The 72,089-nt window shown below is 42.4% G+C and overlaps 2 protein-coding genes across 5 annotated transcripts; one reads left to right on the top strand and one right to left on the bottom strand.

The window, feature by feature from the left end:
* Positions 1-25,192: 25,192 nt before the first annotated feature.
* LOC140069510 (protein-L-isoaspartate(D-aspartate) O-methyltransferase-like) lies at positions 25,193-46,239 on the bottom strand. 3 transcript variants are annotated; one of them, XM_072115315.1, is made up of 9 exons: positions 46,126-46,239; positions 40,537-40,688; positions 39,451-39,555; positions 38,837-38,868; positions 36,506-36,610; positions 31,285-31,405; positions 31,001-31,086; positions 28,936-29,105; positions 25,193-27,840 (listed from the first exon to the last, which is right to left on the bottom strand). In XM_072115315.1, the coding sequence occupies exons 1-9, from the start codon at positions 46,137-46,139 to the stop codon at positions 27,828-27,830; spliced, it is 798 nt and encodes a 265-aa protein (XP_071971416.1). In that variant the 5' UTR covers positions 46,140-46,239; the 3' UTR covers positions 25,193-27,827. The 3 variants fall into 3 exon arrangements, with proteins under 3 accessions (XP_071971416.1, XP_071971417.1, XP_071971415.1); XM_072115316.1 differs by having other exon boundaries at positions 40,537-40,683; positions 46,126-46,231; XM_072115314.1 differs by having other exon boundaries at positions 40,537-40,760; positions 46,126-46,218.
* CCDC32 (coiled-coil domain containing 32) lies at positions 46,211-65,380 on the top strand. 2 transcript variants are annotated; one of them, XM_072115318.1, is made up of 4 exons: positions 46,211-46,365; positions 55,931-56,167; positions 62,366-62,522; positions 63,629-65,380. In XM_072115318.1, the coding sequence occupies exons 2-4, from the start codon at positions 55,945-55,947 to the stop codon at positions 63,765-63,767; spliced, it is 519 nt and encodes a 172-aa protein (XP_071971419.1). In that variant the 5' UTR covers positions 46,211-46,365; positions 55,931-55,944; the 3' UTR covers positions 63,768-65,380. The 2 variants fall into 2 exon arrangements, with proteins under 2 accessions (XP_071971419.1, XP_071971418.1); XM_072115317.1 differs by lacking the exon at positions 46,211-46,365 and adding an exon at positions 46,717-46,860.
* Positions 65,381-72,089: the final 6,709 nt, after the last annotated feature.

Below are 72,089 nucleotides of genomic sequence, written 5' to 3'. Positions count from 1 at the left end.
ACACCCAAATTAGAATATTGTTCATCAATAATATTTAACACTGTATAACTTTCTTGGTGCAGTGACTGATATCTTGTATCATGGCCTCTGAACTAAGATAAAAGTCACATATGTATATGGCCCAACTTTCTAGTACAAATTTGAAGCCTTTTTCTTGGGTGTGGTTTATTTTCTTCCCAAAAGTTCCTAAATATTTGCCATAGCTTCCTTCATTTGGCAAAAATCTGCATTTTGCTTATCAATCTTTGCAGTAAAATCATCATACAATTTTTTGCATAAACTGAACAGAGGTTGTGCTTGCTTGTCCATCCAAGGATGCGTTGTTGATGGAGATGGCCGCTAAGTGTAAGGTCACAGTCTCCTGTGTGTTTTTCAAGATTGTGGTTATTTTTTATTTTATGAAACATCTTAAACCTTGTCAGCAACTTTTACTTACTCTTTGTCTGTTTATTCTGAAGCGAGTCTGACCTGCTGGCGGCTCTTCCTGCAATCCTGTGGTTAATATTTTTTTCAGGCAGGCCAAATTTTTAAGAGAGCGTCTGATCTGAAAAGTCAAAATTGGGGATAATACTTGGTTGGGTTTTGTATTTTTGTGGTGTACACACGTTTCAAAACCATAACTGCAAGTGGGAGCATCTTGGTCCAAACGCTTGTACGGTACGTGTTGTATTTAGTCCTACAAAGTACACATTTTGCATTCCTTCGACTAAGTTAACACAACTGTCCAAACCTCCGTTCATTATCTTCATGGGTCAAAAATCAACAATGTAATCCTCCCCCCCCATTCCCTTCCCCTTTGCCTATCTTCCCTTGCTTATAATAACAATGAAAACACTAAGCATACCTTTACGGTGAAAAAATTGGTATCTTTATTATTGTAAAATTCCTTGTATACACTGTTTTTTTAAAAACTGAATATAATTTAATGTTCAATAATCAACAAAAGTATATATAGTTTAACGGTTCAATAACAAATGGCAATGACATCAATGTAAATTTGATATCATCCGTTCTATTCCATTTAGGCAGGTATATATTATCCATGCATTTATTAGCCATAAAAAGACCTGGCTATTAGATACCTGCCTAACTGATCCTAACAGATGACCTTAAATTTTAATTGATGTCAATGGTGATACGTTAATCTTTACTTCTTTACCCTTTTTGAAATGAGGTAAGGAACGGAAGGTTTGAACGGTAGTGTTAACTTATCCTTACATGGCAAACGGGTGTAGATAATTCTCTAACACATGAATTTCGTCATAGTTGCGGTCACGGTTTTTGCTTGATCATCACAATTGTGTACACGTTGTCTCTCCTAACACATCCAGATCGCAACACGTGAGCTGGCACTTTCTGTGTTATAGTCATTGGGCAACCGCTTGTTTGGACTTTTACCGTATAACCGTTTTTTTTTAAGGTTGCATCACCTGTAAATATCACATTATTGTCTTCTTGAAATCTCTTAGAGATGCTGTTTGCTCCCTTGAACCCTGACTTACCATGCTCATATCAAGAGCACAGGGATGTTCTGTTTGGTTGATTTGCACATGATGTCCACAACCACTTCTCAAATGCGTTCTGATTCGTCCGAAAAAATTGAGGTTCTGTGTTAGAAATAGATTTAGATTGTGGGCCAGTGAAATGATCACAGATTTGTCTAGCCATAGTCTGTAAACAAGTAAATCCTTTGGGTGCTGTCATAGTGCGTTCTTTTTAAGACTGAAAACGCATGCGTTTTTGGATGTTTACCATAATTCAAACCAGCCAAAGGCAAGGTAAAAATACAAAAATATACACGTTTTTAGTCGGTTTAAAAAACAGTCCAAGAACGCACTGTGGGACAGGGCCCTTTGTCAAGCACCTCAGTAATTTTTGAGAAACTGCCCAGTTTATTTTGCAGTGAAGCAAGCCCTCATAAAATTAGCTGCTTGTGTCAATGTAGTTTTGTAAAAACTCCCTGTGAGGGACAGGCAAAATATTAGTTGGGCCAGGTTGCTCACTTTCAAATTTCTGGTGCTGGATTCTGTGTTAATTCATCCTCCACCCCAAACTCATTAGGCTCTTGGTTGATGATTCCAGGTTCATTGGTATCTGCAGCAGCAGCACCTACACAGACAGAACAGAAACAAAAATGAGGGAGATGATAAAAACAGGACACAGTGCATGGCTACACAATGTAAAATTAAGAGACTAAACATTTTGCTGAACTCAAAAATAAAAAGGTTATACTGCTAAAATATATCAGACTTAACCCCTTAAGGACGCAGCCATTTTGTAACATAAGGCTCAGCCCGATTTTTTGGATTCTGACCTGCGTCGCTTTATATGAAACTTATAAAGCGACGTTTGATGTTACTTATCAAAACGATTCTGAGATTGTTTTTTCCCCACATGTTGTACTTCATTTTAGTGGTAAATTTTGGCTGATAAGTTTTGCGTTTACTTACAAAAAAAAAGCAAATTTTTGAAATTTTTTGAAAAATTTGCCATTTTCGAAATTCAAAATCATTACGTTTTCAGGCAGATAGATTTACCACCTAAATAAGTTGCTGAATAACATTTCCCATTTGTCTACTTTACATTTTCATAATTTCTGAAATGTTTGGATAATTTATTTTGATGTCACGCGGCTTACAAATAGAATATCGCTTTTCCGGATTTTCAGAATTGACTATTTTGGGGATAAATACAGTTTTGAATGAAATTTTACATATTTAGCATCAAAACCCCCTATATAACCAACCCATTTTCAAATCTGCACCCCTCAAGCTATCAGAAACAGCTTTTACGAAGATTGTTAACCCCTTGAGATCTTCATAGTAATTGAATCAAAATGGAGGTGAAATTTAGAATGGTCAAATTGTTCCCTTATACGTTCATTTAGCCCTAAAATGTACACATTTCCAAAAGATAAAAAGAGAAAACCCACCATACAATTTGTTCTACAATTTCTCCTGATTACAAAGACCCCCCACATGTGGCCATTACTTGTGTTATGGGGGCACAGCGAGGCGCAGAAGGGAAGGAGGGCGCTGCAGCTGCCAGGATTTTAGTTTCCTCATTGGCCCCTTTTGAAGGCTATAAAATTTTCGCTTTTTCGTTATTTGGGCCATGTGATGCCATTTTTTTTGCGCGATGAGATGCTTTTCCCATTGTTACCATTTTGGGGTTAGTATCACCTATTGTTGAAAATTTTGGAACTTTTTTTGAGGGCAGGAGTAGAAAAGCATCAATTCTGTACTGGATTTTTTACTCTTTTTTTTTTTGGTGTTCACCGTATACACTAATAATCCTGTTATCTTTATTCTATGGGTCGATACGATTACTGGGATACCAGACATGAATATATTTTCTTACGTTTTACTAAATTTGTCAAACAAAACCCTAATGTGGGGAAAAATCTATCATTTATGTATTGCCGTCTTCCAAGTGGCATAACATTGTTACTTTTTTGGCTACGGAGCTGGTTGATGGCTTATTTTTTGCGGGACATGTTGTACTTTGCACCAGTATCATGTCGGAGTACACATGGTTTTTTTATCACATTTTATAGCATTTTTTGTGGGATTGAATAGCTAAAAATCATAATTTTTGGAAGGTTTATAGCAGTTTTTTTTTACGGCGTTTATCGTGGGGGTTCAATAATGATTTACTTGTATTCTACGGGTTGTTACGGACGCGATGATACTATATAAGTGGGGTTTTTGTTATGATTTAGACTTTTTTGGGGTTATATGTCTCTTTATATGTTATGGGGCTTATGGGCATTTTTATTGATTTATTACTTTATTTTTTATTGAATAACATTTTTTTTTTTACTTTTTCACTTTTTCCACCATGGGAAATGACCAAGCAATCCTCTGATTGCTTGTTCATGATAATACTCTGCAATACTCATGTATTGCAGAGTATTATCAGTGTTAGCCTATGCACTTGCATAGGCTGGCACTATGCCAGTAAGATGACGTCACAGACGCCATCTTACTGGCAGTGCCTGCAGGCTGTGCTGGGGACCAGATCGGACCCCAGCACATCCATAGCAGCGATCGGTGCCCCCCGAAAACGGTTCGGGGGGGGGGGCGATCGTGGGGGAAAGACACCCCAGAGACATGTTAGATGCCGCGGTTGTGCTGACCGCGGCATTTAACGGGTTACACACCCGCGATCGGAGCCGACTCCGATCGCGGGTGTTACACTGGGGTGCCGGCTATTAGTTACAGCCGGCACCCCGTGTTTCCCGATGCCGGTTCGGTTCTGATCCAGAGCCGAGCCGGCATAAGCGCCGTGGCGGATATATCCGCCACTGAGCGCTAAGTCACTGCGCTCCGTGGCGGATATATCCGCCACGGAGCGTGAAGGGGTTAATGAAAACAAAATATATTTTGTTTTCATATGATTTTTCAATAGTTATGAGGAACATGTAAGTTCCTCTTCCTCTTGTTCCAGCAAGTCCTGATCACCCATGCCAAAAATATGTTCACTTGTCAAAGTTGTAGCAATCATCGCTTCAAAGTCATTGAGAAGGGTAGTGGTATACAAAGTAGAGTGGTTTGGTCCACGTTCAGAGGCTTTGGTCTTGGCCCACTTCATCTTGAAACACCTTTGGGCATCTTGCCATTTTCTTTTAACTTCAATTATGCTTCCTTTCTCAACCCCATGACATTTCTGACTTCTGTAATCTTCTTCCAGTGGAGGCTTTTCACTGAAGCAGATTTAGGACCAAAAAGTATATCATATTTATCTACAGCTTAGAAATAAAATTAAAAAAACCTATTAAAAACACTGTAACAGCAAAACAAAAGTAAAAGTTTCAAATTTGACATGAACTACAAGGACAGTTTGGCTGCGATATTAACATTACGCAGTGAAATTAAACACTTGCTGAAAGCATAAGAAAATGGGTCCACAAATAAGGCTTATTTCACACTTACATTAGTCGGACACATTCCTCTTTAAAATGAAACAAAAGCCAGCCACAAGGGGAAATAAAGCATGATTTATAAAACAAAATTAGTGCAAGACACCAGAAGACTCTTCTCAATAACTGTAAAGCTTTTGCTCCACCGCTTAGGAGAGACTGCATTGCTGAGGGATGAATCCGAGCTAAGGTCGTCCGGACAACTTGGGTGGCCTGATCAGAACTCCTTCTCCTCCAGATGGTAATTGAGATCCATATGGAATTCCTACAGTTGTCAAAGTAGAGCTGGAGTCATTTGCCGCCTGGCTTGGCCCACTCATACTGGCCACATGTGGATTATGCCTCTCGAGAGTGGGATTTATCAAAAGAAGTGCAGTATTTTTGCACTTAATATGCACCTACTAGTTGCCTCCGTATAAGAAACAAAATCACAGCATAGCGCAACAGAACTTCCAACACCATAAGGCTGGAGATGTTTTATTCTCCTCACAAGAATTGCTAATAAAAAGGCCTTAAAAGTTAAAATCACAATCACGCATGCGGCTACTGCCGACTCTGAGTTTCTCTCTGACCACTTCTTCTCGGGGCTTGCATTTTAAAGTATTAGCTTATCTGCTGCTCAATAATATGTCATGTTCCAGGAAAAGGTAGGTGATGCACCTGTCATTTTGGCACTGACTACATCTGAATTTGCATCTTTTCCCGTTTCCACCATCATGAACAGAATTTCGCTAGGTGAACGTTGATCTGTAATGCTAATGAGCTGAGTTATGCACGTGTCGAAATGAGGATTGTGGGTGTCCTCCTCATAGCAACATTCGTCTCTAGTTGGCATAGGAACACAATTTGAACACAAACACCAATTGGTGTTACCAATTTGGTCACTGGTTAAGTTTGGTTTAAGCGGAATTTCTTTGATGCTTTCCCATTCTGGGTTATTCTGGAAAGATTGTTGTGGAGTTTTTCCAGAAGTTTCAGCATGACGGGAAAGTCTATCAAGTAATTCTTGCAACTCCTGAAAAAAATCAAAAACACATTTAATACAGACATCTCAAAATCAAAACATAGGGGGCATCACAATGCGCGATAGCAGTAAATTGTGTAAAGGATATATTCCTGGGTGTTAGGCCAGAGTACAAGTGCCAGCTCAGCATATGAGCTGGTACTTGTAGTACTCCAGCCTCATGACTATAGTATTTCTCATTTTACATTTCTCATTGTTATATACAGTATACTGCTGGAGTACTAAAAGTACCAGCTCATATGCTGAGTATTCTGCCAACAGTTCATCTACTCAGGCAAAAGCTCATATAGTCAGCATTATTGGTGGGCATTACCTTGGCGCTGGGAAAATGCGAGAGTCTCTCCACTCTCAGGATGATGCACCGGCCTCGGTGATGTCATTTTGTCGCGCGAGGTTCAAAGCTTGGGCATGTGTTATTGTACACATCTCCTACATTGTAAGAAGCCATTGCCAGGAAACAAAACACAGGGGGCACCATAGTTTGGGGAACTTTCCCCGCGGCTATAGAGTCATACACTCCCTGTACGTTGGTTGCTCAAGGTCTAGGAGCCGACTACCGTGAGGGGCCACAGCCAAGAATTAAAGAAGGGGGCTATATGGGTGATCTCTGGAGAAGCATTATTATAACGCGGGAGCAACATTCACTTTATTGAAGAAAAACTGTGGTGGTGGGGGGGGGTGTACCCAAGGGTTTCCACCACCCATTACGACTATTTTCCCCCATATGTCAACTATGTGCCAAGTAGGTGTGGAGGGACGTGTAGTGAGCCATGCCTGAGGGTGGAATGAGCCACCATGTTTTTATTGGGGACAATGGGGCAGATTTACTTACCCGGTCCATTCGCGATCCAGCGACGCGTTCTGTGCGGTGGATTCGGGTCCGGACGGGATTTATTAAGGCAGTTCCTCCGCCGTCCACCAGGTGGTGCTGAAGTGCTGGAATGCCCTGAAATTCACCGGCCTATTCCTAGTGAAGGTAAGTGCAATTTTCGCAGCACATTTTTTTTAAAAAAAATGCGGCGGTTTTTCCAAATCCGTCGGGTTTTCGTTTGGCCACGCCCCCCCGTTTTCCGTCGCGTGCACGCCGGCACCGATGCGCCACAATCCGATCGCGTGCGGCAAAATCCTGGGGAAATTCAGGGAAAATCGGCGCAAATCGGAAATATTCGGGTAACATGTCGGGAAAACGCGAATCGAGCCGAGACTTATTAAAAAAACAAAAACGGTGGCCGGGAGGGGCCCGTTTATAAAAATAAAGATGCACTTACCTCCTGGCGCCCTCGGGGGTGTCCCCTGCTGCCGCGGGAGCAGCACTGGAATCAGCTTCCAGCCGGCCATGGCAAGCCACGTCCACACGTCCCTATTCAAAGCATTATATATGCAGGACAGATGGATTTCGGGTCTGTCCGGAAGCTGAATCCAGCGCTACTTCTGCGGCTATGTTGGTTTACATGGCTCATGGACCGAAGCGCAGGACACCCAGAGGGCGCCAGGAGCTAAGTACATCTTTATTTTTTGAAGCAGCCCCCTCTCGGCCACCTTTCATTTTTTCCCCTTGAGTGATGATTTTCTGTGTGGTTATTTACATTTGGACTATGTGGTATTAAATGGGCCAATGAGCGTTTATTATTTGAGCAGTCATACAGAGACCTGTGCTCTACAACGCTGCCCCGTCTGCTCTATAACACTGTTCCATAGCCTTGACTGAAGTGACAGGACAGTGGATTTTGTTGTTTATTGACAGTGATTTTCCGAATTGCATCTATTAGAATTTCTTTTGTAGTTCTCTGCCATCATGGCAGGAGAGCAGTGGTGGCACTAATATGGTACAACATCCAGACCATCTTCCTCCAGACTGGGAAGCAGCTGGTCCAGTCTGGAAGATTATATGGATAGAGAGGGGATAGTGGATCTACAATCTTTTAGTCCCTCAAATGGCCTCCAGTTCTGCTGGGAGACCATAATGGCAAAAGTATTTGCAGATATACAAAGCCTAAAGCAGTTACAATAGGAAAACAAGGCTGAAATCATGACCCACCGGATAATTTAAGAAGGAACCCGCATTCTATTATGTTATATAACAAGAATTTACATAACATGCACCAGTTTTCTAACAAAAATCTAGCAATACCTAGCAAAAAATGACAGGGGGTGAACTCTACCGACAGTGATAGTAGAATCTCTATACTACACTATGACCATTATTTGCCCTTCTGTTTCAGGTGTCTGTGCATCCGCAAGATATTTCCCCAATTTCTGGACGGCAGGAGACACTTGTGGACGTGACATCTGCAGTGCCATGTAAGTAGTCAGTATTGGTCACCCATGTATAACATTTCAGGTCCAGTAATGGAGACCTCTACAATATCCTGAAAACTCTCTATATTCTGATAGATGGAGCATGTTCTGCTTTCATGGCCGAGCCTCCACCTACACAGAGACGGAAGAAATCTCGCATTCCCATCCCCAAGACGACCAACAAGTTACGTGTGATACTAAACCACCAACAATCCTGATAATATCTGTCCCCAACAGTTATATATAAATGTATTGTGAACCTATAGAATAGCTGATATTATATTCTATATGATATATTCTTATTATATATTATTTCCTTTTTGAATAATGGCAGATCTGGAGCAGAGATGACCAAGCTGCCGGCAGTACAGACGGAGCAAGATGTGGTGACCCAGAATAATGGATCCATCCGTCATCACAAGCCCTAATGCGAGTAGAGAAGCGACGGGGGACTGCAGAGGAGTTCAAGTGGCCATTAGGAGGCTGCTGGTGATTGGCCCCTCTCCCCCCAAGTAAGGTCACCAAGGGGTGGGCTTGGGAGGGACTGAGGGCCCGCCATAATGCTTTAAAAGTGGGGGCCTCTTTCCTTCTGCCCTCAGGATTGTAGATGCGAGGTAGATTACAGGTGTCACATCTTGCAGATGTCACAATATAGGCGGAGTTTATTAGTGCCCAAATGCAATCTGAAGTTGCGCACAAGCCAATTGCCATTCAGCTGCAAAGGTTTTCCCAAGATTAGAAGAACTTGAAGGGGCATGTCGGGTTTACAATTTTTTTGCACTTTCTATACTGTTATTTATTAATTTATATTTCATAATAAATAAAACGCTGTGGCCTAACCTAAATCACCCAAAACAATCCATGCAACTCTGTCCTTTAATGGGAGGTTTTTGTACAAGGTACATGGTTGAGAGCCAGGTTCTTGGATGGGTTGCAAATCCCTGCAGTCCCCAGGTACTCCGTTATATTAAGAGTCGGCCCCTGGAGCTATAGGTATCAGATGTCCTGTATACAGAGGGTCCGATGGCTGCTCCTGATAAACTGCTGCCATGGAGGAATCCTGAGACCAATCACAGACAGACAATTCCCTGTTCCATTGACTTGTACAAAGCAAAAATGTTCAGACGTTGTCCACCAGGACAATAATGACATACTTATAGGGATGACATCATGAGAGATAATAATATCAATCTCTCTTCTTTCATTACTATGTAGTTATAGAAGCTCAGCCAACATAAAGACCAGACACCAAACGCCTCCACAAGCCCAGGATATCCAACTGTGAGCGCCTGAACAGGAACGACTTGTGAGGACAATAACATAGAGGTAAGGTAGTAACAGATATAATGTAGAGAATATTATCACTAATCCTATGTATCATATTCAGGGAAAAGAAGATCACCGGCCTCCAGATGATCCGTTTCCTCTCCGTTTTCCTCTCTTTCCTGATCCGTGTCCTCTTAGACATGGCTGCTGCCAGGATCCAGGAGCTGCACGCCGCCATCATCAATGAGGTAATTATACTCTTATATAATCCTTTACATCATACTATAAGGCCACTTTCACAATGACGTTGACAGATGCCTATAGCGCCCAATTCATTACAAATCACGTCAGCATCTGAGATAAGACTCTGAAGTCTTGGTAATCTCGGATCTTGCTATCAAGGAGAAATACAGAACCAAGCTAACAACGCCGGTCTGCTCTCCCTCCCTACAATGTCTCAGATAATGTATTGTACCTCCATCGTACAATGCAGGTACTATTAATTAGTAAACAGACGCAGCGCAGCAACGCTGCTTCTGCGTCTGTCTACACATGCAGCTACACAGGTCACGCAATTGATGTCATTGCGCGACCTGTGTAGTGTGGAGGAGCGCTGACACGTACCGCGTCAGCTGCTAGTTCTCCGGCCTTCCATGTAGCTCTACTATCCTGCGCCTCTACACCAAGCTACTGAAGACCGAGGACAGGAGGAAACCTGCTCCGAAGAACAAGAGGTGAGTATTATGTTGTTGTTTTTTTTAATTATAGAGTAGAAGCATTAATTGTATGAATGGGGCAGTTATTGTATAAATAAGACAGGCTGGGGACATTAATTCTATTTCTGGGCAGCCTAGGGGCATTCATTTTATTGATTAGGCGGGCTGGGGCTATGAATTCTATGTCTGGGCCAGCCTGGGGCTATTAATTCTATGTCTGGGGCGGGCTGGGGACATTAATTCTATGTCTGGGGCAGACTGGGGGCATAAACTTTATGACTAGGGAAGGCTGGGGTCATTATTATTAAGCCTGGGTCATAGTAGGAGCTCTAGTAATTATATTCTTGTACATAGGGTCAGTATTATAGTAGTTATATCCTTGTACATAGGGGGCAGTATTATAGTAGTTATATTCCTGTACATAGGGGGCAGTATTATAGTAGTTATATTCTTGTACATAGGGAGCAGTATTATAGTAGTTATATTCTTGTACATAGGGGGCAGTATTATAGTAGTTATATTCTTGTACATAGGGGGCAGTATTATAGTAGTTATATTCTTGTACCTAGGAGCAGTATTATAGTAGTTATATTCTTGTACATAGGGGGCAGTATTATAGTAGTTATATTCATGTACATAGGGGGCAGTATTATAGTAGTTATATTCTTGTACATAGGGGGCAGTATTATAGTAGTTATATTCTTGTACATAGGGGGCAGTATTATAGTAGTTATATTCCTGTACATAGGGGGCAGTATTATAGTAGTTATATTCCTGTACATAGGGGGCAGTATTATAGTAGTTATATTCCTGTACATAGGGGGCAGTATTATAGTAGTTATATTCTTGTACATAGGGGGCAGTATTATAGTAGTTATATTCTTGTACATAGGGGGCAGTATTATAGTAGTTATATTCCTTTACATAGGGGGCAGTATTATAGTAGTTATATTCTTGTACATAGGGGGCAGTATTATAGTAGTTATATTCTTGTACATAGAGGACAGTATTATAGTAGTTATATTCTTGTACATAGGGGGCAGTATTATAGTAGTTATATTCTTGTACATAGGAGCAGTATTATAGTAGTTATATTCTTGTACATAGGGGGCAGTATTATAGTAGTTATATTCTTGTACATAGGGGGCAGTATTATAGTAGTTATATTCTTGTACATAGGGAGCAGTATTATAGTAGGTATATTCTTGTACATAGGGGGCAGTATTATAGTAGTTATGAAAGGAAAAAAGAAAAGAAAAGTAATGGTATCGGCTCACCCCAACACGTCTCATCTAGTTAGCACAAAAAACGCTTCCTTTTATCCAGTATCAAGTAGAACAATGGAAATGGATCTCTTCCAGGAGATCATTGAAGAAGAACTTAAGGAACTGTCTGTCAACTCCATGACCATACAGCCAAGATCTAACCTTACACAACAAGAACACAGAGCCATAAACCAACTTAAAAGAAATCCATACATTTACATACGTCCCTCCGACAAAGGGGGCTCTGTAGTAGTTCTTGACAAAGCTCTGTATCTCCAGGAAGTCGAAAAAATGTTAAATGATACCAGCACTTACCAAAAATTGTCATCAGATCCTACAACCACTATCATGAAGAATCTTCAATCCTTGCTAGACGAAGGACGACTTCTGGGCATTCTGGACGATAAAATTGTTCAATTCTTGCTACCTAAAGATCCAGTTACCCCCTCACTCTACGCCTTACCTAAGACACATAAGTCTAATTTTCCACCTCCGTTTAGACCCATTGTCTCCAGTGTAGGCTCATTAAACGAAAGGCTGGGCATCTGGCTCGACAAACTTCTACAGCCCCTAGTCTTGCGTCTCCCTGGTTTTTTACAAGACTCAAAAGCGGTACTTTCAGTCATGGACAATTTCACCTGGTCTTCTTCTTCCAATTGGCTTACATGTGATGTAGTCGCATTGTACACGTCTATCCCGCATAACCTGGCTAACCAAGCTCTGGAATACCATCTCAGAAAGTTCAGCAATTATGATCTTGTGTTACAGGACTATATGATTTCTGTCTTGACTTTTTTGTTATCCAACAACTTTTTCATTTTCAACACTAAGTATTACATCCAAAAACTGGGTTGCCCTATGGGGGCTAGTTTCTCGCCCTCGTTAGCGAATCTTTATATGGCTCTATGGGAAGAACATTACTTATTTTCACCTCTTAACCCCTTCTCTTGCCATATAACATGGTACGGCAGATACATTGATGACTGTCTCCTGGTCTGGAATTCCGACCAGGAGACAGTCATCCCCTTTATGGAGTACATCAATAAGAATCCCTATAATCTAAAATTCACTTGTGCATTCGAGAAACATACTATTCCATTCCTTGACATTACTTTAGTTGGAGACAACATAACAGGCCAGGTTCAAACATCATTGTTTCGCAAAAAAAACATCTGGAAATACCCTGCTACACTTCACTAGCTGCCATGCCCCCCATACTGTTAAGAATCTCCCCATCGGGGAATATGTCAGGGCCAGGAGAGCATGTACCACAGAATCAAAATACAAGGAAGAATGTTACACTATCACCCAGCGCCTCAAAGCCAGGGGCTACTCCAAAAATTCCTGTAAAAGGGCCATGCACATTGTCAACAAAAAAACTCGATCTGAATATCTACAAACTCTACCCAAAAATAAACAAGATAGTTCCAAACTTACATTTAGCTCAGAATTCAGTTCACAATTCTATGACATCACTAACATCATTAAAAGACATTTACCTCTCCTTAACCGTGACCCTACACTCAGAAAGATCTTAGACAATGGAGTTTCATTTGTGTCCACAAGAGCTAAAACTTTAGGTGACATCCTATCTCCCAATACTTTCACTAATACTGTACATAATAAAACATGGTTGCAAACCACAGGTAGCTATTGTTGTGGAGGTTTGCGCTGCAACGTATGCAAGTACATTAACAAAACTACACAATTCTCCTCTATTCATAACAATATCATTTACAACATAAGAACTTACATGAATTGTGAATCCACACATCTAGTCTATCTCATCCAGTGCTCCAGATGTTCGCTACAATACATAGGATGTACCATGAGAAAGCTCAAAGACCGAATCAGCGAACATGTCACAGGGGCCAATCCTAAAACTATTTCCAGCACCCGTAACCTGTCGGGTATTTCAAAACACTTCAAAGAAGTGCATTCAGGCAACATGAAGGGCATGCTAGTGACTGCTATTGAGCAAGTATCTCGCCCCATGAGAGGAGGCGATTGGAAGAAAAAGCTTCTATCTAAAGAAGCTTATTGGATTTTGAATTTAGACACTCGTTACCCCAAAGGGTTAAACCACAGACAGGATCTTTTGTATTTCTACTAAAACTCACATCGTGTCAGTCAGTTCGCTACACTTCACTCCCCCCCACCTTTGTGGGGGTGTGGTTCTTTCCCCACACCGGAAAATACGTACACACACCCATTAGCTATTCTACTTAACTCCGGCAGGGATTAGAAGTTTGACAGGTATGATTAAGGACTAAGACGCTTACAAAGTCCGAAACGCGTTACCTCCACCACACTGTGCTGTGTTTCTTTTGTCTGCCTGCCTCTGTGTCCATATCCTAGCATGTGGGCTAGTGATGTTTTTAACTTTGTTGAAATAAACCTTTTTGGAATACTTTTTTAAGAAGTCGTTTTACCCTTGGACATTCTTGTATGGCTGCCGGATTCCCGACCCTTTTTTCCTTCGTTTTCCTTTCATTATAGTAGTTATATTCTTGTACATAGGGGGCAGTATTATAGTAGTTATATTCTTGTACATAGGGGACAGTATTAAAGTAGTTATATTCCTGTACATAGGGGGCAGTATTATAGTACTATTCTTGTACATAGGGTGCAGTATTATAGTAGTTGGCTTGTATATGGGAGAAAGTATTTTAGTAGTTTTATTTTGTATATAGAAGGCAGGATTAAATGTGTTATTCTATATGTACCAACAATTTGACGGTTATAACCCCACCCACATTGTCTGACCACACCCACTTGTCTTGACTCCGGCCATAAAATGGGACGGCTTTTACAGTTTTTTCCAGGGCCATATTAAATTCCCAGTCCGCCCTGACGCCAACTCTTGTTCCTATATGAGTTTGTGTACATCCTTGAATAAAACAGAATTGCCTTTGCCTCTGACCGAGTTATACCTGATTTTTTTTTTATCTGTTGTGACCCTTACACGTGCACTTACCGTAGTTACCTCATTTTGGACTGGAGCAACAACTCATATAAAAAGGGAGTCTTCTCATAAGGAGATTGTCCATCTTAGCACCTATATAAACTCCAACTAAAATTTCCCCCCCTCTTTTCATCTCTTCCTATCACTTCACACTGTCTACTATACCCTGCAATCAATCTACCCCCCATTTTCCAGTCATACTGCACACCTCCTTGTCTGTGCCCATAATTCACTTCTTTGCAGGAGCAGGAAATTGAGCCATGGACCGACATCCTTGAAACCAAATTTCAAGCCTATATAAATGGAAAGCTTCTCCCTGAACATATTATCAGAATTGAGGTTATGGGAATACATTTAGGGCTCTAGCAAAAGATCTGGAGGTGATACCCCAAATCTTTTACCCTTCCTGCTCCATCCCCTTCTTCACCTTCATCCTTGTCACTGTTTTCAGCTTTCTCAGTCCCTTCATCTTTCTATAAGTCTTAATTTTTGGCTACATTTATCAAAAACAGTGCAGTTTTCCTGTGGAGTTTGCAGGGGGCACCAGATTCATCAAAACTGGTGCACGGCCTTCATGAATCTGGCGCCCCCTGCACTGCTTGGGAAGTGTGCACCATTTTTTTTTGGTGCACTTTGTTCATGCTGCAGAATTGTGGCGCACGTGACACAAAACTGGCGCAGACACTTTATAAATACATGTGCAATCAGTTTGCACGTTCTTTCTAGTGCAAAGTCAGACACAAAACTGACACAAACACTTTAATAAATTGTCCTCACTCTCTTTTGTGACCCTATACTACTAATAGACTATAAACCAGTAATTAACCAGTAATATGGTGGATACCTAACCTTACCCAAGGCCCATCCTCTGTGCCCTCCCCTACCTCACTATTCACTCTCCACAGGGAGACACAACTTTTAAAATATGTAAGTTTCATCTCCCTGTTACTGGCCCTTTACTACCAGAAAAAAAGGTATAAGAAGAAAAGTACCATATATACTAGAGTATAAGCTGACTTGAGTATTAGCTGAGGTACCTAATTTTACCACAAAATACTGGGGAAAAATTATTGACTCCAGTATAAGCCTCCCCCAGTAATGTAATTCCCCATGTATCCTCCCCCAGTAATGCAATGCCACATGCAGTCTCCCCCAGTAATGTATTGCCCCATAGAGCCTCCCCCAGTAATGTAATGCCCCATGGAGCCTCCCCCAGAAATGTAATGCCCCATGCATCCTCCCCCAGTAATATAATGTCCCATGCAGTCTCCCCTGTAATGTAGTGCCCCATTCACCCTTCTCAAGGAAAATCCTACCCCTGCAGCCCGTCCCCCTCCCCCAGTCATAAAATGCCCCCAGCCTCCCCCAGTATGACATGCCCAATGCACTGGAGAGTGGTGGGGCGATGCAGTTGCCAATATGTCTCTGCTGGGTATGTACACTATGACAGTCAGTGGTGCTGTATAATGCAATGTGTTTGCTTCAGCAGAGGCATCACTGACTTATTATTCCTGTTGGATCTTCATATGGGGCTTTTGGTGGCTGTGAGCCCTGGGCAGTTGCCTATATAAAGATAACTTGTGTAGAAGATTGGAGTGGAGATTTTTCAGCTAACTCATATCTCCACTCACCACTACAGCACCACTCACATGTGCTCACTGTACTTATCCTAACAAAAATGAAAAGAAACACAGGGAAATCCCTACCTGTGACCGCAGGTGACGTGTCCTCAGATTGGAATTGTATATATTAGGCCCGGCATCACGGCATTAAGAATGTGCTGCATAACATCATATAACCTACTAGCATCAATGACAAAAAAAAACTTTACCTTTACCCCTCCTTCCGTTTTTGGGAATTAAAAACTTTCTTGGTGAAAATACTGGATTCTCTGTGTCCTCTGATCCTTCTTTGCTGTAAGAGGACTTTGAAGAGAAACTAAAGGGTTAAAGAGTGGGGGAGTTTTTTTTCCTAAATGATGCTGGTAGGTCTTATATGATGCCAGGAAGATTCTGGGGCGTCACGTATTTCCTGAGCATCGGCAATTTGGGATGATCGGCAAGTAGATGTAACGTGTCTCTGCCATGCAGCCTGTAAAATATAAAAGTTCATGGTTAAACAGACACCAATTGTTATATCATTTCTAGAGATCTAACATGTATAATGATATACACTATATACTTCTACAGTCATTGAGACATCTCCGATTTATCTAGTGACAGCCACAGCCAATATGGCCGGCATTGCGTATTGCCCTATTAACAGCTCATAGGCTCTGTGTGTATTATCTGTATGAAGATATCTCACCTGGCTTCAGGGCAGCCATCTTGGACACATCTGGAATAGCCTTATCACTGACGCTCTTGAATCTTCTCCGCTCTTCAGGACGATGGTATGGAGCAATTTGGCTGCACATTTTAATATGGTCAATGTATATGGACACTTATAGCATATTGTATATTAGTACCTTATTCTGCCATCCATGAGGGCTGCCAGGACTCCGCTTGGGTGGAAGTTGAGGGCCATGGACAAGGACAAGGCCTCTTCTGCAGCGTCACTTGTTACAATCTCCTCTCTCCTGCAGAAGGATACAGATGGAGGTGGTCAGTCCATATAGCATCTTGTCCTGTAGTCCCTCAAACATGTCACCCAGACAGACCATGGCAGCTCTGGAGGTCTCTGATCGTAGATTCTTCACCTGCATAAAAAACTTGGGACGGGTCAAATTATCAGTAATTATTACAGTTCCTTCCACAATCCTGTCCAGAGCATCAGTAGTTTTTTTACATTTCTATAAACATCTTATTTTGTAAAGTGACTCATATAATAAACCTATTTATCAGTAAAATTGCAGTACCTCTCCTCACCACATGGTGCACTATTGACAGGAATCGTTTGATGAGGGTCATAGAGATGACATAGTGGGCCACATTTACTAAAAATAGTGAAAACTGCACTATGCGCAATTGGCCTGAGCAGTGTTCAGGGTTTACCACATTCATGGCGCCCCCTAAACGGCCTGACAATGTGCACCAGGTTAACATAGAGCGTCCAACGCATTTCTGTTGGACTCTGCATGATAAACGTGTTGTATGGTGTGACTGAGCACTGAAACGCAGCTTTTTAGTGGAGTCGGCTATAGTTCAGCCATGACCAGGGGGGTAACTTGAGGGGGTGCAGAGGTTGCAGTCGCACCAGGGCCCAAGAGGTTTAGGGGGCCTTATGGTGTCACTTTCCCATAGGAGAAGACTATTACTATAAACCATACATTATAGTCGGGGGCCTGGCACAGTCTATGCACTGGGGCCCATCAGCTTCAGGTTACGCCACTGGCCATGACACATATGTGGAGCTGACACTTAAATACCTGTGCCAGCAGTTTGCACATAAAAGAACGTGCAAAGTCAGACAGAAAACCGGCGCACAGCCCTTCGTAATTGTGGCCCTGTGTGTCATGGCAGATTCAATGCCAAACAATGTGAGTTTTCTCATGAAGTCAGGATGATGAGCGATCATATAACAATGTAGATATTCTATTAGTTATGATCAATGTGGAAAAATAAGAGCCAGGTCTAGATATGAAGGGACATTTTTACTACCACGTGGTTTATAAAAATAAAAAGCCATCTATAATACTTGTGCTGTCCAAACTCCACTATAGGGAGATATAAGCCTCTGCACCGATCCTCTGTATTACAGTTACCGTTTATACTCGAGTATAAGCCAAGATTTTCAGCACAATTTTTGTGCTGAAAAAGCCCAACTTGGCTTATACTCAGGTATATGAAAAACAAAACTAGTACTCCGGATTGTCTTCTAACCCGGCGCCTCTTCTCCACACAGCTGCGACTTGCCGGCAGTGCAGGCAGAGGCACGTCCATGCTCTCTGCACGCATGAACACACGCCGTGGGTGGGCTCTGCTGGATATCTATTTAAAGGGGGGCTCTGCAGGACATTTATTTGTAAAGAGGGTCTCTTCTGGACATCTATGTAAAAGGGGGGCTCTGCTGGACATTTGTTTTTAAAGAGGGTCTCTTCTGGACAGCTATTTAAAAGGGGGCTCCACTGGACATTAATATGTAAAGGGGGTCACTTCTGGACATCTATTTAAAGGGGGGCTCTGCTAAACATTTAATTAAAGAGTAGTTGCTGCATTTTTCAACCTAGGCTTATACTCGAGTCAATAAGTTTTCCCAGTTTTTTGTGGCAAAAATAGGTACATCGGCTTATACACGGGTCGGCTTATACTCAAGTATATACGGTATACTCTATGTAACAACTTGTATTACAGATCAGATAAAGGAAGCTACAGAAGCCGACTTGTGAACTACATTATAAACAAGAACAACTACCGTATTTTTCGGACTATTAGGCGCACAAAAAATCCTTTTATTTTCTTAGAAATCAAAAGGTGTGCCTTATAGTCCAGTGCGCCTTATATATGAACCATACTGACAGACAACAGCTGCCTTGAACTGTGCACAGCTCTGCCACCTGCTGGTCATTCATCCTTATACATGAACCTAGACGTTTTAGGAGACATTTATTGATGGTGCGCCTTATAGTCTGAAAAATACTGTACATAAGAGTACAACCCACAAAAACACGCAAGCATCGTCACTATTCAACTCTTAACCCCTTTAGCACGCAGCCAGTTTATACTTTAAGGCTCAGCCCTATTTTTTGTAATCTGACCTGGGTCGCTTTATAAATGGTTATAACTTTTGAACACTTTAACTTAGCAAAGTGATTCGGAGATTGCTTTCTCGTCACATGTTGTACTTCACATAAGTAGTAAACGTTGGCTGACAATTTGTTTTTAGAAACTTGGAAAAAAAAAGGCAAATTTTTTGAAAGATTCGCCGTTATTAACATTCAAAATGATCTCGTTACTAATTAACAATTCCCATATGTTTTCTTTAATGTTTTCATAATCTTTAAAACTCTGGATAATTTATATATTTTATAATTTACAAATCGATCATCGGTTTTCTGTACTTTCAAGGAGATTTCTGAATTGACTTTTTTAGGGATCATTATTGTTTGTAATTAGACTCCATTTTCCAATCTGCACCCCTCAAACTATCTGAAAAAGCTTTGAGAGTGCGGTCACATGGTGCGTTCTTGGGCAACTTTTAAACGCAATTGTTTTTGCATGTTTACCACGCAGTTGGCCGGTTGAAGTATCTGTGAAAAAGTGAATACAGCTGCTTACACTTCTAGACATGAAGAAAAACATATTTAAACCATCCAAACAAATGGTAAACATGCAAAAACACGTGCGTTTTTAGAGAACGCACCCTGTGACCACCCCCTAAGTGTGATGCCACACATGACATTTTTAGTCCGTTTTTAAGCATGTGTTTTCAGTCCGTTTAAAAACGCATCCGTTTTTGACTGTTTTTGTCAGTTTTTCCCAATTATCTTAATAGATAAACAGGTTGTAAGCAGCCAAACGCATGGTCAACAGTCAAAAACGGATGCATTTTTATGCGGACTGAAAACTTATGCTTAAAAACGGATCAGAAACGCCATGTGTGGCATCACCCTTAGGGTGCAGTTTTTCAGATGCAGTTTTCGGTGTCCCAACCAGGAGTGGAGTGAATAAAGGAGAAGGGGTAGCAGCTCTTAGTGGTTGGTGCTCATCCACATCTGCTTTTGGCTTTAAAAACTGCATCTGAAAAACAGAACGTGTGAACGCACCCTTAGGAAGATTGATAACCCTTCAAAGCAATTAAAGCAAAATGGATGTGAAATTTAGAATGGTCAGATTTTGTGAGTAAAGCCCTAAAGGTAAAAAGAGAAAACTTAAAATTTGTTATTCAATTTCTTTTTTACGGGTGGCACGGTGGCTTAGTGAGTAGCACTTCTGCCTTGCAGCACTGGAGTCCTGGGTTCGAATCCACCCAGGTCAACATCTGCAAAGAGTTTGTATGTTCTCTCTGTGTTTGCGTGGGTTTCCTCCGGGTACTCCGGTTTCCTCCCACACTCCAAAACATACTGTTAGGTTGATTAGATTGTGAGCCCCATGGGGACAGGGACCGATTTGACATGCTTTGTGCAGCGCTGCGTAATCTGTGTGCGCTATATAAATAAAAGAATTATTATTAATATTCTCCTGAGTAGGGAGACACTCCACATGTGGAGGTTACTTGTAGAGGTGCACAGTGGGGCGCAGAAGGGAAGGTGCGCCCTGCAGCTGCCAGTTTTGCCTTATAGAATTTAGTGTTTTTTTGTTGGTTCATTGTGCCCGTTTTGAGCGATAAAATAATTGTTTTTCTGTTTATGTTGCCATGTGAGGGCTTATTTTATGCGGGATGAGATGAATTTTTCAGTGATACCATTATGGGGTGACTATGCCCTATTACTGAAAACTATTTTAGTTGTAGAAAAAACATCAATTCTGCCTTCTGCCTTTTTTCTGGTGTTCACCGTATGCCCCAAGTAACATTTTATATTTATTCAAAGGGTCAGTATGATTATAGCAATACCAAATTTCTATATTTTTGCTTACGTTTTTCTAAGCCTCACCTATATAACACAAAATTTAAAACATGTATCATAAATATATCATAAATATAGCATATATCCTAAAAAAGATATGTCATCTTACTCATACCTGAAAAAAAAAATGGCGAATGAATTCCACCCCCCTCCCTCCCAAAAAAAGAAAGAATATGAATACGCGAATATAAGAGACACCAAAGAGTAACTAAGAAAATTTAGAGTGTTAAGAGACCCAAACATATCAGTGTTACAGATCCAAGGCTTCTCCAGGGGCCAATGAACAAGTCTCATGAATAGAATAATTTAACGGGATCTCAGACTGTAAGCTCTTGTGAGCAGGTTCTAACTCCTGACCATGACCAACATCTGACCCTGTTATAATGTCTTATTTTGTCTCTATATGTCCCCGAGATCTGTAAACCATTGCAAAATATGATGGAGCTCGAAATAGTAAAATGTATTAATATTTTCCCAATTTACTTATGTTTATTTGGTGGAGGTGTCCGCACCAATCATGAGAATGGGATTCCTATTATCACTAAAGAATGGAGCAGATGGATGAGCATTTGTTTTTTAGGTAGCCACTTTTTTTTGTTGCTGCGCCACGTGCACCATTTTTATTATGTTGATGCCAGAATTTAGCTTCTTTTCCAACATTTACAACCATTTTTGTCAATCAATTTGGGCCGCAGTTCAATCCTGACACTTATCCTGCACTTTGAGTTTCCCAACACTTTTTCTGGAGCAATTTTTAGCACATACCATATTCTTTGGCCTATAAGGCGCACTGGAGTATAAGGCGCACCTCTAATAAATGCCTGCTAAGACATCTAGGTTCATATATAAGGCGCACTCGAGTATAAGGCGCAGGATCAAATGCAGTACCTAAAAATGACCAGCAGGTGGCAGACCTGTGCACAGTTCTAGCAAGCTACACTTCCCGGGAAACTTGTCTTCAGCATGTCAGAGAGCTCTGATCTCAGAGGTATGGCTGCTGGGCTGCTGGGGGTTAATCCAGGGTGATGCAGCAGGGGTTAAGCGGTCTCCCTCTGCTCCTTCTCCTTCCCTCCTCAGCCAGGGTGTTATTCCTGTGGGGATCCCTGTGGCTCCTTCTCTTTCCCCTGTTACAGGGCTGTCAGGTATGGGGGATTAGTTACTGATGATGATGATTGCCTCGCGGTCGGCACTATGGCAGCTCCGGTCTCTCCGTGCTAGGGGAGGGCAGGATGGGCACAATGTTAGTTGTGGTGCCAGGGCACTTCAGGAGCCAGGGACCCTGTGTACTGTGTGGGGAGGTGCAGGAAATTTCTGGGGATGGAGCTATTAAACACTGGTAAATGTACCAGTGTATATAATATATATATTTATAGGCCGAAAAATACGGTAATCAAACCCATAAAAAGCAACTTCTAAACCCTCCATGAATGTGTTTTGTCATTTCTCACACTCATTCAGTTCATCTTTACAGTACAGTACATAGTATTAAAGCAGTGCGTCACAATATAAAATCACAGTGCAAGGCACTGCTAAAATCAGGCGCCAAAAAAAAAAAAAAAAAGGCTAAAAAAAACTGTCTATAGGAATAACTGAAGTTCATTGCTCTGTGTGTTCTCTGGGTTTTTCACAGATGAGACATGAGAGCCGGAGATGGACATGCTTAGCTTTTCCAGCTCTCCTTCTGACATTGAATGGAGCAGCAAGGTGCATTCCGGACCTGCCGCCCCTTCATATAATAATATTTGCAATTAATGGGGGGGAAATTAGATTATCAATTATTTTCTCTTTACTGATCCTCTCACATCAATTTGAATGCTACTCCAAGTCCCAACTCTTGACACACGGAAATGATGGCTCAGTCACAGACAGAAGCGGTAACCTACCTAGGCCTGTGAATAGCTGTAGCTGCAATCACTAGCTAGTTGAATGTAACTACGCTTCGCCAGCTTCCTCTAGTACTTATAAGTACTGGCGTGCGGAGCCTACATGCCCCCCGGTCTTCACCAGAGCCCGCTGCAAGGCAGGATGGATTTGGCTGCTGGAGACTTGCAGGACGCTTAGCCTGTTGGGAAGCGGCAGGTGGTGAAAGCGCGACACGTAGTGACTGGTACGAAACCCGAGGACAGGACTGAAAACCAGCCGTAAGAGGGAGTTCAGCAAGTAATACGCATACTTGCCAGTAGCGGGAGCCAGAATTGTGACAGTAGCTGACGGACATAACCTGTACAAAAACAATAAAGGTATGTTGGAAATCTGCATGCAGCCTGCAGAATATAACGCTTGGATGAAGACGGGAAGGAGTTAAGTGATTGCTCCATACAGTGCATGTGTTCTACAGGATCCTATAGTAAAAGGGATCAGTAGCTAAACCTTACTGCTTGTACATAGTACTTACTCCATATGGAACTGACAATAGAGCCAAATGTAAAAAAAAACACTAACACATATTGGTTTAAAATGAATGAAAATAAATGATAAAGGAGTTTTGAGCGCTAAACACTCTGAACTCCTTTATCATTTATTTTCATTCATTTTAAAGCAATATCTGTTAGTGTTTTTTTTTTTCAATGTCCGTTTTGACATCTGACCAGGACCACTCCTTACAGTTTCAGGCTCTAAGGTCATTCCAACATCACATACACAATGCTGTGAGCAGGACCGGTGCCAGCACTGGGTATACCTGGGCAAGTGCCAGGGCCCAGAGCTGCTGGGGGTGGGGGGAGGCACATAAGACTGTACATAAGGTAACCATGGCGGTGGGGGGGCTGTATCTAATGATTCCATAGAGGGTGAGGGGGGCTGTATATAATGATTCCATAGAGGGTGAGGGGGGCTGAATCTAATGAATCCATAGAGGGTGAGGGGGCTGTATCTAATGAATCCATAGAGGGTGAGGGGGGCTGTATCTAATGAATCCATAGAGGGTGAGGGGGGCTGTATCTAATGAATCCATAGAGGGTGAGGGGGGCTGTATCTAATGAATCCATAGAGGGTGAGGGGGGCTGTATCTAATGAATCCATAGAGGGTGAGGGGGGCTGTATCTAATGAATCCATAGAGGGTGAGGGGGGCTGTATCTAATGAATCCATAGAGGGTGAGGGGGGCTGTATCTAATGAATCCATAGAGGGTGAGGGGAGCTGTATATAATGATTCCATAGAGGGTGAGGGGAGCTGTATCTAATGAATCCATAGAGGGTTAGGGGGGCTGTATATAATGATTCCATAGAGGGTGAGGGGGGCTGTATCTAATGAATCCATAGAGGGTTAGGGGGGCTGTATATAATGATTCCATAGAGGGTGAGGGGGGCTGTATCTAATGAATCCATAGAGGGTGAGGGGGGCTGTATATAATGAATCCATAGAGGGTGAGGGGGGCTGTATCTAATGAATCCATAGGGGGCGAGGGGGGCTTTATATAATGATTCCATAGAGGGTGAGAGGGGCTGTATCTAATGAATTCATAGGGGGTGTGGGGGGCTTTATATAAAATAACTATAATGGAGGTGTTTGGGATGATAAACTAGGGATTATTTTAGGGAACAGTTTTAGTCTCTGAATTTTTAATGCCGCCATGTGAGTTTAACACAAAGGGGCCCACTGCGGCTCTGGAGCCGACCCTGCTTGTGAGTATGACATGTATTCAGCCAACAGTTTTGTTCAGTAGCTTTAAGTTCAAAATACAATATTTCCCAATAATTTGGAAATCTAGATCTTAATATTAAACTACTGCTTATGTTCACAGACAGCAGCACGGTTATTCCATTATGCAAAGCCTGAAATAGCAGATCTCTGTGCGGCCCTTCTCCATAGCTTTTAGCATCAGAACAAGCACCGTGAACAAGACCCTCAGATCCTACGGACATGTCCATGTGTGCAAAACGCCTGCAATGCTTTACTATACATTACATGCTTTACTATACATTACACACAGACATGAGCAGGGGGAGGAGAGGGGAGGGGTAACGGGTGACATCACTGCCTCTGACCATGTGACCAGCCTCATTTACATGATAAAAAATATGTGATTTTACAATGAATAATGTATGAAATAACTAGATAAAGGCTGGGATGGGATCCTTGTGAGCTGCTCCAACAGGTAGTGGTGACAGGACTAGTGACACAGACCTGATGACAGGTGTCCTTTAAAGACGGACCCCTGTCCACTGCCCACTGTGACCTCTGGTGAAGCTCTCTGGATGTTACTATAGTCCCAGGCTGCAATGATCAGCTGTAAGGTGTCTGTAATGAAGCTTTATTGACAATCCTTGTTCCAAAAACACCACAAAATGTTGAAAATCCAATTATCACAGGGTCAAAAATAATTTCTTTTCTGGACTTAGAGTTCTGTTCCGACTTACATACAAATTCAACTTAAGAACAAACCTAAAGAACCTATCCTGTACATAACCTGGGGAAGATGAGTCCTGTATCTACAGGAACGTAAGCAGCTCCTAGTGCTACAGCATATGCGGCAGTGTTACACTGCTAGCGTTATCAGAAACCTCCAATAACGCTCGAAAACGCTGCAGCGATGTACAATAGAAACGTTGTACAATAGGACCGTGCTATAAGCAGTCGGGCATATTCATGAGGGGGTGGTGGTCTGAGGCGCTGCTTCACCCCCTGAACCTCCCTCCTACTCCATAGGCCGGCGGTGACTACCGGGCTTCGCTACTGCCCCCTCATGAATACGCCCGACCAGTTACAGCGCGGTCCGGCGTTTTCCATTGTACAGCACTGCAGTGTTTGCTAGCGTTATTGGAGGTTTCCTATAACGCTTGCAGTGTAACACTTTAGTAATCAGCTCCTAGTGCAGTTTTTAGAGGTGACAGATCGTCTTTAACACAACAAACATCCTATCAAATAACGTATGTATAGTAAAAATGTGATCATACTTCAAGTCATCCAGTTTTTCAGCTTTCTTAACTGGTTGAGGACAAGAATACTTGTCATGATTAGCCAGCCTTTGTGGCATAATACTGAAATAATAGTCTAGGAGACAACCCCACATGGCTAAGGTGATGTTCACACGATATGCGTTTTCAAGCGTTTAGTTTATAAAGCTGTGTGTCTACATTTTTACCGTGACAAATCCCCAATATCACAGCCACATGTGATGTGATGACATCAGACTGAAGTTTCCATCGAGCCAAGTAATCAGGGAGAATAGAAACATTTCTGTGTTCAAGGATTTCTCCAGGACATCAAGAAAGGACTAACTAGAGGAACAAGAATTTTTTTTTTTTGCCCGTGGGCAGTGACACAAACCTATATCATATGTAGGTGTTTGAAAGGGATCTACACATGGGCACCTTTATTAGCCGTAGCCACACTCATATATTACAAGGAGTAATGCATAGCCTAGTAATCTCACTAACACTTCTCTGGGGGTTTCAGCTGGAAAACGGAGGAGGAAATCCCCTTCAAGGACTGACGGCTTTCACAAACTACAAGCAGAATTGTGAATGCAGCTCTGGATGACAAATACAGGCGGCAGCTGAGAATGTAGAGAAGATACAAAATATAAATACTTACACCATATACATTACATGGGACAGAGACACTATTATATGGTCCACTGACTGAGTGTAGGCGGTGATTTATATAGAGGGTGAAACATAACCAGTCTTAGTCAGGACAGAATTCAATGGATCCCTTATAAATGTCCCTTGATTTTATTAGACCTTTAAAGGCTTCCATATTACGGTCTGTTTACGCCACCAGTCTTGTGTTATTGGACAGAAGCGGAGACACTTTTTTCACAACTGGAATAACGGAAGCCTGAGGACGCGGACACACACACGCGGACACACACTTCAATAGGTGATCGCAGGAGGAGTCTATTTGCATTGCAGTTACTTCAATATGTGAGGAGGGGGACATCAGACCTAGGGAGGGTGGGGGACATCAGACATGCAGCGGTTCTGTGTTCATGGGAAAATCATACCTGGTGAGGATTGAGGAGCAGAACATCAAACATGGAGGAGGTGGAGGGGGGTTTGTGTGAGGGAGGGGTGTGAGGAGGGGAACATCAGGCCTGGGGAGGGGGGGGGGGGTTAGACCTGGAGAGGGCTCTATGTGAGCAGGGAAGCATCAGACCTAGGGGGGTGGCAGAGGAGGGGTTGTGTGAGGAGGGGCCATCAAACCTTGGGGAGGAGGGTAGACCTGGTGAGGGCTCTGTGTAAGCAGGGTAGCATCACACCTGGGGGGGGTGGGGGGGGGGAGGGGGGTAGACCCTCTGACGGCTCTGTGTGAGCAGGGAAGCATGACACCTGGGGGGGGGGGGGGTTGTGTGAGAAGGGGGCATCAGACATGGGGGATTCTGTGTTAGGAAGTGGGGTTGGCTTCTGAGTGAGGAGGGATACAAGACCTGGGGGCTAGCGTTATAGTAGTTATATTCTTCCACATGTGACATAAGGTGACCCAGCTCTAGGGCAGGGGGATGGGAGGGGGTAGATAGGATAGCACGCAGTAGGCGTGCATAGTTAGGAACTGAAAGAGTGCCGGGCCGCCTGTGTGACGTCCACAGTAGCCCCTTGAGTCCAGGACAACAGGCCGCCCAGTAAGTGTTTTTAGTTTAAATCTTGTCTACCCGAGTGCTAGAAGTGCAGAGCACAGATGTTATCTACAGGAGTTGTTACTACCTTGTATTTGGGCAGCTATTGTTTGGTATGGTCCCATATTATTCCTATCCTCATGGCACCCATACACAAGCATGTATAAGCATCTGTAAAGACAATAAGGTTCAACCCAACACCGTCACGGATCCTGCACAACGCCTCTGCAATAAAGCTTCCTCTTCACAAACATCTCAGCCCCATCTTCGATATCCGGCTGTTCTGCACCATGTTATGTTGTCTTGTCTTTCATAAATCGTCCCTATGGGAGAGAGAGAGAGAGAATGTGAATTAAAGGGAATCCTTCACCACCGCCATCAACTCTTTACGCCCCTTAATAAATGCTGCTCCCCTGTTTTTGGCATCTATTGGTATTTTCTCTCTAGTCCCCACCATTTTTGGATAAACAGTGTTGATATTTTCGGATCCCTACTGTCGGATAGGCAGAGTTTGACAGTCTGTAACACCCATCTGACAGTATAAGCCTAATTAAAATAGTTGCAGTAGCTAATATGCTAATGAGGCAGATGGGTGGTTCTAGGCTGGATCAGACAGTGTGGCTCCACCCATCTGACAATAGGGATCCAAAATATAAACACTGATTATACAAGATTGGTGGGAACTAGAGTTTCTGGGTGTTATGTGACTTGTAATCATCACTTTCTTACAAATCCCATCTATTTTGGTGGGATCGGCAGATCCAATATGTAATTGGGGAGATTTTCCTTGAAAACATAAATGTAAGTGGAACAAAAGATTGAGCGTTTTAAATTCAATTGTTCCCATGGTCAATAAGCTACCAAAGTGGTATAGCAGCTGCCCCATTCCTCTCTTACTACTGCAAACACATGCAAGCTCAGCCAAACTGAGCATACAAGTACTGAGAAATCAGGTGGAATAGCTGTCAATAGAACAAGCATTTTATCGAAAAAGTGTCTAGCCATCTTAAATCATACAAGTCTTTGAAGGGATTTTCCAGGGTAAAAATGTTTATAGAATATGTCCTAAATCAACACCAGGCACCCCACCGATCAGTTCTTCATAGCAGCCAATGCACACAAAATGTACAAGAAACAAACAGCTCCGTTCTCCCTGTAATGGTCAGACCACGTCACTGCGAATCAGCTCCCATTCATTTAATTGGAAGCTATGCTGTAGTGACAATTCTCAGCCACTACAAAGAGTATGGCGCTGTGTGCATCCGGTTACGTTCTGTGTGTATCAGCTGCTCAGAATATCTGATCTGTTGTGGCGCTGGGTGTTAGTCCCTGACCAGTCCTATATTAATGACCATTGGGTAGGTCATTGATATTTGACCTGGAAAATCCCTTCAAGCTTGTGATGAAATTGTTCTTACTTTGGCCATTGCTTCTTTTTGTCGGTCAGCGGCACATACATGACACCCATGAGCCGAGCTTTTGTGATAATCCCGCCACTATCTTTATCATACTGCTCAAGAACTTGACTTCCACCTTCCGGCCCCACAGGTAGGATCAGTCTTCCCCCGGGCTTCAACTGGTTCAGTAGCTGCTCAAGATAAAAGTATGATACATGAAGTGGTTAAATGACATCACAAGTAACATCTATGCAAAAGACTATTGCTTTACCCCAAACATATTTATCATAATATTTGAGGAGTCCGAAACCTTGAGGTCACGTTCCCGCAGTTCATTATATTCCTGGTCACCCCTGGACATGTGATGTCACACAGGCACACTGCTCATTATATCACTGATCATGTGATGTCACACCGGCGCACGGCTTCTTATATTCCTGGTCATGTGACACACAGGTGCACCGCTCGTTATGACCTTGTTCATATGATATCAAACAGGTGCGCAGCTCATTATATCACTGGTTATGTGATGTCACACAGCTCGTTATACTCCTGGTTATGTGACACACAGGTGCACCACTCGTTATACCCTTGTTCATGTGATGTAACACAGGTGCACGGCTCATCATCGTCATCACAGAGAGTAATTATAGCTTTGTAATATAACGAGGCGCGCACCTGAGTAACATCTCATAACCAGGGATATATGAGCCGTGCACCTGTGTGACATCACATGACCGGGGATATAACGAGCTTCGCACTTGTGTGATATCACATCACATCACCAGAGACCAGGAAGTAACCAAGGAAGCTTTCTGTTGATTCAGAGATCAAGAAAAAACGCAAATAATTGACACAGAAAGAATACTGGAAAATTGTATCATTTTCCATTCATTACACAAACAACAACTCGGGTGGGATCTCCCCTGTAATGTGGCGCTGAAGAGCAGGGGCAGAGCCACTTAAAGGACCAATATCTATTAGAATATCAGGTGGATCCTGAAAGAAGCGGCCGACACTCTATTCAATGTGGTGTCCTCACAATCCTCCCTCCCTTTCACTTCGATGTGAGTATGCTTAATAAATCTCTGCTTTGAGGACGGCCGAGTCACACAGCTCCCTCATTCCCCCTTCCCTCAGGATTTCTCTTCAGCGAGTCAAACACAGCCTACTCCATCAATGAGGTAGCTGATCCCAGACACACAGTGATTAGGCTGAAGAGAAAATGAGCCGCTTGAGTCTCCTGGCAAAGTGCCAGCAACTTTTTTTTTTTTTATTTTTTTTTTTTTAAGTGATTTTAGCTAGATCTGAGCCATGGATTGTAATAGAAAAAGGAGCAGTCTGAACACTTCTGTGGGAACCTGTATTTAACTTTTACAGGGAAAACCTGATGACAGATTCCCTTTAATTAGAGACAATCCGATTGAGATCACAAATGTAGGCAATGCAGCTTCCACTGCCAGGGGCAGAGCCAACAAAATCTTATGGTAGTTATACACAGAAAAGAGGCTGATGTGGATGGTGGGTTAATAGAGAAGCTCATGGGAGGAAAAGACCTGGTGCTATAGTAAAGATCAGGGGCGTAATTACAGTGGTAGCAGCCATAGCAACCGCTATGGAGCCCACAGTGTCAGGGGGCCCCATCATCCGACCTGACACACTGAAGAGTGGAGGATGTGCATCATTATATCCATATTATGCTGCACTTTGTACATCATAATATGTATATAACAAATATGTGATGTATATATGCTGCATCTGTGATGTGTATATGCTGTATGTGTATACGGTGTAGGCTGCTGCATATACTGTATGTGTGTATATATTCTGTGTGTTTGTATAAGTCACTGTATGTGTGTGTATATTCTCTATATGAGTGTTCATAAGTGTATAAAATATGTGATTTGTAACTTGCATGTGTGAGTATACAAATATATATAATTTTGAAGTTGGAAGGTGGGCCCCAAGCCGAAGCCTGCTAAGGGCCCCTGCCACTACTAGTTACGCCACTGGTAAAGATGTGAGCTCATTCAGTATAGTTAAGCAGGAAACCCAGTGACTGGGGATGCCCCTATTATACACTTACCTCCTGTGGTACTGTAGCAGCTGCTGCCCCGACATGAATAGCATCATAAGGACCTTCTTCAGGATGACCAAGCCTCCCATCTCCTACTGCACACATCAGGGATATAGAAAGAAGTATTTTACAAGGAACACACTCCACCAGCTGTACTGCCTCAGCGTAAAGATGAGGTATCAGAGACTTATATGTAAAAGTGTAAATCCTATAGGTACCCCCCCGCAATATAGCTCCAATGTATAAAAGTATAAAAATTCTCAATACATCACCCATATTACATGTGCACTTACCTATGAATTTTACACGTCCAGTGCTAAGTAGTTCAGGATCATCTTGCTGGACATTTTGAATAGAAGAAAGGACAAGCTGCTCAATGTGTTCTATGCCTACAACCTTCCCGGTAGGACCTACCTGAGGAGAGGGGAGTAAAATACAGTACATACAGTATAAACCAAAATTGAACATACACAAATAGGGAAAGGAAAGGAGTTATAATGGTGTATTATTTCTATCACAGTATACTGATCGTGCTTCCCTATAATAATTATACTCCATGAAGCTTGTTGGAGAGCATAAATAAAACCTATCTTTCAACCCTCAGAACAGGGGGGTGAGAAAACCAACATAAACAGCAAATGACGTCATAAACGGTAGAAAATTGTAAATTTTATTAAATTCAAATATAGCGTACTGGTTAAAAATGAGCCCCACTACAAAAGGGGGGACACAAGCAAGAGTTGCATCGCAGGCAACAGATCAATACATCCATATGTAAAAAACATGTATGGGCATCCGTGGCCTTATACAAATATGCAATAGTGACGTTGGGGAGCATGAAAGGTGATAGGTCACATAACCTGTAATCAAGGCATACATACTGCTGTATCAAGCTTACCCATATTGAAATCGTTGCCCGAGATAGCAGCAACCCCGACGCGCGTTTCGGCTGAGAGACAGCCTTCGTCTGGGGGTGTGAATAGTGAGGAAGCTGTAATGTATTTAAAGGGGTTGTCCACTTACACAAACCATATCAATCATTTGCTGAAAGTAAATGTTATACAACTTTCCAATATACTTTCTGTATCAATTCCCCTAGATCTCTGCTTGCTGTCCTTCTATGGGAAGCTTCTATGTTTACTTCCAGTGGATAGATAGGAATCTTGCCATTACACAAACAATATCAATTATTCGTGGAAAGTGGACAACCCCTTTAACCCCTTAATGACCGCCCTATCGGGAATCTACGTCGGTCATTAAGGGTACTTCTTCTGACGCGACGCCTTTCTACGGCGCCGTGTCAGAAGAAGATTTCGGGACATCGGGTCCTGCAAGTGCCGGTATCACAGCCCAGACCCGGCACTAACACCCGGGATCGGAAAAACTCAAATATAATGTAAATACAGTATATAAAACACAAAAACACACGGAAAATTTACATATTTGGTATCACCGCGTCCGTATTAATCTGTACAATAAATCTAAATCAATATTGAACCCGCTCGGTGAACGACGAAAAAAAAAAACTACGAAAAACTTCCTGTAACATACAATTTTTCATCAAACACCATCACAAAAAATGTTTTAAAAAGTGATCAAAAAAAAGCTACGATCCCTAATATGATACGACTGAAAAGAACAACTCTTTTCGCAAAAAATAAGCCCTCAACGAGGTCTGACAACAGAAAAATACAGAAGTTATAACCCTAAAAAGTTGTCAATAGTAAAAACAATGCGATATTCTCCAATATTGGTTTTGCTCAGGAAAATTGAGCAAAGATAAGAAAACCTATATAAATGAGGTAACACCGCAATCGTAGTGAACCAGAGAATAAAGATAAAATATTATTTTTATGTTACGGTGAGCGGGGGAAAAAAATGCTAAAAATCCAAAATAAAAATTGATGATTTTGTTTGTGTCCCCCTTGAAATAGTTAATAAAATCTCATGAATAAGGTATAGACTCCCAAAATGAATTATCTATACATTGTATCTCATCCCGTAAATAATAAGCCTCATATGTTTGCATTACCAAAAAAAATTAAAATGTATAGGTAGCACAATGTGACAATACAAATCTGCTGTGAATGGCGCCTCCATTCATTCTATGCTCGGCCGTGCGCCCATACAGCAGGACACCACCACATATGGTGTATCGCTACACTCGGGAGGAATTGGGCATCAAGCGTTGCAGTGCGTTTCATCATTTAATTTATTCTGAAACTGTCAGTTTGGCCTAAATGAATGTATTTTCCAAAAAAATTCCATAGCTTCTAAATCGCCGGTCCATATTGTTTTAACCCATGTGAAACACTTAAAGGGTTAATGGACTTAATAGAAGTTGTTTTACATACATTGAGGGGTGAAGTTTCTATAGTCATTTATGGGGTTTTACTATTATTTAGGCCTTACAAAGTCACTTGAAGGCGAGTTTTCCCTCAAAATGTGAGTTTTGGCAATTTTCATGAAAATGAGAAAAATCGCACCTAAAGTTCTGCACCTCATAACATCCTAGAAAAGTGACCGCAAGCATAAAATATCATCCCAACATAAAGCAGATATTCTGTAAATATTAATTATCAAGCTTTTTGGGTAGTTTTACTTCCTGTCTGTAAAAATTCTTCATTTTCCAAGTTTGAAATGTTCCGCTTTCCAAACTTTTGCCAAATTTTCACTTTTTTTCAAAATGAATCGCAAAACGTATCACTTAAATTTTTATAACTCACATGAAGTACAATGTATCACGAGAAAACATTCTCAAAATCACCGGGATATGTTAAAGCGTTCCGAAGTTATAACCAATTATTGTGAGACATGTCAGATTTGAAAAATCGAGTCTGGTCATTGAGCTAAAAACTAGTGTCGGTGATAAGGGGTTAAGAATAATTAGAGATGATGATATATATAACTGTATAGTAATGTCCAAACTACGGATCTGCCACAATGACTGTTGACGTCCATTCAAATACAGACGATAGGAGAAAATACTGCGTAGCTGCAAATATACGCCAGAGTAGGACCTACTGTGGGTTAAGAAACTTGGGCACTAAGAACCCATAGAAATGAATTTTTTCAGGTGCCATTCGTTGACTCAACATATGCCACATGTGTTTTCTTCCCCTGATGACACCACAGAGGTGGCAATATATAGGATTTTATAGATGACAATAATCGGCTAATGCTAAATGCTGCTGTTAGCGCAGAGGACAGTCGGCTTCTGAAATGATGATGGTCACATGACCTTATGGAACTCCACTAACGCTAGGTCAGATGAAGAGATCATGGACAATAAAGTGTTACTATGACTATACAGGCGGTCCCCTACTTAAGGACACCCGACTTACAGACAACCCATAGTTACAGACAGACCCCTCTGCCCACTGTGACCTCTGGTGAAGCTCTCTGGATGCTTTAAAATAGTCCCAGATTGCAATAATCAGCTTAAAATTGTCTGCAATGAAGCTTTATTGATAATTCTTGGTCCTATTACAGCAAAAAAATTTGAAACTCCAATTGTCACTGGGGCAAAAAAAAAAAATTGTCGGGAACTACAATGATAAAATATACAGTTTCGACTTACATACAAATTCAACTTAAGAACAAACCTACAGTCCCTATCTTGTATGTAACCCGGGGACTGCCTGTAGTTACAATCACGCAGATGAAAAACTAAGCTTTGACGCCATCTAGTGACAATATAATTGACTAGTCATTGGATAGCGGTTCAGTGCTGATACATGTGGCTATTACTCAAACTGGATGGCAAATAGAATAAGAGGGGGAAGTTAAGACCATTTGGAATTCGCTACATGTAGAATAGTACATCAGTAATTAATGTGACTGTCAGTGAATAGTAAAGGGCGAAAATAAGCCCAGTCGTCACCCTGCTTGTAATATCAACCAGTTATATGCCCATCTAAACTATAAGAAATTTATACGTATAAAGAATATTGTGGGAAGTAAATCAATATTAGTAACTATAAATAGGTTATGCAAAACACATCACAAAAGCATGAAAGGATCAAAAACACAATTCAATCCATAACATTAATTTTAGGAAATCTACCATTTGATTTGATGCATTATAAACCAAACTACCTTGAGAATGCTGTAGCTACACTGAGGCAGAAACATAGCTTGTTTAATCCCTGAACCAAGTGGTTTTGCTGAAAAAACTATTATAAAATTATGATAATGAGGCTCTGTTGCTTCTGTGGGTGCTGTCCTCACCTTAATTATGCACTTTTCCAGTCTCGTTCCGCCCAGCATAAGCCGAGAATACGTCATCACCGTGTTGTCCCTGACAGGCAAAAGTAATCAATTGCTGCACCATCCCCCAGCTGCTGTATACGAGTCATCCAGCTCAGGTTGATTAGTCCTGTCTGGACAGTTCAGGCAGCTCCTGTGTATGTGGAAGTAATGTGTTTATGTACCGCAGCCAAGGCCCTTCCCAAGGTCTTGAATTTTATAACAGTTTTTTTGAGCAAAACCACTCAGTTCAGGGATTAAACAGGATACATTTCTGCATCAGTGTCGTTACAGCATTCTGAATGTATGTTTGGTTCATAAGTAAATTAGTATACCAGCTAGCTTGTAATATCAAGCAGTTATATGCCCATCTAAACTAGAAGAAAATAAAATCTAGCTAGCAGGCTATTCTGGTCCAATGTTAACTCACTGGGGCTTATTTACTAAGGGTCCGTGGAGCGCATTTTTGTTGGGTTTCCCGACAATTTTAGTTTTGTGCCGCATTTAACAGGGGATTTTGGCGCACACAATAGGATTTTGGCTCATTGGCACTGGCTTGCACGCGACACAAATCCGGGGGCGGGCCATCAGACAACCTGACAGATTCGGACTACGTGCGGGATTTAATATTTCGAATTGTGTCGCAAGACACGCACTGGGAAGAAGAAGGTGAACTCCGGCAGACCTCGGCGGGGAAGCGCCAAATGCAGTAACTCGGGCGCACGAGGTTCCCGAATCGCGACGGACTTCATTTTACTTTGGACCGTCTGAACCGGGGATCATGACAGGACCGGGTAAGTAAATTTTCCCCACTGAGTGCAATGAATTGTTTATTACAGAATAAAAATAAAAGTTATATTTGAATTACATTTTTCCTATGGAATAAGTCATGTCTAGGTGTTCAATTTCAAGCATCTGTTTCTTTTGTGGATTCGTGGAATCAACATAGAACACACAGAGCATGTGCATGGAGCCTTCTGCTAAATGACTATGGCCGCCCATACACATAAGATCACTATTGGCTGAACCCACAAGAGTCTATGCAAACAGCAGACCTAATCTTATGGGTACGGGAATGTCCTTACCTGGTGTTTAAAGGGACCGCAAACCAGGAACCTCAATTTCACTAAAGACGGGTTGCAGAAGTGACCGGTGTATATGGGGGAAGGGGCAACTTAAACTTTCATTCAAACTGTGTAATAAAATTAACTATTGTGAAAGCAGAAGAACGAGTTATGTTTATATTGATGTTGGAGTCAGACCTACCATTCTAGCAAAGCAGGCAGTGAGGTAGCCACTGCCCGAGCCGACATCCAGCGCCCTGGCCCCTTCATGCAGCTTATCTTCTAACAACTCCAGGGCATGTGCATGCTGTAATACAGAGATATACGGTTATCCTCAAATTATACATACCCACAGATACATATACAGGCAGTCCCTGGGTCACGTAAAAGATCAATTGTACTCAAGTTGAATCTCACCCCCTCCTCCTCTCCCCGGGGCCGCCATGTGCCCACCGTGCTATGGTACGGCGGGCAATGGCAGTGTGAATGCGCCCTTGGACTGGACGCATTACCTTAGGTTACCTTTGTGTCTCATGCTGGAAAGTTTATCTTTGCACCTTATATAAGATCCTTCTCACAGCCCTGACATCAGCGCTTGTGGACATGCCAGGAGCAATAATGTCAGGGCTGTGGGAACGATTGGATTGTCACCCCCCTCATCCTCATAGACTGTAAGCTCTTGTGTCACCCCCTCATCCTCATAGACTGTAAGCTCTGGAGTCAGCCCTCCTCAACCTCATAGACTGTAAGCTCTTGTGTCACCCCCTCAGCCTCATAGACTGTAAGCTTTTGTGTCACCCCCTCATCCTCATAGACTGTAAGCTCTTGTGTCACCCCCTCATCCTCATAGGCTATAAGCTCTTGTGTCACCCCCTCATCCTCATAGACTGTAAGCTTTTGTGTCACCCCCTCATCCTCATAGACTGTAAGCTCTTGTGTCACCCCCTCATCCTCATAGGCTATAAGCTCTTGTGTCACCCCCTCATCCTCATAGGCTATAAGCTCTTGTGTCACCCCCTCATCCTCATAGGCTATAAGCTCTTGTGTCACCCCCTCATCCTCATAGACTGTAAGCTCTTGTGTCACCCCCTCATCCTCATAGACTGTAAGCTCTTGTGTCACCCCCTCATCCTCATAGACTGTAAGCTCTTGTGTCACCCCCTCATCCTCATAGACTGTAAGCTCTTGTGTCACCCCCTCATCCTCATAGACTGTAAGCTCTTGTGTCACCCCCTCATCCTCATAGACTGTAAGCTCATGTGTCACCCCTCATCCTCATAGACTGTAAGCTCTTGTGATCAGGGCCCTCACTCCTATTGTTCCATATGACCGTTTGTACTCTGTAATATAATATTATATTTGTATATGTCCCCTATAGTATATAAAGCTACAGAATATGATGGCGCTATAAAAAGATTATTATTATTGAATTGGAAAACACTGGGTAATACTCACAGCTGCATTACTACAAATCTCTACTAGAGGGGCTGTCCAGGATCAGGTTTTATTTCATGTAGGTTCCAGGGTGGTATAATAATAACAAACATGGTATACTTACCTCTCTCAAGTGATCCGGCTCCTTTCACTGTCAGTCTCTGTTTGTATACAGAGGCTCAGTGACATCCCATCAACAGAGCACACCAGCTTCAGCAGCAGCTGCAGGCTGTAGTGGGTGCACACACTGTAGAAAAACAACTCTGATGCCAGACAACCCCTTTAAAAGGAAATCCAGCATTTGATTTTATGCATTATGAACCAAAACATACCTTGAGAATGCTGTAGCTACACTGATGCAAAAACATATCTTGTTTAATCCCTGAGTTGAGTGGCTTTGCTGAAAAAAACTATTATAACATTCAGGACCCTGGGAAAGCTGGGTACTGCTGGCTGCCATACATAAGCACATTACACATGGAGCTTCCTGAACTGTCCAGACAGGATGAATCAACCTGAGCTGGATGACTCATACACAGCAGCTGGGTGATGGTTTAGTAGTTGATTACTTCTGCCTGTCAGGCACAACACAGTGATTACATCATCCTCTGGTGCAGTGCATAACTAATGTAAGAAGAAAAACATGGGCAGCCAAAGGATGACAGAGCCTCATTATCATAATTGTATAATTACTTTTTCAGCAACCACTCAGCTCAGGGATTAAACAAGATATGTTTCTGCATCAGTGTAGCTGCAGCATTCTCAAGGTATGTTTGCTTCATAATGCATCAAATCAAATGGTAGGTTTCCTTTAAGGCCTCACATAGGACCAAATAAATGTAACAGGTTGACAACTACACCCAGAAACATGATCAAAACTTAATTAGTTTAGAAAGGGGTCTAGACCGATAGTATTCTGTGCCTTATTGTTTTGCTCTATGGTGTAAATTTATGTTAGTGGAAGAACTGCATCAGTATCTACACACAAGGCACTGATATTTTGTCATATTTGTCTGCATCCTAACAATTTTTTGCATGAGAAAAGGTACAAGGGGAAATTGCATCCATCTTCTTTGTTTTAACTACAGGAGGAACTCACCATGTGGGGGGCACTGATTGTAGCCTTGTACCCTTGAAGGAAAAACAAAAATCCTATTAATGTCTACGGAAAATCATTTTGGGATTTTATTAAGCAGAAAACACATGGTAGTGCTGCTACATCATGACTTTGGGGAATATCATGGTGCAGCAAGGGGCTAAATTAAGTATTATTGAAATTGTGCGGACCCAAAAAGGTAACATGCATTACATCCTTGCAGCGCTGGGGTCCTGGGTTCAAGTCTCAGGGTCAACATCTGCAAAGAGTTTGTATATTCTCTCCGTGTTTGTGTGGGTTTCCTCCGGCTCCTCCGGTTTTCTCCCACACTCCAAAACATACTAGTAGGTTGATTAGATTGTGAGCCCCATTGGGGACAGGGACCAATCTGACAATCTCTGTGCAGCGCTGCGTAATGTTATGTATGCCATACGATATATATCGAAAAATGTAATGCTAGAACTTGTCTTGCAAAAAACAAGCCCTCAACTGCTGACATTTATGCAAAATAAAAGGTTTCAGATTTTATAATTCTATAGGGAAGAAAAGGAAGAAGAGACGTTGTCTAGAAGACTAAAATCTGAATGGTTTATGTGTATTGCTAATATCATATATACCTATGCTCTGCGGGGAATCCATGTATGGGAAATCATGGATATAAAGCGCCCGGTCTGTCGCCATCAGTGCATCTTGCACACGCTGAGATCGGATCACTCCATTCTCTAAAAGATAACGTTTTCACATTAGTCAGAGAAAACTTATACAAGATCTGATTAAAATGGGTTTACAAAAGAGATGGCTGCCAGAACGCCGTGCTGTGCCTATGTATTGGTTGTATCGGGGATTGCCGTTCAGCTCTTGAGAAGGGAATGGGACTAAGTTGCAATGCTGCTCGGAACCTGTGGACAGGTGGGGCACCGTTTATTCAATTCTGGAGACCATTGTAGTTTATCATATGAAAAATTGGCTGCAAAACTTTTTTTTTTCCTCTACATTACATTCAGGATATCTGATGCGTCCCCCTCTGCAAAGCGAGATCTAAAACTCAATACAGCTGTGAATCCATTATTACGCCCAGCATGAAGCAGCTCGCTGGTTATAGATGGCCGAATAACACATGTGAGGAGAAAACTACTGCCTAATTTAGGGCAGATGGTTTAAAAGTTTAAAGGGAACCTGTCAGTAGAAATTGACCTAATAAACCACTACCAGTATGTTGCCAAGCAGTTAAAAACCTTCCAGATCAGGTTTCTTTCATGGCCCAGTGTGGTGGAATCATCTAGAAAATAAAATTTGAAGTGAGATGTAATTCGGTTGTATAGAGTTAAGGAGGCGGAGATTTTAACACGGAAGTCAAGCTCTCTCTTCATCAGAAAGCCCCATCAATGTAATTGATGGTCCTGCATCAGTAACCAGATCTCCTAAAGTCAAATTCATAATATCCATCACAGAGGAGGAGGCTATCAGAGCTCCCCATCCTGACTTCAGTGTTAAACTCTCCACCTCCTTGACTTTATACACCCACTTCAAAAGTTGATTTTCTGGTTGATGCCATCACTCGGAGTCATGAAAGAAATAAAAACCTAGAAGGTGTCGCCCTGTTTGATTTTAAGACAGACAAAGCTGAAAGTATATAAAATATGAGCGAAAGAGCAGCTGTTAGAAACTTATGGAAACAAGATAGTATAAGAGATGGGTCTCACTTCGAAGGTTGTTGATGAGGTCGCTGTGCGTCTTTCCACTAGACGTCCAAGCCATGACCCTCGTAAACAGGAATCCAAATGGTAGCGTTATGGTGGCCAGACGTAAGAAGGAGCTCATGTCACAGGACCGGCGACAGGGTCCGCTGCCTGCTCTGCCAACCAAAGACATGGAAACTTATCACACACACGACCCAATGACTGGAGCTCTGATATTCTGTACCAATCTAGAACAAGATGATGGTCATCTCATCAGTTCTCTGTTAATGCCAGAATTCAGTGTAACACTTAAAGGGGTTTTCTCATGAATGAAAATTCTCAAATTACAATCCCCTAGTGATGTTTACACAATAAAGATCAAGTGAACCCCCTTACTTTACAATATTACTGAGTTTTATTGCTATTTTAATCCTATTACTCCTTAGGCTGGTCAGTGTAAGAATACAGAGTGTGAGTGGACACTAGCTGCTGAGCAGACAATTCATGTGCTATGAGATATTGGGTGCTAAAAATGATCTAAGCACTTTAAATTGGCTTCTGAACAGTCTACACAGAAAAAGAGAGATGTGACAGATCAGAGTCATGAGATGGATATAAGACACAATCACACACTCGGCTCTGCTGCCTCACCTTTATCACACAGAGCCAGCTCTGCTATATACCTCCCCCTCCTGCCTCCCATGGACAACTAAATTGTGTACACCAGGGCTGATAGAGACAGGTTGGAATTATATCTGTCAAATGCTGCATTTTTATTAATAACAGTGAATTAGAGAATGTATTATTTTCCTATCTTGAGTATATTTAAAGAGGACCGGTCACCCATAAAAGTACTAAAGTAAGCAGCTCCTAGCGCTACGCCATTTTTAGCAGTGAAACTGTTAGCTTTACTGGAACCCTCCTATAAAGCTAGCAGACACTGCAGCGGTGTAGCTTCAGAGCGCGGTCCGGTGTATTCATGAGAGGGCGGGACTAGGGAGGCGGTGACTGCCGTATGAAGCCTGGCAGTCACCGCTGTTGTGGGCTTTGAGCACGGACAGGCGTTCCTATTGTACTTCGCAGCAGTGTCTGCTAGCGTTATCGGAGGGTACTGATAAAGGTGGGCTAACGCTAACTAAAGTAAGCAGCACCTAGAACTTTTTTTTTTTTTTAAATAGGTGACAGGTCCTATTTAAGAATCTTCTCTTCGCGGAAATACCCCTTTAAAAAACTTTATAAAAAGTTATACAATTTTCCAATATGTGCTGTATTAATTCCACTTTTTCTAGATCTCTGCTTTACGTCATTATATAGAAGGGTTGCAAAATCTGCGTCCCCCAGAGCCCTGGGTTGGGGACAACACAGACCAGAAATGGATGAGGCCCGGACTCCCACCAAATCATATCACATAAGGCTTTTAAGTTCTGGAGCTCTATGCCGCTGTCAGTGATAAATAGCGCCAAAACTACTGGCTGCGTGTGGAGTACTCCAAATTTTTATCTTCCTGTCCTTCCTCTGCATGGGTATAGAATGACCCCACAACCCCCTCAATTTAGCAATTTCCGTCCTGCCTATTTAGAGTCTCTTGTTATACACAATGTTCAACATTCATCTCTAACCCTTAGGTCGACTGTACACAGCGAGTTCACTTTGAAAACCTAACTCCGTACACTTGTGGGATTTCCAGACTGAACTCAGCATGTCACTTCAGTGATCCAATGTTTTGGTCCCAGAAATCCCGCAAGCGAACATTTCTCGGACCAAAACTTGCTCCTGGGTAACAGATTTAATTCCCATCCCTGACATAACTGCTGCTAACTGATCTGTCACTTTCTGACCATTTTCGTGGTGATGGCCCTTGATGCCTGCTGCTCTATTCATCTCTATAGCAGTGAGTACTTGGCTACTTCCATCAGTGCCACAGACAGCGAATATAGCGGCAATGCAGATGTCTGACTTGCTGCTCCAATCAACTGGGGTACAACAGACCCCTGTACCCACTGCAGACTTTTATGTTCTCACTATGAGAATTACTGGTTAACAGTATTCTGCTCTGTAGGTCAGGAGGCACCCATATAAATCAATTCCGGTTCCCTTTGTCCACATGTAAGCTCTAGTGTTACTGTGTCTCCTTTTCCTTTGTTCCTTTGCCGTCACATAAGGTAAAGTACAAGGAGCTCAGACACTTGTACAAATGAGATCCGAATCTGTGAATGTGCATAAAAGCCAATGATTACTACTGAGGGGGCATGGGGGGTCCGCTGCCTGGTTTATCATAGAAATCGTCTTTATACCAGACACTTCTAAATACCAAGGAGCGCTGCACCGATCACAAATGTAGTTAACGCAGCTCCTTTAATGCTGGAGAGACGTCTTCTGATCACCTTATGGCAGTCAAGGGAACCACAGCCTCGAGTATCACATCACAGAGAACATCTGCCAAGGTGACGTCCTCTGTAATCTCTGACCCAGGAGAGATGAGCGCGTAAACAATCCAAGAAAGACATTACCATTCCCCAAAAATCAAGGGGAGGGGGGAGTAGGTGGTAAGTGCTGAATGTAATACAACGTGACCTTTACATAGGGATGAACAGATCTTATGATACATGATATGAATCCGAAAAAAATCAGGCAAATATAATAAAGATGTCAGACTGCGTCCACATGTGGTGTTAAAAATGCAAGTAAAAACCCTACTGGCGGTGCTCAGCCTATTCTCATATACGTTTGTCATAGGACGCAAGGCAAACTCTACGTGTGAACGCAGTTGAAGGCTAAACGTTGCAACACACTGGAACAGATTTACTTACCCGATCCTGACGCGATCCCGCGGTGCGTTGTCCAACGAGGATTTGGGTCCGGCGCGATTCACTAAGCTCGTGCGCCCGAGTTCCTGCATCCGTCGCTGCTGCCCCGAGGTCCGCCGGAGTTCACCTGCTTCTTCCCGATGCAGGTAAGTGCTTGTCTTGTGACACATTTCTAAATGTTAAATCCTGCACGTTGTCCGAATCCGTCGGGTTGTCCAACGGCCCGCCCTCCGATTTCTGTCACGTGCAAACCGGCGCCGTTGCCCCAAAATCCCGCGGCAATTCAGCACGAAACGGGAATTGTCCGGAAACCCGACGAAAATGCGTCTGACGGACCCTTAGTAAATGAGCCCCAGTGTATGTATTGGTTCAGTGTATACATCAGGAAAGCTCCCAGCTTAGGCTACATTCACACTGACGTATGGAGGACGTATATACGGCCGATATATGTCCTCCATAGACGTCAATGGGCGCATGGCACAGTACCGCTCCGTACCCGGAAAAAGATAGGACCTGTCCTATCTTTCTCCGCAGTACGGCGCCGTGCGCCATTAATTCCTATGGAGAGGGGCGGGGGTGAGCTGCGGTCACCTCCTCCTCCTCTCCCCGTACACGGCCGTTGCCCTCTACGGTACGGGCGGGCAACGGCAGTGTGAATATAGCCTTATACATAGACCGGGCAGGTGGGAGAATACTTTTTGCCTTTAGTTGCACAGAATGGGGCTCATTTACTAAGGGTAACAGATCGCACTTTTGTCAGACTGTTTGCCGTTTTTGGGGACTACATGGCTTGCACAGGTATTTAAAAGGTGTCTGCGCTGGGATTTTGGCGCAGCTGTGTTGGCTTCCATGTGACACAAATTGGGGGGGGCCCGTCAGACGATCTGACTGAGCGCGGGATTTGACTATCAAATTGTGTCACAAGCTACGCACTTACATGCACAACGAAGAAGAAGGTGAACTCCGTCGGACCTGAGCGGGGAAGCGACACTTGCAGGATATCGGGTGCAGGGCATCCTTATAAAGAGAGAAGTAATTGCTCAGCAGAATCTACAGGGGACAGATGCAACTGTAATGCATCCATCCCCGGCGTCCACTGAGCTTATGCATAAGGACAGTCAGTTACGTCACTCGGGAGACATCTATATAAAGTGTCGCTCCCTCCACTGGTTTAGTTTCCGACTAGCTATCGGTAATGATGTAAAGATTTAATTTTGTGGCACTTAGCGTATAATATTTCTGGTGCTTGAATCATATTTTCTAATTTTATTTTCTAATCATATTTTCAAATCTGATGCAAGAAAGGAGGGCAGCAGGAAATCTAAATGTGGGGAGTCATAATCAATCATTTACTGACCCCCCTAGCCATTCACGAGCAGTGCGCTAAAGAATAGATAGACCAGGTAAGCCCAATGCTGTGGGTAGGGTTACGTCTGGAGAAACTGCAACCTGGCCGCCTGGGGCTCTACCATCTTGAAAGAAACGTAAGACTGTCCTCCTATTGGAAGGAGTTTTAGGGTGATGCCACACATGGAGTTTTTGGTCCGTTTTTAAGCATGTGTTTTCAGTCCGCTTAAGAACGCATGCGTTTTTGACCGTTTTTCCTAATTATCTTAATAGGTAAACAGGTTGGAAGCAGCCAAATGCATGGTAAATGGTCCAAAACGCACGCATTTTTAAATAGACTGAAAACGCATGCTTAAAAACGGACCAAAAACGCCACGTGTGGCATCACCCTTAAGCCGGCGGCACACGTGGTGTTTTGAACCCGTTTTTGGGCCATTTTTAAGCAGTCAGTTAAAAAAACGCATGCGGGAAGGGGTGAGTATTAGTTCTTTATTAGTTTTAGACCACTGTCCATAGTAAAATTAATGAAACTGGACATATCAGATTGGTGGGTGTCTGACGCCGATTTTTTAAATTCCAAGTAAGGGTAGAGAACCGTGCTGAGACTTGTTATATGGACCAACCAAAGTATCTAGGACGGCGCCACAGTCGTCTGAAACAGCCCTAATGCATCATAATAGATCCAGGCATCGGGATTGTGGTAATCTTTTTATATTTGCTAAATCAACTTTAACAAATATGCTAATGAGGCAAAAGGGCACTGGGTGTTACCAGAGCCCCACTGTGCTGCAGAGGAAGGGGAAGTGCTGAGGTAGCAAGGGTGAAAGGGGAAGATGGTGTAATAGCCCTTGAAGCTGCAGCGGGGCTCTGACTCATTAGCATAATTAAAAGTTGATTTTAGAAGGAAGGAGATCATGGATAACAAATATAAGAAGATTATCACAGTCACGGTGCCTGGATCTATGAGTAATGTCCCTGGTGTATCATGATGGATTTTCATGGTAGATTTCGGGTCTACATTTGTCAAAAATTGTGCAATTTGTCGCAAATTCCAGAAAAACTGAGGCGTATCCATTCCCACCATGAAAAACTCCCTGCGCTAACCCTCTTATATGTTACTATAATGGCGCCGTCATACTTATTGTCCTATTTTCCTGTGTAATATTTACATAGTTACCTTATGGTTTATATAATTTGTGAATAAAAATAACTAACGCCCCCTACAGTAAAAACCGTGTAAGGACATCGTCACCACCGCTCAGGTCATGTAAAGCAGAGAACTGCACGTTATAGCCTGTAACAAATACTCAAGGCATGCTGGGAGTTGTAGTTTCACACTTGGCAGAAAAGCCGTAAGTTGCAGTCCTAGTGACGCACTACAATATTTCCCAACTGCCATTAAGTATCTCTATGACAGCCCCCACTACCACAGCAGCAGCGACAGCAGCACGACACTCACCTCCACACCCACATTAGCCTTCACGGCAGCCGTAAGTAAACATACACGCGTGGTTGCTATGACAAGATCCTACCACCCACCCCCAGTTTGCTAGGGAGGAAGAACGCGGTTGGTTTATGGCTTAGCAATTGAAAGGTGAGGCGACCTATCACAGCACAGGATGCAGGAAGATGATTGGAGAGTGACGGGGCACGCCCACAGACGGGCGGAAGTGTTATGACCGGAGCTGGAAAGTGAATGGTGAGTTAGTATGTTGCTGCTGTGGGCGCTGTGTAGTGAACAGATCATCATTGCACACCCTTCATGATAGGAGTATGATATTGTTCTGTATAACGATGACCTCCAGAAGGCCATGTAACAGCAGTAGCCCATATCAACCAATCTAATCGCCGCTTTCATTCCGTTATCTCTGCTAAGGATATGCAACCTGAAATCTGATTGGTTACTAATGTTTGCTTGGCTAAAGCTTTGTTCACATTACACCTTTTGTCTGAGCTATACACTGGTGGCATATTGTTTCCACAGGATGGGTTACTTATTTATAATCATTGTCACTAGAGAGGAGGATCCTCCTATCTGCTGTGTGTCTGATACACAGCCTGAGAGACAAATAATGTAGCAGGGCCGGGAATGTGCTGGAGCAGCAGGTCCCTGCACCCTCCTCCCCCCTCTCACAGCCCGGGAGACAGATGATGTAGCAGAGCCGGGAGTGTGCTGGAGCAGCAGTGATGTCAGGTATCTGTGACTGCTGTGTCTGCATAGGCAGCTCAAGTGTGAAATGCTTCACTTCCCAGAGACCCCCTGCCAAATAGGATCCCCCCCAGTGCCTGCTATTCTGCTAGATGTGACTTAACCCCTTAAAGACCTTATTTATTTTTGCGTTTCCATTTTTCATTCCCCACTTTTCACTCTTCCATAACTTAACGGTATTATATATTCTGCGCCATGTACAGGGAAGCGGGAAAAAATCCAAATGCAGTGATATTGGTGAAAAAACGCATTTGCGCCGCTTTCGTTTGTGCCCTGTTTCTAAAGATTTCACTGTGCGCCCCAAATGACACCTCTGCTTTATTCTTTGGTGGGTACAATCACTGAGACGCCACATTTATAGAAGAATTATTATGTTTTAGTAGATTTTTAAAAAATGTACGGTAAATCTTTTGTAGAAAAAAAAAATTCTTAATTTTGCCATATTTGGAGGCCAATAACTTTTCTATACTTCGGTGTGTGGAGCTGTGTAAAGAGGACCTGTCACCCTGAAAAACAGCACTAGGAGGGCGCGTTTACACGGTGCATTTTTCCTGCGTTTTCATTGCATTTGAAACGCATTACAACAGCTGAGGAGAGGTGATTTGCCTAATTACATTACTGTTAACGTATCCGTTTACAGAACACACTCTAAACGCAGTGTCAACACATGTGTTAACAGATGTAAACTGTAATGTAATTAGGCAAATCGCCTCTCCTCAGCTGTTGTAATGCGTTTCAAACGCAATGAAACGCAGGCAAAATGCACCGTGACTGTACCACAATAGCCGTGGGTCTCAGGCCATCCTGTGATTGAGAACCACAGCCCTGTGCCTAATTTATAAGGAGATACTCAGCTTTGGTACTTTACAAAATCCGTAGTTAGTAAAGATTTCAATTCTAATGTTCACCAGGAAACCGAGGAGCACTATCATAATTTTGTCAATCTTGCCTCTCCTCTCCTTCTAAGTAGCGGGGACACAGGTTTGTAACATATTTCAAAACTATTCAAAGAAGTTGCTACCAAAAGTGTTTTGTTAAGGCTGCTTTTACATTTAGTTAACAATGCCTTTACAATATGTTTACATAGTTGTAACACCCTGTAATGTTAACGGACTGCAAACACAGCTCACGTCATTTTACTACAATGTCACTGCAGCAGATGAAGTTTCAGCTCCTATAAAGTGTAACAGCATGTGAATCTGCAGAACTGAGGGGCACTGGTAACACCGCCAAGAGCCCTTCAATCACTTTAGCTTAATTTTGAAAATTGATTTTAGATGAAAGGAGCCCACGGATAACAAATGTAAGAACATTACCACAGTCACGGTGCCTGGATCTATGAGTAAGTGTCCCTGGTTTATCGTGATGGATTTTTGATGGTAGATTTTCTTTGAATATTGCCCAATGACTACTCCATAGGCTACAAAAGAGAATCCTCTGCATACAGCACCACTGTGATTTCCCCTGGGTTCCCCTGCTCCTTTTGGGGCTCACACATGGCGTTTCAATTGCACTTACAATGTGTTTATAGTGTTAACATAAAGTGAATGCAATGTTAAAGGAAATCTACCATGAAAATCCATCATGATAAACCAGGGACATTACTCATAGATCCAGGCACCGGGACTGTGGTATCTTCTTATATTTGTTATCCATGGCCTCCTTCCTTCTAAAATACTAATGAGCCAGAAGACCACCTAGGGGTTGTTAACATCACCACTTTGAGCTGTAGCTTCACAGGCTGTTACAATGTTTTCCCCTCCCTCTGCACTTCCCCCCTCTATTGTAGTCTCACACAATAGTGCACATTGTAACATCCTGTGAATCTGTAGCCCAGAATCAAAGCCCTTTGGGGAATTCATCCCACTTCCAGGCTCATGTTGATTATTGGGATAAACAATCATATGTCACATGTACACATATGTACACAGCTGTCTAGGCAGTATATTTCCCTGGGGTTTGCCTATTTGGTGGCATAGGCTGCAGCGCACCCACCAGCTTCGATGGCCCACAAAATATGTTGTTTATATCGTGGGCGGTGCACGATAATTGATGTTCTCGTCTTTACATTAATGTGGATTAGTGCATTTAATTGGCGCTTGGATTTTCACATTACGGTGTTTTGAGTAGAATAATTGCTGCTCGATGCTCATCATTATGTATCTGCAGTATTGTCAGCGCTCCCATTCACATTTACAATGTGTGTTTACAGCGGGAACAGTCTAATCTGCCATTATTATATGTATTGTGTCTCGTCTTCACCCCTCACGTGGACTGTTTATTCATCCATTCACTGTACATGACCTGCTCTTTATTCACTTTCTCTCTTTTCAATCAATTAGTCCTTGTTCACATTGTGTATTGTTAATAGATGGAGTTCTGTCATCAAAAACTGGATTATATCACCCAAAAACAGAATAAAGGCTCATACATGTGTTAGCGGTGTATAAAACTAAGGAAACTTTGGCCACTTTACCTCATGTTTTTCTGTAATGTGTGTGTGTGGAGGGGGGGGGGATATGAGGTAATTTACCAATATACATCTAGTAATAGTTCTGCTCCGCTTTCTTGATATGTAAAGTGAAGCCTCCTGAATTTTACCTCATCAGCCAGAGATTCCTGCCCATAAAATGGCCGCAGATGGAGGGTCATGTGATCTCTATCTGTCCATGGACATAAGCCCTGCCGGGAACTTATGATAGTATTCATGTATATAAGGCCGTGGTCACACGTTCCCCTAGTGTTTGTGTTCATAACGCAACGTTGGCTCACGGGGGCAAGCCTCTGCACGATCGCATATGCTTTTCCAGGGATACACATGCGATTGGTAAATAGACCCCGTTGTCTTGTATTGTTTAACTGGGGCCTGGTTGCCGATTGCATGCGTTTCCCTGGAAACGCATATGTGATCGGGCCGAGGTCCTCTCCCCGTGCACTAGCATTGCATTATGAACGCAACACTAGCGGAACTTGTGGCCGCGGCCTGAGACTAAGGTCCCGGCAGAGCGATTCCGCATGGACAAGTAGAGATCATATGACCCACCATATGTGGCCATTTGCAACAATGCAGAACACAGGGTGCTTGTTACCGATCGTATGCGTTTCCTCTGAAAAGCAGATGCGATCAGCACAAGCCCCACCCCGTTCGGATTGCGTTTCAATACGCCTAGCAGGTGGAACGTGGACCACCCCTTCAGCTTAGTGCCCAAAAAACTCAGAGCATGGCCTCTTCTTCACCATGTTTGCGGCTCTGCACTCCCAGAGAAGTCTGTGCGGCTGTGAAAAATACGGCTTATACACAGTGCGTCATCTGTGTGTCTTCCGTATTTGCGCTTCTTTTTGAGTGGCGCGCAAAACTCTATGACACAAGGAATACACACGAACCTACTTTGCTGCTACACATGAGGGTAAAAGTTATGACACAAGGTCCTTGAGACGGTTTTTGTGGCCGTAGGAAGGAAACTTTTGTGCCATAATCGTAGATCCAGGCACCGTGACTGTGGTAATCTCCTTATATTTGTTATCTATAGCCTCCTTCCTTCAACCACATTAAATGACCCCGACCACTGCTGACACATACGTGGGTTTTGTCGGCTGTTGTGCTGTGTATTATGTAAGGCCTCTCTTGTATGTATTGTGCTGTTAAAGGAAACCTACCACTTAAAAATGTTAGTTATAAGCCTCAAATACCTTGCACTAGCTCAGGGTGAGCTGGTGCCGGAGCCTATCTTCCTAATTTTCACAACCCGCTGTATTGCTTGAAAAACTTCTTAATTCATTTGATTTCAACCCCACTTTGGCGCAGCATAACATGTTTTCCACGCACCGTGCACGCGACCCTATGTGCGCCCGAATAGGAAGTGCCAGAGAGCTGGTAACATCACCCGCGGCTGCGCAACTTCGTGCAGCCTGTTTCCCCGTGTGAAGTGCCCGAGAGCTGGGTGACATCACCGGCTCTCGGGCACCTCTGAATCAGCCGCACGCGCAGTTGCGCTCATGGTGCGCCGTGCCATAATCTGGTGCACTGAAACGGGTTGTAATATAAGGTATAAAACAGCAATCGGGGGTTTCTTGCATTAATGAAAATATGCTCCAGCACCAGCTCACCCTGAGCTGGTGTGATGTATTTGTGGGTTAGAACTACCACTTTTAACCCCTTAACGCTGAAGCCACTTTTCACCTTCCTGACACGGCCCATTTTTTAAAATCTGACATGTGTCTTTTTAAGTGGTTATAACTTTGGAACGCTTTAACATATCCAGTTGATTTTGAGATTGTTTTTTCGTGACACATTGTACTTCATGCTGGTTGAGAAATTTAATCAATATATTTAGTATTTATTTATGAAATAAATGGAAATTTGGCAAAAATTTTGAAAAAAACAATGTTTTCCAAATTCAAAATTTTCTACTTTTTGGAAAGTTGGTCATATCACTAAAATAACTTTATAACTAATATTTTCCACATGTCTGCTTTAACTTGGCATCATTTTTCAAACCTCTTTTCCTTTATTTAGGATGTTAGGAGGCTTATAACTTTAGGTGCAATTTTTCAGATTTTCACGAAAATCATCAAAACCTACTTTTGGAGGGTCAATTTAGTTAGAAGTGACTTTATAAGGCCCACATGACAGAAAACCCCCACAAATGACACCATTTTAGAAACTACACCCCTCAAAATATTCAAAACAACCTTTGGGAATTTTGTTAACCGTATGAGCGTTTCATGAGGGTGAAAGATAAATGAAAGTGAAATTAGAGAAATGTAATTTTATCTTACTATAGATTCATTGAACACTAAAATTTGCACCTTCACAATGGGTTAAAAAGGAAAATGCATTTTACAATGTTGAGGGCAATTCCTCCTGAGTATGCCAATACCCATTTTGTCACTGTACCATGCTGTACGGGCACAGGGGGGCACCTGGAAGGGAAAGAGCGTTGTTTCGTTTTTGCAGGGCAAATATGGCTGAAAAAGTTTTCATGTGTCAGGATGCATTTGGAGAGCCGTAATGGTACCAAAACAGAGGAAAGCCCCAACATGAGACACCATTTTGGAAAGTACACCCCTTGGAGAGTTTAGCAACGTGTAATTTGTGTATTTTCCCCAACAGGTGTTTGATTCAATTAGGCCCCAAAAGGGAAAAAAGGTGAAAATTTTCTAACAAAAGTCACTTTTACCCCAAATTTTTGTTAGCCACAAGGGATAAAAGATTAAACAACCCCCATAAATGTGTAAAACTATTTCTCCTAAGCACAGAACTGCACCACTTTTGCATATAAAGTGTTGTATGGGTGCACAGTAGGGCTCAGAAGGGAAAGAGGGGCTTTGGCCTTTTAGAAGCCAGATTTGACAATCATCCTTTACATGTGTCAGGATGCATTTGGAGAGCCCTAGTGGTACCAAAACAGAGGGGAACCCCAACAAGTGTCACCATTTTGGAAAGTGCACCCTTTGGAGAATTCAGCAAGGTGTAATATGTGTATTTTCCCCTACAGGTGTTTGCTTCAATTAGGTCCCTAAAAGGAAAAAGGTGAACATTTTCCCCAAAAAGTCACTTTTACGGCTAATTTTTGTAACCCATAAGGCATTAAAGATGAAACAACCCCAAAAAATGTGTACTAGCATTTCTCCCGAGTATAAAATTGCCCCACACATGCAAATAAAATGTTGTATGGGTACGCAGTGAAGCTCAGAAGGGAAAGAGGGGCGTTGGCCTTTTAGAAGCCAAATTTGACAGACATCCTTTACATGTGTCAGGATGCATTTAGAGAGCCGTAGTGGTACCAAAACAGAGGGGAACCCCAACAAGTATCACCATTTTGGAAAGTACACCCCTTAGAGAATTTAGCAAGGTGTAATATGTGTATTTGTCCGTAAAGGTGTTTGATTTAATTAGGACTTAAATAGATAAAAGGTGAACATTTTCTTATAAAGGTCATTTTACTCCTAATTTTATATAGCCACAAGGGATAAAAAAATGTAATAACCCCCCAAAATGTGTAAACCTATTTCTCTCAAGTGTAGAAGTACCCCACATGTGTATATAAAATGTTGTATGGGCGCACAGTAAAAGGAAAGGGGAATGTTTGCCTTTTAGAAGCCAAATTTGACAGAAATGTTTGACATGCATTTGGAGAACCCTAGTGGTATAAAACAGAGAAGAATCCAAAAAGTGACCCTAATTTTTGAATGCACACCCCTTAGAGAATTTTGCAATGTGTTATATATGTATTTGCCCCTACAGGTGAATGATCCAATTAGGCCCTAATCATTAAAAAGGTGAAAATTTTCCTATAAATGTCACTTTACCCCTAATTTATGTAAGCCACAAGGGATAATATATTAAATAACCCCAAAAAAGGTGTAAAACTATTTCTCCCGAGTGTAGAAGTACCCCACATGTGCATATAAAATGCTTTATGGGCGCACAGTAGAGGAAAAGAGGGATGTTTGTCTTTTAGAGGCCAAATTTGCAAGAAATCCTTCACATGTGTCAGGATGCATTTGGAGAGACGTAGTGGTACCAAAACAGAGGAAAACCCGAAAAGTGACCCTAATTGTTGAATGTTCACCCCTTGGGGAATATAGCAAGGTGTAATATGTGGTGTAGTGTAATACACGTGGTGAAATGAGCATTTTGAACATACAGGTGGTTTCCAAATATGATGTGCAATGCAGTCCAAGATGGAAATTTCAATTATTTCTGGAAAGTTCAGTGCCCGTTATGTGGCGCCCCTTATGAAATAATGGAGGGGTATAGGGAGCAACGGGACATAACAGTTGTTACAATTATTCATTTTACCAAAATTAATTCACAATAGGTTGGGCGTGAATTGTGAATGTCTAGTGTATAAGGAGGTAGTATATATCAAGGGACCAACTAAACTTTTGTCACTCTGGAGTTGTCGCAGGTCTCTTAGTAGTATGTAGTGTCCATCCTAACTTCTCTTTTGGAACAGACTCTTTATTGAGTCTTATCTTTAGAAGCAGCAGAATTCACCGGGAAAATGCTGTCCTGGCAAAACACAGGAACATCTAAACCAGAGGTACTGGGGCCCCGTCCTTCTTGTCCCAATATTAGTTTCCTAATATCTTCCTCTTGAAAACGGAGAAATGATACGGCAGGACCTGCACATTGGAACAGCTCGTAAGAGTTGTACAGCATCATCTGTACAATGTGCACGGCCAGCACTTTTGTATCATATCTTCGTTTTTCGTAGGGAAATTATCGCCAAGTGTTGCTCTTATTCACCCTAGCGATGCCCATTGTGACGAATATTGCTGCTTTTGGCTGGACCAAATCGACCAGCCAATAGCGGCAAACATGGACAGAGGGGGGCAATAAAACCCCTCTGGACCACAAGGCAAAATTGGTGGCTGTCAGGAACAGCCGCCACCCTACCCCGATCACCGTGTCTACAGACATGGTGATCGGTATTACTGACGTCATAAGTAAATTCGCTGCTATTGGCTCATCTGAATTGATAAGCCAATAGCAGCAATAATAAACTGGGGGTGTGTGGGGGGGACGTAACCCTTCTGGTCCATGGGGCAGGATGGATGGCTGTCAGGAACAGCCGCCGTCTTACCCCGATCAGTGAACAGCTGCCGTCTTACCCTGACCGGTGTTGGAAAGTCACTACCCGCCGCACCGTTCTATAACAACGCTCGTTGGCTATAGGCTATACAATCTTTCTTTATTTTTTAAGCAATTTAGACAAATAAGGGCTTATTTTTTGCGAGACGAGATGCACTGTAAAAAAAACTTAATTTTAGTGGGTTTTTAGCTTATTGAAGCAATTTTATTAACTTTTTACGTGTGGAGGAAAATAAAATCATCAATTCTTCTTTTGGATTTTTAGCATTTTTTGGGGGGGGTGTTCACTGTAGCATAACAATAATATATTATCTTTATTCTACGGATCACTACGATTACGGTGATACCTCATTTATATAGTTTTATTTTTATTTGTCCAATTTTATTGAAGGAAAACTAGAATAGAAAAAATTGCATTTGTTTTAGTATTGCCATTTTTATAGCGCCATAATTATAGTATTTTTTGGTTTACGGAGCTGGTTGTAAGCTTATTTTTTGCGTGACAAGTTGCTCTTTTTATTGGTATCATTTTGGTGCTTGTAACTTTTTCGGATCACTTTTTAGAACATTTTTTGTAAAGCAATTTGATAAAAAGTTTTAATTTTTGACAAGTTTTTGGGGGTTTTTTTTTACCACGTTCACCGAGGGGGTCCAATTATGATTAGGATTTATTGTACAGATTGTTACGGACGCATCGATACCAAATAAGTGGGTTTTTTTTGTGATTTAGTGTTTTTTATACTTTATTACTTGTGTAAAGGGAAATGTGGTGTTTGGGGGGACTTTCACTTTCTTTTATTATTTATTTTTATTGTAAAAAACCTTTATTTATTTATTTTTACTTTTTTTACAGTAATTGACATCTAAGCTTGAACAAGTGATCTTCTGATCACTTGTTCAAGCTTTTTTACAGGTTACACAGTGCAATACAGATGTATTGCACTGTGTAATGTAAGACACTGAGCATGCTGCGCATGCCCAGTGTCTTACAGCCGGGTCCTGCCAGGAGGCACGGACCCGGCTTCCGGAGGGAGATCTCGCAGCCCCGGGCACCGGCAGTCCCGGGGCTGCGATCGGAGCAGCGGACCCCCCCGGTAAGCGCCGCGGGGGGGGGTCCGATTCAACTTCAGGTATCTTTAAATGCCTCTAACACGCCGCGGTCAGCGCGACCACGGCGTGTTAGGGGTTAACACCTGCGATCGGAGAAATCTCCGATCGCGGGTGTTAGAGGCGGGTGTCGGCTATAATATATAGCCGACATCCGCAGCTTCTGGCGCCGGCTCCGTTCAGGAGCCGGCGCCAGAAGCTTGACGTAATAGTACTGCATTTTGCGGGAACGCACCTCCCGCGATGCAGTACTATTACGTCAAATGTCGGGAAGGAGTTAAGTGGCAGGTTTCCTATAAGTGCAGTAATACATAATAAATTGATGTTTCTTTCTTTCTGTCCTCCTAGAGTACACAGCACCAATGAGGATGATAGAGAGCCTCGATTCAGATGACGTGGTCTCCAGCAAGGACATGTGGGCTGAGATTTGCCCCAGTACCCCAGACGTCCAGGAGTTGACCCCATCAGACACCTTTACAGACTCTTTCTTGTGTCCTGGTGAAACGCCCCACAATGTCGGATCATTTGACTCCCCAAAACCTTGGGCCCCGTTACAAGATTCTGAAATCTACTTGGCGACTTTAGGTCAGTAATGTAAAGTCCCTGTGCTCTGGTAAGCTCTGTGTCTCCGTGTGAGGTCCAGGTACGACGTCATTCATGTCATTGTTCCCTTTGAATTTTCTTCTTAAAGAAAGCGACACTTTTGGAAGCTTGACAACTTCTGACAAATGTGTTTTTTGCCAAGAATATAAATGATGGCTTTATTTTTTAGACCGGTTTGTAGCTACAAGCTTTTTAGCCTTCACTTCATGTCAGATTTTACAAAAGGTGTGGGAGTAACCATACGGGACAGGAATATAATAGCGCCTGACATATTTTTTGTGTGTGTTTTTGTACCCCTAGCCAGAGGTGTGTAACTTCCAGTATCTTAAAGGGAACCTGTGACCAGGTTTTACCCCATTAAAGGAAACCTACCAGCACGGATCTTACCTAGTAAGGTAGATCCGGTGGCAGGTTATTGTAATGTAGTGTATATTAATGCTTTTTGTAATAAAACTTTTTGTTCCCCAGAACTTAGTAAAGTTTTAATCTGATGTAAATGCAAATTTTCTTGAGGCTGGGGCACAAAAAGTTTTATTACTAAAAGCTTTAGGCTAAACTACATTACAGTATCCTGTTATCGTATCTACCTTACTAGGAAGATCTCTGATGGTAGGTTTCCTTTAAACTAGCATTCTCCTAAGGTGGGGTATGAAATGTCCTTTCTAGAATTCACTTAATGTGTAATCTCACCTGTATAACTATAAAAGAAAATTTTTCTCCAAATGTGTGTTGAAATTGAACAGAAAAGAGTCATATTTAGAGGCTGCAGGGGGAGAGTCACTTCAGATGCCTCTATCTTCTGCACTGTAGCACTTTCAAACATGCTGGTGTCATATTAAAGATAAGTATCTCATCTTTCAGCTCACATCAGGCTTGTTGTTTTGTGATTTATAGAACCGGACATGTAGGTTGAAGACATTGTTGGAAATCTGAGCTGTAGATAAAGGTCAAGTTGTCATCCGTGTCTCTTATTCTGTAGATCACATAGCCACAAGACTGATGTGACCTAAAAGATAAGATTCTGATTTTAATATAGCACCAGACACATATTTGTTAGTGCTTTAGAATTGAATATAAGGGGGTCTGAAGTGACCGTCCCCTGCAGCCCCTAAACTTGAATAATCTCAGGCAAATATGACTCTTCTCTGCTTATATTCACATGACTTGGAAGGAGAATATTTTATAGGTAAACGGATGGGATTCCACATAAAAGTGGAAATTTTAAAATTATTGTAATTTTAAACAGATGTCATAAACGATACAATATAATTAATAGCAAAATAACCGTTTTTTTTAACTGAAACCTCTAAAAGATATATTTCCCCAGCACCACGACGGCACCAACCAGAGAGAGGGATCCACCCCCGGGGACAGGAAACCTGAGCATAAAAACACGCCCCTCCTATCCTACCTCAGTGGTTTCCTGTCCCTGGCGGGAACCTGAGTGTTAAAAGGATTACTACCTGGTGCCTGTCAGACGGCAGGTACTAGGTTTTGAACCCGGCCAGTGAGCTGGAGGTTATCCAGATCTGGAGCGATCCAAAGCAGCACAGGCGAGGTGCTGCGGGTCTAGGCAAAGTGTCAGCAATGATGGTTGCCATTATGTGTGTCCTAGCCCCAGAAACAGCATGATGTATAATGGGGACTAGAGTGTGCCTGTTCTGGTTTTCTGCTGCATGGTACCGACCCCAGAGTGGGAGCAGGTATGCAGGGAGATGTGTCCAGTATCCGACCTCTCCAGAAGGAGGATTCACAGTTGCATGGTGTGATTACTCCTCTCCAAACACACCTCACGTGGTGAATGGCGCTAACAGGATGGGACTTCGGGCATCCTGTACAGTACACACCTCCAGTGGAATGGGTTGTGTCTGTTGGATTATCTCTTATGAGGGGGCTCACGGAACCTGACAAAGAGGTCACCGTATCCCCACAGACCCGGAAAAACCATCGTACCCATAGGAGAGTTCCGGGTGGTAAGTCTACTTTTTTTATTACACTCATGATATGAAATGTGTAATATGGATTCTAGTTAACCCATGGATACATTGGAAAACTACCAGCCATTCTAAGCTGAACATACTTGCTCTGGTCAGGTCTAAAATCCTGTTCAGTAGCTTGGGTTACAGCTTGGATTAATTACCCTTGCAGCCAGCTTCAGTTAATTGGCTAACGGCTTGCAGGTTAACCTCTCCTCCCAGTGTGGAGAAGAGTTTAGTGTGGAGGTGCCTCAAGGAAACACATGGTTTCTGTTTATTATGGCGTCCTGCACAGAACTCGCTGATGGTCAGATTGTGGTGTATGTTTAACTGAGCAGATCAGGAGACAAAAAAGATGCTACATAAACTGTTTGCAAGCATGCTCTGAATTATAGCCTATGAGCGTTTACTACAGCTAAGTGCAGCTAAAGGGAATTCTGCACTTGTATGAGAGTTTCAGGTAGTTCAGTTAATTATCTAACGACTTGCAGGTTAGCCTCCCCTCCAGGTATGGACAGAAGTTCAGGACTGAGACACTTCACAGAGCACATGGTTGCTCCTCAGTTATCCTGGGTCTGAACCACATGCCGCTTTCATAAAGCATTGCTTGGACACAGAAAGTGAGTTTCCATCAACATGGATCACCTGGCTCAAAATTACAAGAGGTAGAAAAACCCTCAGTATCGGGTGCTTCTATACCTGCAAACTTGTTAAGTTTGAAAGCTACTCTTATATGGCATATTGCAGTTTGGTAACTGTGGTGTGCAATTTCCTAACTTAATTCAGACTGCTCTCTCCAACCTTGTTCATCTGCATACAATAGGATATAAGAGGTTTGCTCATATAATACATTGTGGTTGTGGGGCCACTGGACACATTTGACTTTGTATTAGTTAGGAAGGGGCGCTGGTATTATCCACTGTTCCAGTAATTGTATTGGTGATTTTTGAGCGCCAGTGCATGGAAAGATGAGGATCCTCACTAAAGACAGAGCAGCTTTATAACCGGAGGTATAGAAGATATTGATAATTATGCCTGAATCCTTGTGGGGAGCGGTGTTCCAGAAACCAAGCAAGTTATGATAAATAATGCCAAAACCTTTACTGGGAATAGTTGTTCCTCAGATACATAAGATACGGTAGGAGATGTAAATGATGATATAACCCTGGCTGTGAATACTTCCACAGACACAGAGTAATGTGAATGATGCTATACTCCTTGCTGTGAGCGGTGGTTCCACAAATACACAATAATAGTTACTGTGAATAGTTCCATAGACAGAGTAATGTGAATGATGCTATACTCCTTGCTGTGAGCGGTGGTTCCACAAATACACAATAATAGTTGCTGTGAATAGTTCCATAGACAGAGTAATGTGAATGATGCTATACTCCTTGCTGTGAGCGGTGGTTCCACAAATACACAATAATAGTTGCTGTGAATAGTTCCATAGACAGAGTAATGTGAATGATGCTATACTCCTTGTTGTGAGCGGTGGTTCCACAAATACACAATAATAGTCGCTGTGAATAGTCCCACAGGCACAGAGTAATTGGAAGGATGCTATACTCCTTGCTGAGACCGGTGGTTCCAAAAATACCCAAGGTAATATGAATGATTACATAATCCTTGCTGTGAATAGTTTCCACAGGTGCACAAAGTAATGTGAATGATCCAGGCTGTGAGCAGTGGTTCCACAAGTACCCAAAATACACAAGATAATGGGGATTATGTCAAAGACCTTGATAGAAACAATAGTTTCACAGGTAAGTAAGTTAATGTGAATGATGCCAGAGTCTTTGCTGAGAGCAGCTGTTCCAAAGGTAAGCAAGTTAGGGTGAATGGTATCAGAATCTTTGCTCCAAGCAATTTCTCTATAAGGGAGCAAGATGTGGTGAATAAGGGCAAAATCCTTACTGATAAGATATGCTCCTGGCGTTGTGTGCTTTGCGGGTACAGCGAACTCCAAATAACAAAGTGTACCCAGACTTAGAGATTCCCAATGGGATATGTTTCCCTGATGGTGGTCTGCTTATTTGTATAAGCCCGACAGTCTGCCTCTCTTCAAGGTCACAAAGGTAGAGCAAGTCAGAATAATAATGGTGATGGTCTTTGGTGTAGCGCCCTCATATTCAGTGTCTCTTTTCAGATCCTGCAGATTTAAGTAATATATTGCAGTTTAAAAAAAAAAGAGATTTTTTTTTTTTTTGGTCTGGGACTACGGTTGTGGAACGTATAGTTCCGATTTCCATGCGGGTTCTGCCTGGGAGCGAACCTGGGGGCCTGTCTTGTTCGTGACCTAGGGACTACCTGTATATGGACATCGTTAAATCATGTGATCATATAAGGTACATTCTACAACCATATTACACTTCAAATTAGCCATTAATAGCTTGTAGTGACCAACATCCATCTGGGTATCAAATATATTCATGTGTAATAACCCCATTATTTACCCATGTCCCTCCACATTCTATGATACAATGTGTACAGGTGCACAAGTCCCTATGACGTCAGGGAGTCATCCACCTATCATATACCTCACATAATACTAAAATAGGGGAGAGGACCCTGATATTTCCATTCATATCCAGTCATTCCTCTATGCTGCATTTGTATATAGAGAAAGCTATCTGCCATTAGGGGCAAAGCTGTACCTTCTTATAGGAAGTTTTAAAATGGATAAACCAGTTAATCTGAGTCTGCAGGCCACCCATGTCCCTCCTAGTTCTAACGATGGCCTTTATACCAGCCTTACCCGGTCTTAGTTTATTTGAGATCACTACAACTTGTGTTCTGCATGAAGGGTAGAGGCTGTAATCCTCACTAAGAGAGTCTAGTGGTCAGACCTTTGGAATCTAAGCAACGTGCTGTCAGGATTCCAAAAGAGGTTCTAATAAATTATTATATATACTGTCAAAAAAAAAAAAAAAAAAGTACAGTTTTTCAGAGAATCTGGAGTCAGTCAAAAGCAGTAAGTCCCAAACTACTGAAAAATATAACAATAGTGAAACAGGGTGTAAGTTGTCAGAGGATCATACAATGAAAACAAAGTTGCTCTTTAACGTGTTCCTTAGGAACACCTAAAATAAATGGAAGATCAATCCGTTGTCCGTCATATGTGAATCTCAAGTTATTTTGGAACATTTTAATTTCTAGTATCAGGTTTTCTCTGGGGGGAAAAACCTTATGCTTTCTGGTTAGTATAGTTGACATCTAATCCATGGGTGATTAGGTTAAAAAGACAGTTTCACTTTTGATCGGTTATAATATATCTTAAGATCATGTATATGGTGTAAAAGAAAATAATCTTTTTACTTGGTGGTCTAGACCTTTATAAAAAATAGAATCTGACCTAGGAAGTAACTGAAGAATCTGCCCCAGAAACTATCCGTGCCTTTTCTACCCGAGCACTAGCCACATCTTGGGCATAATTGAGATGGATTGTCAGGGAGCATGCGGGTTTACTCCCCCACACTTTCTTAAAACACTATCGGTTAAATGTGGTGGGTACTCTTGAACTCTTTGGAGAGAAAAGCGCTCTCCTCTGGGGGCGTGTTTCTTATGATTTTTCCCTCCCTAAATATTTCTCTCTGAAAATCTCTCTGGTTGGTGCCGTCGTGGTGCTGGGGAAAACAGAAGTTACTCACCGGTAATGATGTTTCCTCGTACCACGACGGCACCTGGTATATTCCCACCCTGGTGATTTTTTTCCTACCTTTTTATTGGTGGTATTTCAGGGGTGTCAAAAAATAAATAAATATTAATATTGATATTTAAATAAATTTTTAAAAATAAATAAAAAAGGTAATAAAACAATTTTGTCAAAATTATGGTTACATGGAAAATGTTTTTTCTGATATACTAATAATAAGGTTCTTCCAAGTCTCTGTAACCCACTGAGGTAGGATAGGAGGGGCGTGTTTTTATGCTCAGGTTTCCTGTCCCCGGGGGTGGATCCCTCTCTCTGGTTGGTGCCGTCGTGGTACGAGGAAACATCATTACCGGTGAGTAACTTCTGTTTTTTTAAAAAAGCAAAGATTTGCTTTATGTTTTTCATTATTTTATAGCCATTCTAACGGAAGATGTAAAAACGGATAATAACGAACACCATTGCAAGTCTATTGAAACAAATGAGGAAAAATTGATTCCTAATTTGTCTTTCTTGTATATTTTTAAAATTTTATTTATTGTATATTTTCAGAACGCAGGTTGCAGAAGATTAAAGGTCAGAGCAGTGAACTGACATCCAAGGACATGTTACTCTCACTAGGGCAAGCTAAAAAGGAATGCTGGGACAGATTTCTCCAGGAATCCTCCGACAGAGAAACTTATATTGGATCAAGTGAAATTGACAACAGGTACTAACTTATTAAAATACTAAAATACTGCACATTATTCCTCTTCTTTTTTTTGTTTCCCCTGGAATACATTCTCTACTAGGAGGATAGCAGAATAAGGCTACTTTCACACTGTCAGTATTTGAAATACCAAATACCAGAAATGGAAATGACGCAGCGGAAAGGTGTAATGGAAAGATCTGCATCTCTTTTATGTTTCGGACCCACTTTTAGTTTCAGCTTGCAGATACTGAACTAAAATACTGACCGTGTGAAAGTAACCTAAGGTATGTCTAGTTGAGTATCTCTTAACCCCTTAATGACTGCTGTATCAGGAGAAGTTTGCAGGACATTGCGTCCTTCTGGTGCCAGTACTGGGCCGTGTTATAAAAGCCCAGCACCTGTGGTTGAACATGAACCGCAGTGTCTAAGTGGCTGCAATGGGAGCCCGCTACCTCTGCCACCCATCGGCACCCTGCGAAGGTAATTGGAGGGTGCGGATGATATTGCTCGGCAGTCTAGGCTCCAATGAAGACCAAAAGCCTGGCCTAATAGCTGCCTGTTACATGGCATATAAAGCTGAGAGACAGAAGTTACTGGGAACGGGTTGAATAGCTGAAGATAGCTGTGGTGACGCACAAGGAGGTAAGACTTCAGAGGCTACAGGCAGCCATCGCCATCGGACTCCACGCCCCAGTTTCCTCTGAAGTTCATTTGCATAAAAGACAGAAAAAGTTTTTAGTTAATTAGGGGGAAAAGTTTAGGTAAAGGCAGTGTAGGGCTTAAAAGAGAAAAAGGAATCTTCCATCAGGAAAACCTCAGTTAGCGTATTCCTGATGGTAGGTTTTCTGTAAGCAGGTAAAAGACACTCTTTACTATAGGACGCACTTTATTTCTTGCTTAAAAGTGCGTCTTATAGTCCGAAATATAATCCTGGCGACATTGTAACATATTACTGTATTAATGTGTTTCATAAGGAGCGGAATCCATTACCCCAGCGTTACATCTCCTGACATATGAAATCACAGCTCATTACTTTTGCTTGGTCGCTGCGTTTTGGCTTTTATTTGTCACTACCCACGTCTATTGATTTCTTTTTCCTCTTTTTCCAATTCTCACATTTTCAGCAAGCTGGAACATCTGAAGAGGTGGCTGCAGCCGGAGAAGGTGGCTATAAACGCAGAGGAAGTACAGTGTCTAATCCCTGGCGTACCTCCGGCTATAAATGGCGAAAATGAGCAGGACTCTTCTTCTGCCGAGCACTGAAATCCTCTGTGCTGCTGATTTCCACCTGTCCATCTTAGGGCCCACGTAATCAGGTGGTTGTAAGGAGGCAACATATACTCATTACAGGATGGAAATCTACCTCTAGTTTTACTTAATCCTAAAATACTTTCTAAACTAAACTACACTTTATCTAGAAAATATGCTAATAATTGCCAGAGGTTACTGGGGTGTGGAGTAGCTTTTGCTGCCACTGCCCCGAGGGGCTACTGCACACCCCAGAAGCCTCTGCCGATGATAATAATAATAATAATTTATATAGCGCACACAGATTACGCAGCGCTGCACAGAACTTGCCAAATTGGTCCCTGTCCCCACGGGGCTCACAATCTAATCAGCCTACCAGTACGTTTTGGGGTGTGGAAGAAAACCGGAAACATGGAGGATACCCACACAAACCTAGAGAGAACATACAAACTCTTTGCAGATGTTGATGATTTTTATATTAGCTAAATAAAGTGTAGTTTAGAAAGTATTTTAGGATTCGTTAAAACTAGAGGACGGTTGAGCAGATTACTAGCCACCTACCACCACATCTACCTTAATAGGTAGATATCTGATGGTAGGTTTCCTTTAAGCTCACAGAAACCTACACACATTATAAATCGGTGTAATAAAAATAGACATAGATCAGTCTTTTTACATTTTATTTGTATCATTTCTTTAATTTTGATTAAAAATCATGTGCAAATGTGTTGGAAGGTTTGTAATAAATGTCTAATCATGAGAGATCTGTCAGATGAGGGGGGTGGGGGGACAATCGATCGCAGAAACGGTAGTCTTTTGGCGGGTCGTGGACCATTTCTGGGCTGGGGACCATATAGTCCAGGACAAGAGTGGCCACACGTCCCACTGCCCAAAGTACTAGTAGCCTCTTGGCCAAACACCTCTGCAACATCTTCAGTCAGTGGCTTCTCCAGCCTCATCCTCCTTTGTCTGTAGGAAAATTAACAATTACCCTACCAGTTCCTGGGGCAAAAATGGTTGGGACCTCTGGTCTATGGAGCTGACATACATAGTGAAGTACAGGACTTATCTCCAACATTTCTGTAAGACTGGATAGAATTTGAGTAGACAGAATCCCTATTCTCATGAATAGACCCCCACCAATATTTGTTTGTCCTGTTGTATGCCCTTTCCATATAATTATGGGAAAAAATGGTTCTGGATGAGAAAAAAAATAACATACTTGCTCCAGCTTCTGGTGTCCATGTTGCTTCAATACTTCTCTTTTTTTGATCCGGCTCTCAATTGGAAATTCCAGGTTGACCGGCTTCATCCAATAAGTGGTCTCCTTGAACATAGACTTCGTTTTTATTTTCCCATGGACTTTACCTGATGTGTTGTCCCCTGTTGGATGAAGTGGTTTTCATGACCCCCCCTGGAAGTGACGTAGGAACAGGGTATATGTAGTATACCGTAGTTTATTTTTTTTATTTCACACTACATTTTCCTTGCAACTGCAGCTGATAATGTGACTATTCTGTACACATCCCTCATTGTAGTTTACGTAGACTTTGTAAAAAAAAAAAAAAAAAAAGTGATTCTATGTTCTTTCCCTATTCCAGAATGTTCTTCAAAGACGCCATATTTATTGGTTAAATAATTTTTTTATTATAAGGAATTAAACTGCTTTACGTGTCGTTTTTTTTCATGTATTGTTGAAAAAAATAATTGTATGGTGTATAAATTGTCTCTTGTATCAGTCAGCATCCGACCTATATCCACCTAAGTGTTCATCAATCTGTAGATGTCAGTAGGATTTATAATAAACTTGTATTTAAAAAAACGAATGTGTCTTAAGTTTCTTCGACAGTACCAGTGCCGCCTTATTGACACTAACTAAAGGCTATAATGTACTGCAGTGATTGTGGGGCTATGGCGGGTTTGGGTATTGTCTACGACTTAGGGCGTCTTGATACTGAAATGCATCAAATTGCGAAATAATACAAGTATCATGATTACAGCAGGGAAGAAGGGACTCCTTGTATCATTCAGTGCTGCTGTTTTCTGGCAAAGAAGGGACTCCTTGTATCATTTATCGCTATGATGCACTTCGGTGTCCTGCCGGCCGAAGTCATAGACCATAGCCAAACCTGCCATAACCTACAATCAGTGCAGTACAGCAACGCCCCGGAAGAAGCCGAGGTTGGTGAAACCCAAGGTCGGGCGAGCATGTGTAGCTGGCGTCATCTGTATTATTTGATATGCTCAATTTTAAAGTATTTTTTGTGAATATATTTTAATAAAAGACACCCATTTTTAAGAACGTACGCAATTTGTGCAAATATTTTCAGTCTGCTATGATAAATGGTGGAATCGAGGGAGGAAAACCGCACTAAGGAGGTTCTGAATGGTGGCCTATTCCCGTTGGAAGTCGCTGGCTTGTACAAATTGAGTGAAGAAATATTCTTCTTTTTTGGAGTAAAAAGCGGGGAAATATCTTAAAATGAGGAACAACTACAATATTCGGAGCTCTGGTCAGAGTGTAAAACTATTTTTATCTCTCTTTATAACTGCAGTACAGTGTAGCCTATAGTTTCTTGTTTAAAACACAGAGGTCAATGAGGTCCCGTACAAAGTGGTCTATGAAATCTGTCCATCATTAAACAGACCTTAGGATGTTGCCTGGATGGTACCCATATACTTAACCCACATATGGGAATCATGGCTTTTCTATGGGGAAACCACTAGTTTTCTACAGGAGAGGTCAAGGGAGAATGGATCATGGAATCAATGGCTGAGACGTGGTCAGGAGACGGACTAAAGCCAGGACAGGCTTTCTAGACACAAGTAGCTGCAGGGCAATAGGTCTTTTTAATTATTTACGCCTCAGTCTTTCTACCCGCCCTCCTTCAGGTGCTGAAAGCTGTGATGTCACCGAGCTCTGGGCACTTATCGCGCATCCGCAGACACTAACTCTCGCACAACCGGCCGGCAAAAAGTGCCGAGAGCTTGGTGACGTCACGGCTCTCAGCACCTGACGGAGGGCGGGTAGAAAGAAGGAGGCGTGAATAATTAGGAATTGGAAGGCAGCAACAGACGGCTGATGACGTAGGGGTAGCATCGGAGGGCTAATTTACATATGTGATTTAATAGTTTTTTTAAGCTTAGATAAAGATTGCCATGCCTAACCAAAGTATATGCTGGCATCAGGATGAAATAGCCTACAGGGTGGTGTGCTGCATTATTTCATCATGCCAGCAGTGGTAGGTTTCCTTTAAGCAGGTTGTCCATCCACTGTTTCCTGCTCTTGCTGACATCAGGTGTAAGGAGATGCTAATAAGTGATAGGGCATAATCCCAGAGGTGCACAATGGTTGACTGCAGTGCTGATGCTGCCCAATCTTTCTAAAGCTGGTGTCGCCTTGAGGCAAGAGGCTCAACTTGCCTCATGGCAGGTGCACCCCTGGCTCAAGTACCCTGCAATAGGGAAACTGCTTTGTATATAACCTGTACGTGACAGTGTTAGGCTGGGTATGCACTGCCAGGTACTGATGCTGCCCAAACTTTCTGACGTTGGTGTCGCCCTGAGGCAGGAGGCTCAACTTCCCTCATTGCAGATGCACCCCTGGCTCAGGTACCCTGCAATAGGGAAGGTGCTTTATATACCCTGTGCGTGAGAGTGTTAGGCTGGCTATGCACATTCTAGCCCTTTAAGACCGCAAACCCTCTAGCTCTATTTGCACATTCATTAGAAGGAGCAGCAGGAAGTAGGAATCTCAGGCAGCCCTGATATTTGCAGCCAGGTTGTCTTTCAGTATAACTGGATAACAAAGCCGCCATTGAACACATTATACTTCCCGCACACCAATTGATTATAACAATTACCTGTAATTGCTTTGCCTGACCTGCAACACATGGAGGAGCTGTCCAATTAAAAGTGCAGCGCCACTAAGAGCGATAATAATTCATTATACTTGTCATCCGCTAATGGGTTTTGTGCATATTATAAAATGTGCTGACAATAAATATAATGCAGATGTAAAAAGTACATTGTAATTAGCTCAAAAATGATTTGTTCATTTCCACTTGCATACTGTTACAGCAAAAATATCTGCCAAGTACTGTGTGTACTCGCGTGGAGCTTCAATAGGTTGGACGGGTTATATAAAGTACCGTGCAAAGATCATTCCAGATCAAGGTTGCAGCTGGACTTCATATCTGGCATGTGTTCAATATATATGTTAACAATGGAGTTTCTCATGTTTTATAGTACAGGCGGTCCCCTACTTAAGGACACCCGACTTACAGACAACCCATAGTTACAGACGGACCCCTCTGCCCACTGTGACCTCTGGTGAAGCTCTCTGGATGCTTTACTATAGTCCCAGACTGCAATGATCAGCTGTAAGATGCCTGTAATGAAGCTTTATTGATAATCCTTGGTCCAATTACACCAAAAATTTTGAAACTCCAATTGTCACTGGGACAAAAGAAAAAAAATTGTCTAGAACTTCCATTATAAAATATACAGTTTCGACTTACATACAAATTCAACTTAAGAACAAACCTCCAGACCCTATCTTGTATGTAACCCGGGGACTGCCTGTATTTATGACATATCCACATGATATAGATAGATGTAACAATAGCCAATTTCGGACAATACCATATAATGTAATGGAGTGGCAGTAGGCATGCGCGACCTGCTGCTCTATAAATTAGTGAGAGCAGGACCCCTGTTCTTAGGATCACTGGGGGTTCCTGCAGTCAGACCTCCACCGATCCGATTAAAACATACTTGGTACAACCCCTTTAATCATGTCCTTTGCATAAACCACCAGTGCTGCATTGGTAGCTGATCTGTTCTTCAGCTCTGATTCTGTCCCGCTCAAGCGATAATCAACAATTATTACTATTCTTACTATTTTACCGATATCTGTCCATTAATTTCTCTTGTCCATATATCAGGTTTCTCTCTATAACTATCTTTTCATAGACTTTGGAGTGAGTTCCCAGATTTGGTCTGTGGGTTCACATTGAAGGGGTTGTCCCAACTTTGGTAATTATCCCCAATCCACGAGATAAGGAATAACTTCTTAATCACTGAGGGTTCGACAGCTTGGACCCCGCCAATCATGAAAATGGGTAGTAGCATTATAGTAGTATTACGAGAAAGGGTCGGTGGAGAATGAGCCCTCTCGCACCATTGAGTTCTATAGGATTGGTCTATAGAATCTTCTGTTGCTCTTATAGGATTGAATGGAGAAACAGGGCACCTGCTCGGCCTGCCACTCCCCCCACTACTGTGAACAGGATACCTATTCTCCTACTTTCTGAGGGTGCCAGCCAGGGCTGATTCTAGAATTACTTTTTGCTGGATGGAAAATACTGCCCCCCACGCCCAATGATGCTACCTCAGTAGTTAGTCATTAGACACAGACATTATTGACATCTAGTACCTTACAGGTGATGATCTGCTCCATCAGAAAGAGGACTTCTTTACGATTTCTCCCAGCAATGGTCTGTCTCTGATGAATTCACAGTGAAACGTCTTCAGCCCCACGGAGCACAACGCCACACTGTGCCCCTAAAAAAACCACAGTCACTTACAGTATTGGAGTGTGTTCCTAAATACACAACATGACTGAACACACTATTCCCCACATAAAATATCTTTTATATATTCCCCCTGAATAATTTATAGTATCTACAGCATGCACAATTTATTGTATATGCCAGGCCCCATGAACTACAGCACCCTGCTAATTTATATACACACCCAATTTATATACAGTTCCCCAAATTTATTTATAACAACCCCCATATACATACTCACAAATTAATTGATATACAGTACTCCATATAAGGTCACCAAGTCTAGCCCCAATGTACAGATCCCACATAGACAGTATATAGAGCTATTCCAACCCCAGTACAATCCCCAAGTATTCACAGCCTCCCACAGTAATACACAGCACCAACCCGAGTATACACAGCCTCCCCCTGCAGTACACAGCCCCAACCCGAGTATACACGACCTCCCCCAGTTATACACAGCCCCAATCTTAGTATACACACCCCTCCCCCAGCACACACAGCCCCCTCCAGTATACACAGTCCCCCCAATACACACAGCCTCCCCCAGTATATACAGCCCCCCAGTATACATAACCCCCTCCAGTATACTCAGCCTCCTCTACAGTATACACAGCCCCCTTCATTATACACAGCCTCCCCCAGTATACATAGCATCCTCCAGTATACATAGCCTCCCCCAGTATACATAGCATCCTCCAGTATACATAACCCCCTCCAGTATACTCAGCCTCCTCTACAGTATACACAGCCCCCTCCAGTATACACAGCCTCCCCCAGTATACATAGCATCCTCCATTATACATAGCATCCTCCAGTATACATAGCATCCCCCAGTATACATAGCCTCCCCCAGTATACATAGCATCATCCAGTATACACAAGTCTCCTCTCCAGGATACACAGCCTCTCAGTATAAACAGTCCCCTCCAGTATACACAGCTCCTTCCAATATACACAGTCTCCCCCCAGTATACACAGCCCCCCCCCCCCCAAAAGGGTCTGCAATCTGTCGCCTGAGCCCTGTAAAAGCAAGGTAAATATAGATATCTGTATACTGGATTATGGTTTACAGTCCTGCTTAGCATTTGGGGTGTATACTAGTTTGACACCTAATCCTGTCAATATCAATATTATAAGATCATTTTAGTCCCATGCCTGGGATTGAGGGGCCTCTCCGCATGAAAATCTGCAAAAAGTACAATTGGTTTTTATGTGCATTTCTTTTTCATGCAAGTTTTTCTATTTAGTGTGTTTTATATGTTTTTTTTGTCTGTTTTGTTTCACCTGATCTGATGTCATTTCAAGCAAAAATCTGCATCATGGTGCGGATTTGATGCAGATTTTCACTCTCTTATAGAATGTAAAAATAACGCATGCAAAAAATTTGCGACGATTAAAAGTAACATGACCATTATTTTATTTTCTGCACTGAGAAATAATTTCCGTGTGAAAAAAACGCTTTGTCTACATCACTTTTTTCCAAATCACACTAATCACGTTAATGCTACTGTATTATTTTTGCATGCAATTTTAAAGGATATCTACCACCAGGATGAAGGATTGTAAACAAACCACACTGATATACTGGTGTGTGCCCCCTCTGGCAGTATCCGCTCTTCATTAAGCTTCCTATGCCCTTGTTATTAATAAAAATAGGCTTTAAAAATTATGCAAATGAGACTGAGGGGCTCAAGGCTCCATTAACACATATGGAGCTCAAAGCCCCTCAGAGTCATTTGCATAATTTTACAAATACTTTTTTTAAAAAAAAACTAGAGCATAAGAGGCTGAAAAAAGAGCTGGGCCACACACAATGGGGGTCATTTACTAAGGGCCCGATTCAAGTTTTCCCGACGTGTTACCCGAATATTTCCGATTTGCGCCGATTGTACCTGAATTGCCCCGGGATTTTGGCACACGCGATCGGATTGTGGCGCATCGGCGCTGTCATGCACGCGACGGAAATCGTGGGGCGTGGCCGAACGAAAACCCGACGGATTCGGAAAAACTGCCGCATTTAAGAAAAAAAATGTGTCGCGAAAATTACACTTACCTTCACCAGGTATAGGCCGGTGAATTTCAGGGCATTCCAGCGCGCCTCCGGGGAACTTCAGCGCAGCAGCGCCAACTGGTGGACGGTGGAGGAACTACCTTAGTGAATCCCGGCCGGACCCGAATCCACCGCAGAGAACGCGCCGCTGGATCGCGAACGGACCGGGTAAGTAAATATGCCCCAATATATCTGTGTGGTTGCTTTACAATCTTTCATCCTGGTGGTAGATATCCTTTAAAGCAGTGGTGGCACTATGGCACGGGTGCCAGAGGCGGCACTCAGAGCCCTTTCTGTGGGCACCTGGGCCATCACCCCAGCACACCATACTGGACTCAAAGAATCTTCCTGCAGTTCCAAGCAACTTAAAAGATGCTGCTTTCAGTCATATTTTGATACTTACCTGGGACTGTAAGAAGAGAGAAAATTGGACAGGATTGAGTTATTTTTGGAGGACCTTCTGCTGGCCCCACGATTCTCTGTGTACAGAGGGAAACTGGAAAGAAGCTAAAATGATGAAAATTTTCCATCTTTCTACTGTGTTGCTGTCCTCAGGAGGCCAGTATGATTGAAAGTTGTTGAATAGGGAGCGATAGGTTACTGCTTTACATTTTTGGTTGGCACTTCGCGATAAATAAGCGGGTGTTGGGTTGCAGTTTGGGCAATCGGCCTCTAAAAGGTTCGCCATCACTACTTTAAAGTCTACGGGAG

This window comes from Engystomops pustulosus, chromosome 7, assembly GCF_040894005.1.
Source record: "Engystomops pustulosus chromosome 7, aEngPut4.maternal, whole genome shotgun sequence".
Classification (NCBI taxonomy): Eukaryota; Metazoa; Chordata; class Amphibia; order Anura; family Leptodactylidae; genus Engystomops; species Engystomops pustulosus.
Note: the sequence above shows the minus strand (reverse complement) of the source record. Positions and strands in the feature narration are given on the sequence as shown.

Bases quoted from the DNA above. Each gene is read 5' to 3' on its own strand.
- LOC140069510 (XM_072115314.1), bottom strand. From the start codon at position 40,705: ATGTCTTTGGTTGGCAGAGCAGGCAGCGGACCCTGTCGCCGGTCCTGT. The intron at 36,611-38,836 runs GTGAGTTCCTCC...TCTGTATTACAG, and splicing joins CAATCAGTGCCCCCCACATG to CATGCACATGCCCTGGAGTT. The intron at 31,087-31,284 runs GTAAGTGCACAT...TGATGTGTGCAG, and splicing joins TGGACGTGTAAAATTCATAG to TAGGAGATGGGAGGCTTGGT.
- CCDC32 (XM_072115317.1), top strand. The intron at 56,168-62,365 runs GTCAGTAATGTA...GTATATTTTCAG, and splicing joins AATCTACTTGGCGACTTTAG to AACGCAGGTTGCAGAAGATT. The intron at 62,523-63,628 runs GTACTAACTTAT...TCACATTTTCAG, and splicing joins TCAAGTGAAATTGACAACAG to CAAGCTGGAACATCTGAAGA.